Genomic DNA, 72,089 nt, shown 5'->3' with positions numbered 1-72,089 from the left:
AGAAAACATTGATTAGGACATTTATAAGGAATAGATTAGGTCTTTAGACATAAATTCATCTTTATAGGGCTAAGTGTTAAAGGAGAAATTCATGACAGTAGAACTAAGTTATATTTAACTAAAGAATATTAATGGTTTCATTATCATGAATACTTACTTTAAATAACCCATGGTTAATAACAAGAAACATCAGCTTTCACGGTTACTCACACAAAGAGAATTGTCACATCTAAATATGAATGATATGTAAATTAAAACTTTTTGAAAAGTGAACAGACTAGAAGCTTAGAGCAGAATGTGAGGTGTTGTGCAGTGGGGACAGTGTTGGCCATTAGATATGACAAGGCCAAAAGAAGCCATCATCAGGTTAGCATTGATATTCAGGCAGGAACAGTGGGGCAGTGTTAAAGGCTGAAAGAGTCTTTCACATTTGGCTCCCTTGAAATCCCATCCTCTCCTCTTTTGGTGGACAATTCTCTCCTTTTCAGGTAGCATCTTTATTCACCATTAAGAAGGATTTTCTGTGTGTTAGTCTATGCTGAAAATTTAAAATCTCTCATTTAATATTAGCTCTGGTTTTATTAATTTGGCAATAGTACAGTGAGTCCTGCTTGATGTTTTATAATGTTGAGGAGAGGGTGAGATTGGGAAGATGGCTCAACAGGTAAGATCACTTGCTGTACAATCGTAAGGACCTAAGTTCAAATCCCCAGCACCCATGTAAAAAGCCACACATGGTCATGCTTGCCTGTAACCCTAGTACTATATTGGGTCTAGGGGGGAAAGAGGCCCACAAAAACAGAAGGATCACTGTGGCCTGCTGGTCACCATCCTAGCTCCATGTTCAGTAAGAAAGCCTATCTCAAGGGGACAAAGCAGAGAACAATAAAACAGTTATCTCCTCTGGCTTCCAGTCACATGTCTGTGCACATGCAAAATTAACAAAATAAAATGTCCAAGTTGGGAAGGCTCTCAGAAATGACACTGAAAATAAAATTCTTTACAGGGAAAAGAGACTCACCAAGAAAGGAAGCCCATAACATGACCTGGCTGAGATGAGGAATGTGTTCTGAGGGAGCAAGAGTAAATTCTTCTGATGAAGAAGACAATCTCAGAGGCCACCGGGGGTGTTGGTTCAAATTTTATAACCTAGCCATTTTCTTGTTTATCGTCTTGTTCTAACCACACAGTATGAAACTGTGTGACTGCTGAAGCAAGCAGAAGTTGCAAAAGACAAATAGAGGTTCTCTCTTATCCAAAGTCTGGAAAGTCAAAGACCAATTGTATGTTAACAATATAAGAAAAGCTGGGTTTTCTATCAGTTCTGATTTCTGACATGTAGTAACAATGGAGCATGAAAACTAAGCAGTGATTATTTAAATTTACATCCCATAGTTTATGGCAGAGAAAGAGAAATTTCCAATTTCCTCTTTTAAGCAGAATGTAGAAAAACAATGGCAATTTGGTAATGAAAATAATAGCTGATACACAGAATATTATTGTGCCAGGCACTGTCCACAGGTATTTCATTTCTACAGTAATCTAGTGTCCTTATGTACCACAGCAAACCTGGAGAACAGAACTAGATTATCCCTTGTGACACTTAAATCAATGAGCCAAAGAAGGAGTACAATAAAAATCAGAAAATGTCTACTTTGAATAAATAAAAACATATGATTATGGAAAAGTATTTAGAAACATTGTACTAGAAAAAAATGAGTGTCTCAATTTCTTAAACTTCTCCTTATGTGGTAAAAAAAAAATTTAAAAAAGGACACTTAGGTCAATAGAGTCAGAATCCTGCAGTTTGTTTCTCTCCAGATACATTCATGGCCCAAATCTCCTAGACTGCTTAATGACCCTTAAGAACAGATCCTTAGAGAGATGGAGATAAAGTATGTATCGCATTAGGCCAATCTGCCAATGGGGTAGCGAAGAGGACTTCCTCAAGGACCCTTTCCAGCATGCCCTCCATTCTGCACATGGTAGGGTGCATGGAACATCCATAGAGTCTTCATATTAAGAGGCCCGATATTCTAGATTATGAAGGGTGTTTTTATGTCTGTCTACGGGATGTCTGGATACCCCAGAAGTAAACAGCATTGTCTCTCCAACGGTTCTCTATGGGGAGCAGAGAAAGTCCTGGGTAAGTGAAGTACTCAATGAACATGCTGTGGACAGGGGCACAGCCTGTTAAGAACCCCAGAGCCTCAGACCTATGGAGAAAATGGTGAGGCCCAGGGACATGGCAAAACCTTCCTCTGGCCCATGTGCGAGTGATGATAGAATGTGTATAAAATGTGCAACAAAGGTCCTCCAACCCGTTTACAGGCTGAGGGCTGCTCGCCTACAGAGACTGCTCCTACTGAGATCAACTCATATCCAGCTGTATCCCATAACCCTTGTTGCCTTGTTAATCTATGTGCAATAAGCCCTGCTTCCCTGTTCAGTCGCATGTAATAACCCTGCCTCTCTGCTCAGATGTATATAATAATCACTCTGAGCTTCCAGGGTGCTGCTGCTTCTCCATCAGAGATCCCAGTCTATCCAACCCCAGCTTTTCTCTCTGTTTGTTTGTGTCTGTCTATCCTTTATTTCCTCACTGGCCCAGTAAAGTCTCAGACCCTGGATATAGGACAGTGGATACATGCATGGATACAGCAAAGGGGGACACTGGCTACAGGGAACTCTCATAGGCCAGAGAACATTCCCCAGAGAAGGGCTTATACAAGTAAAAGAAAAAAGAAGACAATAGGAAGAAACAAAAGCAACTAAAGAAGTCAATATAGAGGAACAAATAAAGAAATGAAAAGGGGATGCAAGCTCAGTTAATGTTAGTCTGATGTGAAACAATGGGACAATAGAATCCAGAGACAGAGAGTTGTTACATATTAATAATTAGAGTCTAGAGATAGGCTGTTATAATCCAGAGCTAGCCAATTAAAACCTAGAGATAGGTTAAGATGTAGAATGTAGCCAGGCGTTGCTGGCACACCTTTAATCCCAACACTCTGGAGGCAGGGGCAGGCAGATCTCTGTGAGTTTGGGGCCGGCCTGTTTTACAGAATGAGTGCCAGGACATCCAGGACTACATGGAGGAACCCAGTCACAAACAAACAAACAAACAAACAAAGTAGAATCTAGAGACAGACAGTTAGGGTGATAAATAAAACCTAAAGATGGTAGGTGATAAATAAAACCTAAAGATGTATGTTGATGCACTGAGAGAAGAGTTTGTGAACCTAGAAAGTGATGAGAAGGCATGGCAATTCAAAGTTTCCTGTGTTCAGGGAGGCTGCCGTTGATTTCCAGGGATGGGAGTGATGAATTTAGCTATTTGAAGCAAGTAAAGAGTAGGAAGAGGACTGATGGATGGGTACCAAGCAGAGGAACTCAGGCATGTTGCCATTTTTTGCTTTGGGTTTAACTGCTTCCATGTTATATTTGACAAAAACAAACAGCATACAGATGACAAGAGTGCAGAGGTAGCTGGTAGCTTTCATAAACACAGGATCAAGTAACTCCTGAAATGACACATAACAAATATTGCTACTGCTCCTGTCACTGATGTGTTCATACATACACACTGCTTTGAGCTCATCAGCATGAACCTTCTCTTACAACTAAATGGATTAAGATTAAATATAGAATAGTACCTTTCATGAAGCAAGGTTATTAATTCCATAGTGAGCAGAATGTGAACATACCAGCTGAAGAACCAAGAATGCATTCTTTGTTCAGGTGACTTCCGGTGTCCAACAATACTTTAAAGATCATTTTTAATTTATGAGAGAAATGTATGACGTCTCCTTGATCATACTCTTGCAAATGGGGCACTTTCTACAGATGGAGCACATTCCTAGCACACTACCCGATGATCACTAGGGATTAACAGAAAGCTCTGTCCATACGCATCATAGAAATTCATTTTTCTCACAATGTCTTGAACTGGTCTTCCAACAACAAACCTGAAACACCTGTTAGAATTTACTTCATAGGGCTGGAGAGATGGCTCAGAAGTTAAGAGCACTGGCTGTTCTTTCAGAGGTCCTGAGTTCAATTCCCAGCAACCACATGGTGGCTCACAACCATCTGTAATGAGATCTGGTGCCCTCTTCTGGCCTGCAGGCATACATGATGGGGGAGGTCCTTCTGTGTATATGTTTGTCTTATTGGTTGGGCCAATAGGGAAGCAAGTTAGGCAGGACTAGGAGAGAAGGAGGATTCTGGGAAATGTAGGAAAGGAGAGAGTTGCCATGTGATCCTAGGAAAAGAGGACGCAAGGCCGGTGTCCTTGGTAAGATAAGTCCTTATAAAAATATATAGATTAATAGTTTTGTTTGATAATTAAGATTGAGCTAGCAAATAAAAAATCCTTGTCATTGGCCAGCAGCATTGTAACTAATATTAATCTCTATGTGCTATTTTGGGGCCCTAACATGGTGATGGAAGTCAGACAGCTGGTGGAAAGAGTTATTGTTACACATACATGTAGGCAGAACACTGTATACATGATAAATAAATCTTCAAAAAAAGAAAGAATTTACTTCATAGCATTTTCCACAGTGACTTTTCATTTAATGTGGTCAATTTCCTTCAGTTTTTGAAGGTGTTGTCTGCAACATTTCCTTTAACTAAAATGGTGTCAAACAGTTCTCTTGTTTGCAAAAGTATCTGCTTTTCTATTTTATGTCATATTCCTGTTTTGTGATTACACTGACCTTTAGAATATTATGCCAAAAGGGAAGGACAGATACCAATTGTTGAAAGAGTATCATTCTACTCTTCTGATTAGAAACAAGTTACTTTATGCCATTCTTCAGTCTGTCTTTCATCTTCAGCATTAAGGAGCTGGCACAATATGGTTAACTGTTCTGTAGTTCTCTCCAGTAGTCAGGGTGAGACACTGGCCTATCCATATTGTCAGGCTCCTGCTGAAGCCCATTTCCAAAGAATCTTTAACCATGGGTGTGTTCCACATGACTGCATCTTCCGAACAACTTTTGCCAAGTCTAAATACACAATTGTACAGTCAGCATTCTCTTCTCCTGGAGTGTTTGAATTTGACAATAGTTGTTCAAGAAGAGGATATCCAATTTGAATCTTAACAAATTCTTGTCCCTCTGTGTATACCAAGAACTCACATCTTGAAAATTATTTGACATGGCCTACCTATGGGTCATGTCCAGATTCCCAACACCTGAAACCACCATCATAACAAAAGCATTTGACATCATCAGTGCAGTCCAGAAAATAAAACCTAGCACTCACAGCTTCTAGAGATGAACTGGAATACTAGATGGCCAATAGATGACATTTTCATTCAAGCTGAATGTGACTATATTCTCAAATCTGAAATGCAATCTGTGTTTCTAAAGAATTTCCCAGAAATAGACAGTTGAGAAAATGTCTCCTGAGTTCTAAAACAGCATCACCTTTCATTTCTTGTTACTCAGATCTCCATCACAGGTAAAACAGACTACCCTATCTCCAGGATCTACATAACAGAAGTCAGTCTCTAGCCAACTCTAAAGATGACTGAAAGCCTAACAGTCATATGCAATGATTAAGAAATCTGGAATCTTCAGTACTCATTGCATAGCTAAGGATGTCCTATGAATATTCTCATTCTCATACTTAAGAGTTGACAGAACACTAAATACCATATTATGTGACAACATGCATTTCCTAGATAGGGACAGTGAATTAAAGAAGTGGTCCATTGTAGGGACACACTGTAACCACGCCTCCTAAGGTGTGCCTGACCACGCCTTTGAGGGCGTGGTCAGGGTGACATAGGGAAGGTTTAAGAGTGATGGGCGTGCACATGGAAGCCCCTTCTTCATTTTCATCTTCGGCTTGCTGAACTTACTCCTGCCCTGCCAGCTGGCTAGGTCACTCTGTAAGTAAGGCTTCTCCCTAATAAATACTCTTATATCTTTACCTGACTCCCTATTGGTAATTCCCATATTAGTCCATTTATTTGGTGTTACATTATCTAGAATTGTTTGATGTTCTACTAAGTAGTTTTTGCCTCTATTTTACTTCTAAGGTCTACTAAGTAGTTTTTGCCTCTACTTTACTTCTAAGGCCTTAGTGATAGCATGAAGGATAGACGATCTACATATCACCAGGTCTTGATTTCCCAGAAAGTTTATTACTTGAGAAATTTGAGGCATCTAAAGGGTAGTTCCTGCATCCTATAAATAATTAACCCATCTGAACACTTGAATCTGACCATTCTGCCCTGCTTGAATTTTCCCATTTCATTATTGGTCTTTGATTTATGCTACCTGGTATACTGACCCAGATACCTGATCTGTGAGTTTTCCCACATCAACATTGCCTTTGATCTCTGCTGCCTGGTGTGCTGGCCCAGTTACCCAGTTTTTTCTGCCAGTTGTTGAGTGCATGCCCAATGGCCAGCATCAAACATAATAAACTGAACTATCTATCTTGAGAAAATAGCAGGTGTTCAGCTTCCTGCCTATTATACCCTGGTGTGGAACCAAATCTCTAGAAGACATGAGATTCAGAAAATGCAGGTTAGGCCTTCTGCTATGGAGTTCTGATTGCAAAATCACTAGCTCCCCTCTGGCATGAATAAAAAATCTGGATCTAAACCTTGTGATTGCAGATGTTGGATATGTGACTTGAACTACCACCTCAGCCTTCTTACAGGCTTGAATTCTTCAAGCAACCTCCAGCCCTGGCTGATTTCTGTGGAACTCAGCAAATATCTGGATTCAATAGCCACTAGGATGTATCCTACAAGGATTCACCCCAGGAAAGCTAATTACAGACTTTCACCATTCTTTATTCCTTTACATATTTTCAACATACATTTTTAAATACCTATTAATTGTGCTTAATTCCTCCATCTCCTTTTATCTAGTCTTTTTTAATTTGTTGACATGTTCACAAGAAAGAAAACAATTCTTAATTACATCGAAACACATACAGTTTTTTGCAATTACTACTTTTAGATGTCTATTTGGTGAGTTTAACAAAGACTTAGAAAACCGGTGAAGGATTTTGCTGGGGTGTTCTTTAAGCGTGTTTATAGGGAGGATTGCTACATGTGTCTGATTGAGGGGGCGAAGTCCACATTCTCATAAGATGGGTGCTATCCAATCAGAGAGGATCTAGGTAGAATAAACAAAGGAATTTGTCTCTTTCTCTTGTAGAGCTAAGACACACTCTTCTCCTGCCCATTGACATCACAACTCCTATAATTAAGGACTTTCATCATTAGTTACTTCAGATGTTCAGTTTCAAACTTCACTTCTACCACCAGCTCGTGGTTCTAAGCATTTAGGAATTAGATTGACCCATCTAGTAACATCCAAGGTCTCCGGCATCTACTTAGATGTCCTCAAAAATCTCCATAATTACATAAGCCAATTCCTCTAATAAATATTCTCCCATCTGTCTGTCTATCCTTTTGGGTCTGTCTCACTGACAACCTTGACTTACATAATTATGTATTACATAATTACATAATTACACACAAGCTAGGTATATCATATTATCTTTTGGCATAGTAATAGCTCCTTTTGTTTAGCCTGTCTTCACATCTTATTTTGAATAGTCTTCCCTTGGGTCTTTAGAAGAAACGAGCCCATTCCTGCTTATAGGGCATAGCCAGTCTCTTGTCTATAAAAGTACAATATTTACAATTTATACATGTGCATATTCCTTGGAAGTCTTTGCCATTGTTTGTCCTCTCTTTTAGGACTGTTGCACATTTGCATGTGCCCTGAATCTGTTCCAAGTGGAAAACTAGCACTTTTCAGGGCTATATAACACTGTATAACACTTTTTCTAAGCCATTCTCTAGAATGTGGTATGGTCTCTTCCACTGCGATGGCATTGCCAGCAAAACACCAAAGTGCTTTTTACCACCATAAATCCTAGAGGGAATGCAAATTTGTTTGTTCTTGAGAAGGCAGTACAATCCCATCATTGGTTTGGATATCAGACCACAGTTATATTAACAGAAACCTCATTTATTGCCTTGGAAATGCAAATTAGTACAGCCACTCTGAGAACTATTTACTACTTTCTTTTAAAACTAGTTCATGCATTTACCATATAATCAACAATAACAATCCTGGGTATTTATTGCAGAGAAGTGAAAGTCTATACACACATAAATACACTCTGCAACCTACACACAAATGTTCAGACCAACATTATTTGTCATAGTCCTAAACTGGAAACAACTAAGATGTTACATAGTAGGAGGCAAGTTAAACAAAGTATGATACACACACTATGAAATGGTGTTTCAAAATGATGGACCTGCAAAAATGTGGATCAATTGCAAAGGTTTTCTGCTGAGTAAAAAGAAGCCCTAAAGGTCACATGGTAGTTTACCAAACACTATCAATGATGACATTGTAAAGATGGAAAACTATTCATTCTTCCAGATGTGGGGTTGATGGGTCATATTTTGGGTAATCTGTGACTGAAGGGTTGACATTAGGGACCTGTGCCATGATGGTTCTGAATGGTGGCTGGAATGATTACACACATCTACATGAATGGTAAATGGCACAGATAGAAGCTCTCAGACAAAGTCAGTTTTCTGTTTCAATATGGGGTTGTAGTTATGTAAAACACAGCCATGGAAAAAACAGGGAGGTGCCTCAGGGGAGCTCTCTGTACTATTTCCCCCAAATTTCTCTCAATATATTATATTTTTAAATTTTTTAAAAAGCAATAAATACATTTAGTGGCCCTGTATCTATTTTTAATTGAATCTTGAAGTTTAAAACTTAGCACATCTTAGAAAATATCTTAGTGAATGAAGTCAGCCAAGGCTAAAAAGATCCTGTCCCCAAAATATCTAATAAATCCTCTTTTTTAACATTTACTAAACACAATACCAGTTTTCCTTTTACAGAGCAAGGTTGTTGTTCTCTTTTAATATAAATTCATTCCTTGGGTTCTATTCCTCTAGAGAACCCTGACTAGCTCAACACACAAAGAATATGTTGAGTTATTTCCAAGCAGCAGTCAAATATTGTCTATAACTAAGTATATACCACAGCCAAAGATATATGCTGCTCCTGTGTCCTGGGCCTCTCTGAGGTTCACAGAGAAGGGTGTGTCTGTAATGAGTTTTCTGAGTCTAACATCTCATTCCACCTAGCAGACCAGAACTATTCTTTGACATCTCACAAAGCTCATGTCATCCTTGACTCTGAGGCTGAAGATGTTGGCTCTGTATATCACCCAAGTGGGAGGGGTTGGGGTGGAGTAACTCTAGGTACACAGTAAATCATATCACAGCAAGCAGGACAGCTGCCCTTAGGAGCTGTTCTGGAAGAGTTAGCCTTTGGCTGGCCTTCAGAAAGTTAGCTGGTCAATAGTTCCCTCCCATGTTATAAAATGTTCCTTAAGTGATAAGGCTGGCCCGTAGCTCCTGAACTCTGCAGTGTGGTCTGAGCTGAATACCTACTTTCCTCTGGGAGCCAGGACTTTGCTAACCACTAAACAAAGAATGGTTTCGTATCTAGCTCCAATCAAACCTCGGGCATTTGCTACACTACCCAGAATACAACACAACACTGTACACATCAAAACTTTTTTTCTAGAGTGCTGAGCTCTACACCACCTCACTGGGCCAGGACCTTGGGAGCTTAGACCTGATCTCCTTCAAACTGTGTCCAGACTCCTCTGTCTTCCAGATCTTATCTTGTATTATTTCTACGTAATGAATATAGGCATAGCAATGATATTCTTAGTCCCATGTGTCATTCTAGTGAGTCAAAAAACACGGAAGTAGTCAAGGGGATAACCACACAGGAGCCAATCATAAAAGTGACCCTAGGTCCACTGCTGCTCTAGCCATTGCATCAGCATCCCCTTCCTAGTCTTTTGCTCTGTAGAGGGTCATCCAGGGGCCTTCTCACAGTTTGCAGCATTCTTTTCCTTTTGCTTTGCTCACTGAGTACTTCTGTAAATCAACACTTCTGTCAGCCCCTTTTCAAGCAATTTTCAAGTCTCTGGCCCACTGAATGTATTTCTTGTCCAACAGCCATAATGTAAAATTAATTTTTAAAACCATAAATGCTTGGACTGGGGAGATGGCTCAGTCCACAAAGTTTTGGGCACAAAACCTGAGTTTTATTCCCAGAAGCCAGGTTTTACAAAAAATCCCAGAGGTGTTTTGAACACTTATCCCAGAGCTTGTAAGGTGGAGATAGGATGGTTGCTAAGAAAAGCAAAGATGCAAATGATATATAGATATATGGAAATAATGTGCATATACTTAACATGTGTGTATAGACTCCAATGTCTGCTTCAATAACCTTTATTAGATTAAATGTTTAATTACCATATAACACTTCAACATGAAAACCTATAGTGTCAAGTTATTTGAGATTTAAGTAAATGCACAAAAGTACTGTTAGTCATATCTAACAGTAGAACTATTAACTGAAGGTGGAAAATGTGAAATTGCAGTTAAAGCCACACACAATCCTGCAAACTGAGCTGAAGTCAACACATGTATTGGATGCTGTATTGGTTCCTTTTCTATTGCTGTGAGAAAACATCATGACTGAGGCACCTTACAGAAGAAAGAGTTTGTTTGGGACTTACAGTTCCAGAGGATGGGAGTCTGTCACTGTCATGGTGGGGATCACAGAAGTGGGCAGATAGGCATGACAATGACAACAATGATGCTGCAGTAACAGCTGAGAGCTCACTGTAGATGCTGGAAAGCTTTTGAAACCTTAAGCCTGCCCCCAACAACACACCTCTTCCAACAAGACCACACCCCTAGTCCTTCCCAATCAGCCACCAACTGGGGGCCAAAGTATTCAAATTCTCAAGACATATAGGAGGCATCTCATTCAAATCACCACAAATGCAATCTCCACTGGTAGGTACTATGAGTGATTTCTACATACTGTAGTCGGACTTTCCTCTGTCCTGCTAGCTCCCAAAGAAGATTTTGAGTGACTTGTCAATGGAGACTAATATTAATTATGAAAGATTGACCTATAGCTTACTTAAATTAATCCACTTATACTAATCTACATTTTGCCTTGTGGTTTTTCACCTCTTTTCCATCTTGTACCTCCTGTTTCCTCTTTGTGTCCCCTGCCACATCTCCTGCGCCCAGATTCATCTCCCCTTCCTCTCTGCTCAGAAGTCCCACCAATCCTCTCCTGCCTAGTTACTGACCATTCAGCTCTTTATCAAGCAAATCAGAAGATGCCTTAACAAAGACACATCTTCACAGTATACAAAAACATTATTCCACAACAACATACCAGCAAATAATTTGCAATGCCTTTGCAAGTGAGGTCTTACCTAATAAACCATTTCTAACATCCCCAAGCCAAGCATATATAATGCTGGCAACAGTCTATGGAAAGCACACCTCATCTGGATTTTTAAAAATCTATCAAATATATCTATCAATATTTCAGTTAGCTGTGATATTCTTGTACTTCTGATTGAGACTACCTATGTTAGAATCCCAATTCTATTACTACCTGACTGAGTACTGAGGGCAAAAGACTTAAGCTTCTCTTTGCTTTGGTTTCCTCCTAAGTAGAATTGGCAGCAGTGCCTGGAGAGCCAGCTCAGCAAGTAAGCTCTCACAGAGGACTTGAGTCTGATTTTCATGAGCTATGTTGGGTGGTTCACAACTACCTATAACACAACTACCAGCAGCTCCAGGGAGATTTGATATCTCCCGCCTTCAAGGTCACCTATGCATGTCCCAACACAGATACACATGCGTACACATCATAATTAAAAACAAAAAGGGAAATATTTTTGAAAGGAATTGCCAATAACAGTATTTGCCTCAAAGGGTTGTTGGGATAATCAAGTGACTTAATGTAGGTAAACATATAAAGGATATGTAAGTTTCAGTTGTAATTGTCATTTCACACAAGAATGCAGAGGATATCGATTGTACTCCCCTTTCATCCCTTTGAGTTACTTTTGACAAGTCACTCAAATCTTCCTGTGAAGTAATAACTCCAAAACCCACCCACTTCTGAAAGTTCAAATACTTCAAAGAATTCTTTTTATTAGAATCACCCATACTTTCCTCTAACTCTCTGGGCACTTCACCCTAAAACTCCTATGCAGATCATATTGTTCATATCACTCATTTGTCATTTATTTTTGTTTTGTGAATGTGCTCTTTACCCAGCCCCAAACAGTAACTTTAAGACCAAAGGTCTACTCTTTCCTCTTTGGACAAACCAAATATTGATTCTTCATTCCACCCTAATGCATGTGTTGAATAGATGCCAAGCTCTCTCCTAAAGAGGCATTGGGGAAAGAAATAAAACCAAATGTCTGATCACGAAGAATTAGTACAGAAGATCAACCATTAAATGCTCTTGCAGTACGCTGTGATTAATGTAATAGTAAAAGGTGAAGTGATAAAATATACTTTGGCAGTACACAGAAAACATCTTCAGAAGAAACATATACTGGATCTTGAAAGCTAGTAGTTCCCAAAAGGAACTAAAACCTAAAAAGGAGTATCCCTCTTACCATTATAATGTGTCTCATGCATAAGTGATGTCTTCATGAATGGCAGAATGTGAGTTCCACTTTTTTCTTGAATCTGTTCATTTCTCTTCTTCTGCACTGACTCCACCTAGTCATGCCATCATTATCTATAACTTGGACCAGATCACCGATCGCCTCCAGTTGTCCTTGACCAACCATTTCTCTCCTTAAATATGCTCTTCACACTGTAGCTAAAATGGTTAGTTTAAAACAAAAATGCCCTGATACCAGAGAGCTGCCACAGTGGTTAAGAGCACTTGTTGCTCTTGCAAAGGATCTGGGTTTGACTCCCAGTACCCACATGGTGGCTCACACCAATTCATAATTCCAAAGTCCCAGAGGATCTGACCTCTATGAATATCAAGTACCCACATAATGTACACACATACACACAGGCGAAACAAATATACACATAAAATAAGATAAATAGATCTAATTTAAAATTTTTAAATAATATCATCATAAATAATTCAAACTACTAAAATCCATTAAATGAGACGTGTAAAGGTGAGATTTGCCTGGATGGACGATGGGGAGAGTGTGTCACTCTATCTTGGGATTCTTTTTTACCTTGAAGACAATGCCATTGTGAGAAGGCAGCCTAGCACAGCTTAGACTTGAATGGAGTAAGTAAAGCATCTGTCAGGTGAGCCACTCAGAATGGAATTTACGTGGAAAAAAATCATAGAAAACTTTATAATCAAGTTATCTAAGATCACACTACTAAAAGTGGAAGAAATAAAAATTTGAGACCATCCAATAAGAATCAGTGAGAACATAGTGTCAGCTGTTACATGTCTGTCAAATGTACATAACCTAATTCTAATCATGAAGAACCTTCAGTCAATCCAAAACAGAAAGGTGTCTATAAAAGAGCTTGCCTGTATTCTTAAAAAATGTAAGGCCTTGACATCTAGCAAAAAATAGAAAAATATGCCCCATTAAGGGAGTCTAAAACACCAGTGTGCTAGATGAGAATAAAAAAGCTCTTGACTACATTCATCTACTGGGAAGACTTACTGATGATTGGAATGACTGGAATCTGGTATTTGTGAATTAGACAATAATAATGTGTTAGCACCAACTTCCTTGTTTTAAAGGTTGCACTTATTAAGGAAAGTATCCCATCTATGAAAAAATACACACTAGTTTTGGGAAATAATGGGAGAAGTCAACTTACTCCCAAATTATTGAGAAAAAACAAAGTTATTTGTACTATTAATTTTATTAATATTTTAAATTTTTGTAACTTTGAGGGCATTTCCAAATTTAAGCAAGGTCATCATTATATAGTAATAGTTCTTAAAACTCTTCTTCAGCTTCCCATTGGGTAAAGGGGTTTTTAAAACTACTAAAGGGGTTTTTAAAACTACTTAAAATGAGCTGCAAAATGTTGATCTTGGCTACTTATCAGTTTTATTTTATTGACTCTTTTGCTGTAGTCTGTGGTCCTTTTTGTTTGAGGAAGCATTTTTCCTTCCTAATTACAGATATTTTTATATAACTGTCTGATGTATCCCTCCATTATCCAATTTCTTGGGGGCAGTCAGGCCTCGCTCACTTTGCCAGCAGGATGTATCCCAGAGATGAGAAAAAGGTTTACACGTTGCTTTGAATTACTAGCCACATACTGTCTTCTCACTGCCCTCCCTTTCCTAAACTGGTCCCCTTTGTATCCTCCAGAAGTTGCTAAATGATCTAAAATGCAACTTCAGTTCCTTATTTTAAAGTTTTAAGGAGCTTGCTTTTCTCCTAAAAGATAAAGTTTAAATGTATTCACTACGGTAGCAAAAACCTACTATCTAGCCTTTATTTAACTCTTCAGTTATCTGTTTTACTGTTAAATTTATTCTAAGCAGTTTTGGCTCACAGTGACATATGATTACCATTACAGATGGTGGAACTAGGTTACTTAGGTGGGAGTCTCATATTCCAAGTTTTAGTTACCCACGTGCTCTCAACTTTGAAATGTGTATAATAATCAGCAGTATCTGACTAGAGGACAGAGTTTAATGCATGTGTACTTAGGCCAGTTCCTGGTACGTGTTAACAGCTGTCACTTCAAGCTGCTTCTAATATTTCTGCCTTTGTTCCTTACACTTCCTCTTCTTTCCTTTAACATGTTGGTTTAGCAATTAGGCCCTACAGTCATAAAATTATTAGCTGACATCTGGTTTACTATCCAAAGACTCATTACCAATTTCTGCTTATTTCAAATTACAACCGTCAGCTTCAGTCGCTTCCTCTTTCGGGGATTTTAAGTGTAGCTACTTAAAGGTCACAGTGCTATGACTCAAAAAGCGCAGTTTCTGTACCCAATGGAGTAGATGTAATCGAAAGAAGTACTCTGTCAGAATGATTGGAAACCCGGAAATCCTGTAGAATGCTCAATGTTTGCTGATACACAAAATTGTAAATAAATTTATTTCTAAGAAGTTTTGGGTTTTTATTTTATTTTATTGCAGATATTCTGTCCAGTTCCTCGCAAACGGGGTCAGTTGAGGCGAGTTCTCCACTTTTGGCTAAATCTGCCTTTCCCGTGTTACCCACCCTTTAACCAAACCTCTGGAGAGGATTAGCAAGCCGGATCCGTAGACCGGGGTTTCCCTGTCGCCTTGACAACGGGACCGGAAGGGGCGGGGTTTACGCTCTTCTTTCCGCCCGAGGCTGCCTTCAGCCGCAGAAACCGCTGTGGGCCTCTCTGCGCCTTGCTCCCCTATCTCCGGGTAGGAGCGGGAGCCGCAGCCGCAGCCGCACAGAAAGCCACGTCAACCTAAACCGTCCCGCCCGCCCCGCCCCGCCGGCCGCGGTCCTACCGACTCCCCCCACGCCTTTCCCACAATGCCGAGCGCCAGGCCCCGCCCTGCCGGCGCGACCCGAGCTGCGGTGTTGTTGCTGCTGCGCGCGCTCGCAGCCGGCGTCCGGTCCTGCCGGGTTCGCAGCTCGGCGGCCTAAGGATGGGGCAGTAGCTGAGGACACCGAGGTGGGCGCGGGCCGGTTCCACGCACCGCAGGGCCATCGGGGAGGGAGGGCGCCGACCGCATCCCATCGCCTCTGCGCCGCCGCCCATTGTGTCGGGTCCTCGCCTCCCTCGCTGCCCCCTCCACCCCACCTCTGCCGGCCACCTTCTGCTCGCACTTCTTCCTCGGGTTTCTTCTCCCAGGTCCGACCTGTGACCTCGGACGCACACTTGCCAGCCCTGTTCCCCTCTGTCTTGTCCCCCTGCTCTCTGTCTGATCCCGCTCTAGAGAGAAGGCAGCATCCTTCGTTAACTTTGCGTTTACCCTCAGTATCCTAACTGGCCCTGGGCTGTTCTGTTACTCCCACGCTGCGGAGACCAACCCTAAGCCAAGGGACACCCTAACCCAAATTCCTGATGGAGACTGGTTCTTCATTTGTTCTCCTTTCCTGAAAGTTGTCAGTCTGGATATTTCTGGTTTCTATCAGTATATTTTACAAAGGTGTATTTTTTTTGGGGGGGGGCGATGAAAAGAAGGGGTTAAAAGTGAGATGAGGCCTGTTCACAGGTAAGAAATATTTAGAAACATTTGGACTTACATGAAGAGAACTGAAATTGAGGATGCTAGGGAAGTTAGATTACCCCCCCCCAAGAGTATTTTAAGATCTTAAACTATGCTAGTTTAACTGTAAGGTGAAATTCTAGGGTTTTAGCCTTCACAGGATTTTTGTTTATTCCAGACATAAGCTTTACAGTGAAATTGCACCGATTTGCAACTATTGCTCTGTTTTTTTATAAACTAATTTCTTCTCTCAGTGCAAACACTTTAGAAAACTTGGGGTGGCCTGCTTTGCAATTTATCCATTTTTATACTGACATTCTTGAATTGTTATGTAAAAGGTACAAACCCCTTGGAAAGGCTTTATGCTACCTTTCACTTCCCTCAGAAGGCATCCTCTACAAATGAGACTAGGTTAAAGAGAAAACTGAACAGTTTTTGAGGCGTAAAAGGAGCTAAAAGGGAAGAAGTACTAATTTGGATCCTGGTGGTATCACACTGATCACACTAATCAGAGCCTTTTTGTCTAAGTCTCTCTCTCTCTCTCTCTCTCTCTCTCTCTCTCTCTCTCTCTCTCTCTCTCTCTCTCTCTGTGTGTGTGTGTGTGTGTGTGTGTGTTTCTAGCTAGCTACTCATTACCCTTTTCCGGCTGCCTAGAGTGATTTTACAAATATGCTTATCTGAATATAGAGGCAAGGGAGGGTTCTTGAAAGTAGGACTCAGAGCCATTCACAACGATGTGACCTCAATGGAGATTGTATTGCTGACTGTGTCACTTGGCAAATTATGTTATAACTGCATAGTTTGGAAAGTATATTAACTGCCTGGTTTGCTCTCTTTAGGTTAGCATTACCGGGCTGTGTTCTGTGATACTCGATTGACTCTTGAAGTAATGTGGACAGAAGTTCTCAAATGTATATCTTATAACCACTGGACCCAGCATTGTATCTTAATGTCACTTAAATAAGAACTTGCCTAAGAAAGAGAATGGGAGTCTGGTTAAACAAAGATCACTTTATCAGAGACTTGAAGAGGATCAGTCTCTGTCTTCTGATACTGTATGTGGTCATTGTAGTGGGCACAGATCAGAACTTTTACAGTTTACTTGGAGTATCCAAAACTGCAAGTAGTAGAGAAATAAGACAAGCCTTTAAGAAATTAGCACTGAAGTTACATCCTGATAAAAACCCGGTAGGTAAAATTTCTCTTTTAAATATCTGGTTATTTTACTATGCCTCTATTTTACTTCTTTTTAAATGAGCATTTGAAATGCTTAATAATGTCAAAAATTAGCACTTGCCTAGCATGTATGAGGTGAGGGGTTTGATTCCCCACCACCTGAAACTAATAATTCATCCATCAGACTAAAACCGGAAGAAGCAAATTTCGATGATTTTGTCAGTATCAAATACAGTTACCTCTTCTGTAAACTGATTTCCACTAAAAGTGGTGAAGACGTTAACCCCAAGCCATGTCTTTGAAGCAGTGTTCATACTAACGTGGGTTTAGAACGATAAAGACAGATAGGTACTCTCTCAGAACTCAAGAGTCTTACACAAGTGACAGTAGTAGCTAATCATAGTGTGGTTTAATTTTCACTGTTGTTTTCCATGCACAGTTCAAACTATTAACTCACAAATGAAAACTTAAGAGCTCCAAATGTATTTCTGTTTGTAAAGACTTGACTGTGTACCCAAGAATCTTTAAAAACAAATTTGTTTTGAATTTTATGGTGTTTAAATTTTTTTATTACTGTTTAGCTTATCATGAATAAGGACATGATATAGATAGTTTTGTGGGTAGAAACTTATAAATGAGGTTATTTTTATCCCAACTACATAAGCTGAACATTATAAACTCTTAGTTGATTATCTTTCCCAGAGATGTATATTATATTTAGGGATTTGTTGTTGTTTTTCAAGTTTGTTTGTTTTTTTTCTTTTTAATTTCCTGGTGTGATTTACAGAAGCCAATTTTATGAAACAGTAAAAAAGTAACATTTTCAGTCGAGTTTTGATTTGTTATTCTGGTATTATCTCTTATTTAATAAATTGGCAGATTGAAATATACACTTTATGTATGGGCCTCATATGGGAAAATAGCATGCATACCTGTTGTTACAGAAGTAATACATTTTAAAGTAAAGGCTTGAAGAGTCCATTAGTGTTTTTTTTGTTTGTTTTGGTTTTGGTTTTGGTTTTTTCTAGACAGGGTTTTTCTATGTAGCTTTGGAGCCTATCCTGGCACTCGCTCTGGAGACCAGGCTGGCCTTGAACTCACAGATATCCACCTGCCTCTGCCTCCCGAGTGCTGGGATTAAAGGCATGCGCCACCAACACCCGGCTAGTGTTTTTTTTCTTAGTGGCATTTTTTTTTCAGCATTTTTAGAAGGGAATTACTGATCTTTATCCATTATTCATCTAATTTGGATACTTTATACAGTAATGAGAAACTGTATTGCCAGAACTGTCTGACTTTTTGAATAGTGCATTCTGATTTCCCTTACTTAGGCTTCTTTTGAAAGTATGCTTCCTTAGAAATACTTCCTGATTTCATCTTGATGATTCATGTCCTATTGCACTGCCCTTTTTTTTCTGTTGGTATCTAGTATTCAGATATTTGTGACTAGTTAAATCTGTATTTCTGAAGAGATTCAGATTGTGTATTTGAAATAATTGTTGTATCTAATATTTTTTAACAGAATAACCCAAATGCACATGGTGATTTTTTAAAAATAAATAGAGCATATGAAGTACTCAAGGATGAAGATCTACGGAAAAAGTATGACAAGTATGGAGAAAAGGGACTTGAAGATAATCAAGGGGGCCAGTATGAGAGCTGGAGCTACTACCGTTACGATTTCGGTAAGGTGCATGTTACTCATCAGGTCTATCCTGTCTCCTCCCGCCCCTGTGCTGGGATTTGAGCCAAAGACTTTATGGCCTGTACCACCAAGCTGTGTCTCCAGACTTGAAGTTCATTTTTTAATACAAGTAGAAAAAAAAAGTTGGTTTTGCTGTTTAATTTACATATTTCATATATATATATCACTTTGATTAACTTTCTAATTTACTCTGAACTTGAGTTGAAAAGGTAAGTCAGTTGGTATATAGAAATTACTGTACATATATGAAAGTATATTGGTCAGATTATGCTTAATACTTTCATATATGGTTCCTGTTAACAATTGTTTTGTGCTGTATTTTTGCATTAGACATTAAATAGTGAATCCTGTCTCGAAACCCTGAAGAGCATGTTCCAACAAAGGCTAAACTTTTTAAAGCGTAATGGTCGATTGTCTGGTAGAAATACCATCCCCCTCATATGGCACCTCTGTTGATCCTGGTTTTTCGTGTTGGCAGGAATAAGCAAGGCAAACAAGAGGAAAGGGGGAAGGAGGAAGCAAAGATCACAATTGTATCAGGAGTGTGATCACATAATCAGTGTTTCCTATTGTCACTAGGTAACTTCAAATGCAGGCTAAGAATTGGCAAGTGCTTTTATATTAGACTAAGGAAAATAGTTCAAATTTATTTCTACAGTTTGCTCAAGACGTGATATCCTTTTGAAAATAATATTTAAATATATTCCCTACTGACTTAGTCAGACCTAGCTTACTACTTGCTTACAAAAAGAAAATCCTATTGGAACACATTTCTGCTCATTTGATAGATATTATCTATCACTTCTCTAAGACTCTAAGGGCAGAGTTGAGTATTTATGTTTAAAAACTAAACCAAACAAACCCCATAAAAACTGTACACTCTAATGCCCTATAAAGACCCAGATATTTACAAGTGGCCTCTGTAGAAGTTTGCTTTTTATTGTTACTAGATATCCATTATTAATGTTAACTGGGTGTTTTAGGTAGTAATGAGGAATTTTCTCACATTTAGTTTAAGCACAGTAAGTAAAAGTTGTATTCACTACAAAATATGTGCCTCTGCAGATCTTATGGTCATGGAATTTTAAACAAATTAATCTAAACTTAATCTAAATGAGTTCTGTAGTCTAATTAATAATCAACTAATGTTCAATTTTGTGGTTTTAAAATTGTAGCATGTCATCTTTAGAAGTTAGGTGAAGGGGTACTTAAGAATTTGTGCTGTTTTTGCAACTTCTAATGAGTTTTTAGTTATTTTTTAAAGTGGAGAGATGGCTTAGTGGTTAAGAACACTGGCTCTTCCAGAGGAACTAGGTTCCAGCACCCACATGGCAGCTCACAACTGTCTGTAACTCCAGTTTCAGGGGATCTGACACCTTCATACAGACACACATGCAGGTAAAACACCAATGCACGTGAAATAAAAATAAATAATTTACTAAAAAGGTAACAAAACACAGGTTTTGTCTGCGGAATAAAGGAGGTGATAAATCCCAATAGGTGATGAGGAACTTCCCCTACTCTATGATAACGCCTTATCAAGGCATTGTTAGTCTTGAAATGAGTCATCAGTAGTAGTAATTATCGTTGGTTTTTCTCCTAATTTGATGTGTATTGTTCAAGTTTGAATTGCAGTATAGCTATGTTTTTATAGCTAAGGCAAAAGTAAATAATATTTTATTTGGTGATTTATTTTTATGAAAAATTTTATGATTTTTTTTATCCAATTTTTAAATTAGGTATTTATGATGATGACCCTGAAATCATAACATTAGAAAGAAGAGAATTTGGTAAGTTTCTGGGGTATGACTTTCTGAAAGTAGTTAAGTACAAATCACATCTCTTACTCAAAACTCACAGGTCTAAATGTAACCAGAAGTTAGAAATGGTATAGATTTTTTAAAGGAATATGATGAATCTATTAAACTCTCCAGAGAAGCGTGTGGGTTGGTGTTTCAATATAAAAATACCAGTATGGGGCTAGAGCAGTTGTTTTCAACTTCTTAGTCAAAACTTAGCAAAATGCCTAAATATGAATACCAGATAAAAATAATAATAATATGTAGTTCAGGCTTAGAGTCCACATTATTTTGCTACATACTTGCAACAACAGAAAAGGTGCAGTTTTCAGTCTTTTCAATAAGTGTGGTTATTGTGGAAGCAGATTTCATTTTTATGTGAAAATTCCCTACTCCATTCCCATTGCATTTTAGAACATTAGGAAAATCAGATTAGAATCTTCTGCCTTCACCTTTTGTGTAGCTAGAATAATGTTTTTCTGCTTCATTTACGTGTGGTATGTTTATATGTGTGCATGTTGCTGGGACGTGTGTGTGTGTGTGTGTGTGTGTGTGTGTGTGTGTGTGTGTGTGTGTGTGTGTGTGTGTGTGTGCACTCACATGCACAAAAACCTAGGGCTTTGAGCCAGCTAGGCAAGTACTCTACCTCTTCTGCTTCAAAACAGTAAGTTGTACTCAGAAAAATTGCAGTTTTATTTTGCTATGTTGTGGTCACATTTAATTTAGAAAACTAAGTAGTTATGCCAAAACTAAATAGATATGCTTCTGTTGTGTTATTATAAAAGATTTGGTAGTTCCTAGATTTTTTGTTTGCTTGGTTTTTTTGTTTTGTTTTTCCGAGATAGGGTTTCTCTGTAGCTGTGGAGGCTGTCACAGAACTAGCTCTGTAGACCAGGCTGGTCTTGAACTCACAGAGATCCACCTGTCTCTGCCTCCCGAGTGCTGGGATTAAAAGTGTGTGCTACCTCCTCCTGGCCAGTTACTAGATTTTTAAGTAGAGTCCATTCTAAGCAAGGATTGCCTTCTGTTCTCTAACATTTTTAGGTAACTTGTGGTATAAAAGGAAGCTAACTATTTAGAGTGTCATTATAAGTTCTGTATATGAACACTTCAACATCTTTCCTACAAAAGAAATAAAGGAATTTGATTTATTGCTAAGTAACACTAATAACTGTATCACAAACTATGTGGTTATGTAGCTCTGTAGCTTTTCCTGTGTGTTTCTTACCCTGACTGCTTGTGAACCACTGTGGTTAGAAAACAGGAGACTTGAGTATAGAATCAGATGAGCTGAACCAAACCTGCAACTGGCTGCTTTGTGAGACCACCTAGAGTGAGACTTTACTAAGTTTTATATTGCAGATGAGTTTATACGTTTTCAGAAATCACTATGCAGAGAAGGCTTTTCTAATTAGGTCACTTAGAACCCCAAATGATTGTTTTAAATTCAGCAATGAATTTAAATGAGATAGAGATAATTCAGAGACAATAAACTAAAACTTGCACTGCTCTTTGTATGAGTAGACTAAAATAAGATGATCCTGACACTTTAGTTCAAGAAGTGGAGAGAAGATGGCAAATGTGGATTATAGAGCTAATTTGTATTTGGACAAATGTCACCAGCAGGCTTGCTTGTGAGTTTCTATTGCCATTTTTTTCTATTTGAGTTATTTAATCTTTATATAAATAGTTATAGGGTCATTTTTAAGCGATGTGTATTTTCTTAGTGATTTCTGGGGCAAGTCCCCAGCACTCTCAGATCAGTCTATTCTGATAGAACCAAATGATGCAAATGCTGTGTTGTGGTCATGCCCCAATTCATCTCTACTTGCAGAACCCTTCCTCTGTATCTTAAGTCCTTTTATCCTTCTAGCTAATTAATCCATTGAAATCTCTCCCCAGTTTCTTACCTCTCAAGCATCTCTTCAAGTGGCCAACACTGGCTCTGATTTCCACCTTCCTGTATATTGGCATTGGAGTTCTCTGAGGTTTTCAACATAGGTCTATTACATTTGGTCCAGTTTTCCAGTTGTTAGACTGGGAAATTTAGTCCAAATTACATAGTTTGCTTTTACCAGAAAAGGAACCCTAAGTGTCCAACTTTGATACAGAAGAGACAGAAACAAGTTAGTAAGCTCTAATTTCAAAGCTGTAAATGTTGTCGTCTTTTCCTAAAATGGAGTCATGTTTTCCATTAAGCATAAGCACATTGTTTTTTATATGTCACAGTACAGCAGTGTATCATTTGTGATCAAGTTGTAGGTTGTATTGGAAAAGAAGAAAACACCTCGCCAAATAAGGCCTCAGTTGAAGCATCCTTTTGAAGGTGATTCAGGAAAGAGGAACTCAAGACAGTGCTGCAATTTCTGTACTAATAAAAGCTATTGTACAGATATTAATAGATATTTTGGTTCTATGATTGTAAAGAAATTTGCATTTTCAAATATATACTTACTCTGTTTTGGGTTACTGAGTTATATAAAAGCATTTCATTGTGCTGTTTTACTACACTACTAAAAATACGTTTAGTCAGGCACAGTGGCCTGCACTGTGACCCCAGCTACATGGAAAGCTGAGGCAGAAGAACTGTGAGTTCCTGCCCAGCCACAACAACATAGAAAAACCTTGTTTCTAAAACTGAGGAAATGAGTGAAATGAAAATGTATTTTTAATCTTACTGAGCAAATACTTATTCCAAATGTTAGAAGTGTTTCTGACTCAAGGATACATACAGTATTAGATACTCCATCTGATGTATTTATAATAAATTGATCTCTATTTTAGTTTTCGTTAACTCTGATGAAGATTTTTCCCTAAATTAATATCAGTTGCTGGTCTAAGGCAACATGACATTTGTTTAGATCATCTAGACAAAGTTTAACACTTCCCAAACTTTGCCAAAGAATGGCTGATGAAAATCCTATTATGCACTCTTGCCTGCAATGTGTGGATGCACTGTTTCTCCACAGAACTGCCTTGCTGCTGAAATGTATTCCTGAATGTTTCCATCTAGCCAGTCAGTTAAACAAAATAAGAATAGTATACATGTCTTAACAATTATAGTAATTTATGAAAATTTCATTTAAAATCACTGCCAGCTGATTTTGGTATGGAATTATATGAGGACTCTTAAGCAAACTGCCCTCACATTTGTATCTAGAATATTAGAATAATCCTTGGTTAAAATTTTAAAGTTTGTCTTCATTGGATCATTTTACAGATATAAGATGCTGGCTAGGGATTATATAGTGTTCAAATCTATTTTAACAAAAACATGTGTTGATGTTTTAAGACGACAGAATTCTTTACATCTTTAAGCAATATGATTTGCCAAGATAAAGATCTTATTTATGAAAAATATTTAGTTCTATCACTGTAATCTTTGCTCTGTAATGCAGGTCACTAGCACGTACCTTTAATCCCAGAAATCCAAGCCAGAGGCAGGAGGATCTATGTGAGTTCAAGGCAAACCTGGTTTTCATAGCAAGTTCCAGGTCTGAAAACTCAATTTCAGCCTCTGTGACAGGCACTAGCCTCTTACACTGATCCTTGCTGCCAGTGGTAGAAGAGCTTTAGTCTCAGCCCTGGTTCTCCCCTTTGTTTCTCATGTGCACAAACTGGCATAAGCCCTGCTACCCCTTGTGTGGCTTCACGACTACAGTTACCCTGCAGGGCTGCTGCCTTTTCAAGGATAGGCTTAGGAGGGGTTTCCACAAGTTTTTTGGGCTTGACATCTGAGAAGAAACACTACTACTTACAGGAAAAAAAACACAGGAAATAAGCTCACTATGGAATATGTAGGACTGATTTTTTTTTTCACTCTGATCTTAACAAAACGATTTGTGATTAAAATGTGCTTTAACCTTTAGTAATCGTGTGTTTTGTGCTTTCAGATGCTGCTGTTAATTCTGGAGAGCTGTGGTTTGTAAACTTTTACTCCCCGGGATGTTCACATTGCCACGATTTAGCCCCCACTGTACGTACATTTAATATCCCAACTATGAAAGCCTGTTTCCTACTTGATGGATTATTTGGCCTTCCTTTTTTCTTGTTCTAATTTGTTGGAAATTATTTTGTATTAATCAGTGTGACTATCGGATCATTACAAATTATTTTTTCCCGTATGTTTTATTTAGTAAGACTTTCCCCTTTTAGGATTATATATAGTGAAGTATGGTCAAGAGGATAAATGTTATCAGAGACGCTTGTTTTTGTTTTTTTTTTTTTTTTTTCTGTCACAGTGGAGAGAATTTGCTAAAGAAGTGGATGGATTGCTTCGGATTGGAGCTGTCAACTGTGGTGATGATCGGATGCTTTGTCGGATGAAAGGAGTCAACAGCTACCCCAGCCTCTTCATCTTTAGGTCTGGAATGGTAAGGGATGTTTCCATCTTTAAGATCTATGGAACTTCTTTTTTTTCCCCTAGCATTCAGGAGGCAGAGGCAGGTGGATCTCTGTGAGTTCAAGGCCAGCCTGGTCTACAGAGTGAATTCCAGGACAGCCAGAGATGTTACACAGAGAAACCCTGTCTCAAAAAACAAACAAATAACAAAAAAAAGAACTTTATAACAAGTAAAGTTTTAGAGAAAACAGTATGTAAATTTTCAGGCTGTTTTTCCTTTTTCTAGGAGCTAATAAACATTTGTATTTCTTTATCAACTTTTTCCAGACCATCAGTTTCTGACTTACAGGATATTTAACGCACATTACAACATATTTTAGGTGCTGCCTCATGGGCTATAATGCTCTAATATCTTTCTTTTTCCCAATTTCCTTTGATGACGCTGAAGCTAAAACTTGCAAATGTTATGAAAAACAGCATTCTGTACTATCTGTACTGTCAGGGTTCTCAGGTATCATTTGTAAATGCACTGTGTTGTTAAGAAGTAGAACTTCCTGCATTATTCACAATGTTAAAAGTATTTGGGAGGCCTTTAACATGAAGAAATAAAAGATGTTTATATAACCACAGGCTGCAGTGAAATACAATGGAGATCGATCAAAGGAGAGCTTGGTGAGCTTCGCCATGCAGCATGTCCAGAGCATGGTGACAGAGCTGTCAACAGGTAATGATCCTTTCCCCATTGGCCTGCTTCTCAGAATATTTTGAAGTCAGTACTTTGAATTTGCAGTGGTAGTTCTACATTTGGTTCATGATGATGCTGGTGTGAAGTATCGTTTTCTCTGCTTCTTAGAAAGAATTGTCTTTGCTTTGGTTCCTCTGACTTGTATGTAGAACAGGCTGATTTCTGTTTGCATAGAGACTAATGCAGTTGAGGTGTAGAGGGGTGTGAGATGGGATGTAAGGGCATCCTTTAAAAGTGCTGACTCTTAGCACTGCAGTGTTGATACTTCCACAGCTATAGGCACAAAGTTCATTTCAAGTTCAAAAACACTTCCAGTGTTATGTTAAAATCGTTCACCAAATGATTGTAGGATGGCCATTTGAAGTATCCGGGAGGCAGAGTTCATGGCTAGAGGGATGTCTTAGTCATTCATTCAGCACCATCTATGTGTTAGAAACTGTGTTCAGCACCGTATTTATAGTAATAGAGTATGTAATCCCAGCCATCAGCAGCTTCACTTCAGTGAGTAAGGTACCAGTGAACAACTGAAATGCAGTCCAGTAACTTTTATGGCATGAAAGTGGGCACACAGAAGCATAAAGGTATAAAGCAACCCACTTGAGGGAAAGAGAAAAGGGTAGAATAAACTTCCTTCCTGTTCTACCAAATGAGAACAGGAAGGCATCAGAGAGCACTGGGTATTTGAGAAACAGCAATTCTTCACAAATCTAAAAGAAGCAGTGAACTAGAGTTGGCCTGTGTGGAAGAATATGGCTGGCCAGATAGATAGGCAAAGCCAGGTTATAAGGACATTACTTACCTGTTTGAGTTTCTCAAAATAATCAGTATGTCTTAATAATTGGTAATAGAGAGAATTGGAAATAGTTAAGTTTGTAAAGAAACAAAAGAATAACTTTTGGAAGAGTGTTTTCATTATTGAATAAGAAGGACTCAGAAATTTTATTTTCTTTAAAGGAAATTTTGTTAACGCCGTAGAAACTGCTTTTGCTGCTGGTATCGGCTGGCTGATCACATTTTGTTCTAAAGGAGAAGGTAATTTATTGTTTTGTTAGGATACACAGACTGGTATCTAAACCTAGGGGATAGTTTATGCTACTGTACTTGATTTTTTTTTTCTATCAGTAATAAGTCAGTTACCTCAAAGTACAGTTTAAGCCCCAAGTAACAAATGTTTACTAAATGTGTATGTCTGATTTTTTTACGCATAACAGGTAATGAAATTAGTGATGTAAAAATGGTTTTTTTTTTTTAATAATTTCATGTTTAGTGGATGAGTTTTTCAGCCTAGTTCTCAGGATAAATTGTATCTCATATAGCCAAAGATAAACTGGGCAGTGTGCAAAAGTAAGTTATCATATCAACTACAATTGCTTCCAAAATAATTTTTAGAAATTCAGATTTTGAAACTTACATATGAAAAATGTGTTCACCTCATAAGATTGTGTCTTTAGTGATAATAATCTCATTTTCTAGAGCACATCTCTTTGTAAGTTAAAGTTCAGTGTCCTGTAGGCCAAATTTTAAAATGCAAGCTGTATTCAGTGAGATCAGTTTAAAGTTGTTCCAAATACCTGCCAGTCAGTGGTGGCACAAGCTTTTAATGCCAGCACTCTGGAGGCAGAAGCAGGTGGACAGCCTGTTACCCAGAGAAACCCTGTCTCAAAAAACCAAAACAAACAAACAAAATTCCTACTGTTAATACTTTTGGTGTCTGATTCCATTGTGGGTCTTTTTCTTTCTCATCACCTTTTGCCTTTGTGCTCCTTTGCTAGGGATTTGTTGTTTTATGACTAAAAGCTGCCATTCACCCATTCCCTGAGACCTATGTTGGGAAAACACAGCCTTCAACTTAGTCTCTCACCAGTGAGTTTCATGTCAGACTAACCCAGTGGTCGACCCTTTAATATGGTTCCTCATGTTGTGACCCCCAACCATAAAATTATTCATTGCTACTTCATAACTGTAATTTTTCTACTGTTATAAATCATAATGGAATATTCGACATGCAGGATATCTAATATGTGACCCCTGTGAAAGGGTCATTATACACACACCCCACCCCATCATGGGTTGTGACCCACAGATTGAGAACCAGTGTTCCAAACAAAGCCAAATACTGATTTTGCTATCTACACATAAATTTTTGAAACTAACTTGTTATCGTTTATCTCTAGCCTCATTTTATGATGACTTTTCTTCCAAGTTTTACCTCATTGTATCATTTATATTTAACAAAATTTTGTTTAAAAAAAGTGAAATTCCTATTTTAGGATTAAGATTTATAATACTTTGAGGATTCTGCATATACCTTTTCAAATAGATCTGTTAGATTTTATTTCTTTCCAATCCTGAGGTATCTTGACCAAAGGACAGTGTTACTGAGAGGGTAAGACCTAAAGAGATGCTTGCTGCTCTTCTCTGTAGATGTAAATCCTCAGACATTAAGGGGGGTGAATGAAGATTGGGTTGAATGTGTGTGACTTACAGATTCCTTGATGGTCCCCCAAACATAGCCGCTAAGCCTATCCATATTTACCAGTACAGCTCAGTTACTTGCCTTAGAAACAACATGGGGGTGGGGACAGGGGAGGGTGGCTTCAGAATTAACACTAAAACAGCCTCGTAAAATTTTTCTCCTCAGATTGTTTGACTTCACAGACACGACTCAGGCTTAGTGGCATGTTGGTAAGCATTCATCCTTTTTATAAAACTGTGTCACCATGTAAGAAGTACAGCTAGAAATTGACAACAAATATCTGTTTCATGGTTTCTTGAACACTTTATTCTATGTACATGTGATCTTATTTTCTGATAGACGTGATTTTAGCTCTACCTGTCTTCCTAAATTAGTAGCTGTGTTCAGTGTTAACATGTGCTTTCACTGTAACTCACTTCTAGTCTTGAGTGTTTATTATTTTGTATGAGTTCCTCCAGTTATATGCTAATCCTTTTGTCATTTCCAAACTGTAGATGGTGTTTTCTCAACTCTTAGCCTGCTGTTTTCTGCTAACTTCACATTGTTTTGGGGAATGTTCTGGGAATGGTGCTTATCTTTTGGTATTATTGAAACTCCCATGTGTCTGGAGATTGTCAGTTATGAAAGCTGGAAAAGTTCTAGAAAATACTGGTGCTGATTGGGTGTGATTTTTATACTAGGTAGATCAATTTTGTAAGGTTTCTATCTGCTTCATTTCTATACTGTATAATTTGGAGATTAGGCATCTTAAAACAACTAAAATTGGTTTGTATTTCCATTTTCTTGTGTATGTGTGTAAATGTATGTATGTATTGTGTTTGTGTGTTGCCGAGGTCCGGCCTATATCAGTCCCATGATACAGAGGCCATCTATTCTGGACTGATGTCTTTGGTGCTACAATCAGAGACAGCCGAACAGCCCCGGGTCCTGTGAAAGCAGTCCTGCCTTCAGATCCCTCCTAAAGGACCTGCTTCCTAAAGCTCTTCTTAAACACTTGACCCCCTTTTCAGGAATTATGTCCATGGTGGTCTGTTAATTGTGTTCCTGTATTCAGATAGTCTGTCTTGAGCATCCCATTCTATTAATGGAAGCCATTTGTGTTGGGAGTCCATGTTTTATTTTATTTATTTATGTATGTATTTATTTTTTACTACAGTGCTTGCTAAAGTCTACAGAAAGCGTGGCAAAACCTTTCACTGACTTGGAGGGTTCTTTTTTTTTTTTTTCCTTCATGCTTTCTTTTTTTCAGCTGTAAATTCTCTAGACCATAGAGATCCTGTTGCTCCTTTGCAATCTTCCAGGTCAGAGGCCACTGCCCACCATGAGTACTCATGCAGTACATGACTGTACTTTGACACTGTTGGAAGCAACATGATCGTTATAAGCATTTGATAGCTGTTCATCTTTGTATATTATGGGCTTTTCCTAAGAAATAGTTTTGTCTAATATTAAAATCACAAACTTAATTTACTTGTTGTCTTTTTATTGCTCTGAAGATATACCATAAGCAAGGCAGCACTTGTAAGGGAACCCTTTTGTTATGGTGGCTCACTTACTGTTTGGAGCTTCAGTCCACTATCATCATGACAAGGAGCATGACAGTGTGTAGGCAGAGGTGATACTGGAGCTGAGAGTGCTGACTCTTGCAGGCAACTGGAAATCAACTGAATGTTACAGTTACTCTGAGCAAAAGAGACCTCAGAGCCCACCCCCACAGTGACACACTTCCTCCAACAAGGCCACACCTCCTGTTGGTGCCACTCCCTTTAGAGGCCATTTTCTTTCAAACCACCACACTTGTGTTCCTTATTTCCCTTTGAAATTAAGGTACTATTCTTTCAATACTACTTTAAAATTGCTTAAGGATCTTTAAAAATAACAAAATGATGTCTTCCTGGATCAGTTAAAGTAGAATATTTGAAGGCAAGATCTGAACATCAGTATCTTTTATCGGTTTGTTTATAATCTTTGTTCATCAGAATCGTTGGCCTCTGTTCTTCCTCTCTAGGAAACACTATAGTGTTCGCATCAGAGAAGTGCTGTCCTTGAAACCATGTTGTAAAGGCTTATTTTTTCTCTCCCTTTCAAAGAGATCTTTGCCCTTTCAACTACACTTTTAATGCATTAGTATATAGTTTGTAATAACACCCTTACATGATTTGGTGACTTTTCTGTTGACTGAAGGTCTTTGGTAATGTCTACTTGTATTTTTTTATTTTTTTTTACTTGATCACACTTTGAGTTTATCATACTTTATGAATCTTGTTATTCTACTTGTTTGATATTTCATTTAGTTTTATATTTCCTTCTTTCTGTTTACTTAGGGTTTAATTTGTTCTAAAGTTGTTGAAATAGATAAGTCATTAATAGACTTTTCAAATATCTAGACAATAACCACAAATTACAGCTTTAACCACATACCATATTTTGTTGCATAGTATTTTTATTATAAGTTGAAATATTTCCTTTTTGTTTTTAATTTATTTTTATTTATATGCATTGGTGTTTTGCTATGGGTATCAGGTCCCCTGAACTACAGTTACAGAAAGTTGTGAGCTGCCATGTGGATGCTGGGAATTGATCCTGGGTTCTCTGGAAGAGAAGTCAGTGCTCTTAACCACTAAACCATATCTCTAGCCCCCTAACTTTTTCTTAAATTATAGATTATTTACTAGTGTGCTTAGTATCTAAAAACAAGCTAAGTTTTTGAAGCCTTATGTTATTTATGGCTATGTTAATTTCAGTATGAATAAATGAACATGACTTCCATATTTTTAAGCTAAATTGAGATGTTTATGGCCTAATATATACTTTTATAAATACTCATGTACTTTTGAAAAGTGACTTACACTTCATAGATGCATGCCTCCATAGATGAATTTGTGTGTGTATGAGTGTGTGTGTGTGTGAGTACATATATGAAATGATGGCACTGATGAGTGTCATTGAGTCTAGAGTTTAGTTTTCTTGCAAGAATATCATACCACCTCCTACTATTATTGTGGACATTTCTATTTCTCCCATTTCATTTTGCTAGCTTTTTCTTATGTTTTGAACCTTGTATGAATACAGATAAAATTGCTGATTTTCTCTGTAATTTGTGTACTATAAATGTTACAAGTCTCTGACATCAATTTTCTTAGACAAGGCAAGAGTCCTTAAATGCAGATTCCTTCATTAACTCTTGCAACTTTGCTGTCATCTATGTTAGTGCTATGTGAGTTTTCATAAGTCTTCCATGCAGTAAATTGAATATATCTTTGTGTGTCTATATGTGGTGCTGGTGTCTGAACCCAGGGTTTTGAGTATGCTAGACATCTCCCCAGCCCCAGTAAATAGTGTATTTTATGTGTACAATTTAATTTTTATTTTTAGATGCTCCTATATAATACCATCTGTTTTAAGGCATTTGCCTTTAATTTCCTTAAGTTTTGTTATTGCATAAGTACCATTTTCTTGTTTTGCTTTAACACTGTTGGACTTTGTGAATATGTAGGTTAAGGTTTTTTGGGGGTTTTTTTGGTTTTTTTTTTTTTTTTTTTTTTTTTTTTCATCGTGGCAGTCTTTTTTTACTTATATTCTGTTTTTTTTTTCCCCTCTGGAATCTATTAAATACATATCAGTTCTCCCTGTTTACCAGCTTGCCTAGCCTGGAATTCTTTTTAGTAAACTGATATTTCAAGAAATGTACTTTTTTATGTAGACTGGCAGGGTGCTGATTTAAGTGTAGGTCATAGACACAGAAAACACCTGATGACCTTCATAATCATGGACAGTTGCAGTGATGAGACTTACACAGAGTCATAGTTTAGGCTTTTTCAATCTGAGAGTGTTGAACAGTGTAGTTTAAAATAATACTATAAACATATAGTTCTTGTATAGGAAAAAGTTATAAAAGTAGTCTGGGCAGTGGTGACGTACAGCACTCAGAGGCAGAGGCAGGCAGATCTCTTGAGTTCGAGGCCAGTCTGGTCTACAGAGAGAGTTACAGGACAGCTAGCCCTGTCTTGAAACTGCCCCCCACCTCTCCCCAAAAAAAGAAAGAAGGTGTTTAATAGTAGGTATTTAATACTGAGAAAACTCCATTTTATTGTTCAAAGTTAGAGAGATATTGTGTAGGGTACTAGTTTTTACAAGTCTTAACTTCATATTGACAAAGCTGAGTTTTTAATTAAAGGTAATCTCATTGACCTTTTTCTTCTGGTTACACCATGGCATTTTTATTTGTTTCTTTGCACTTTCCATTAGGATGGTCTTGTTAACGTGGGATGGGTGGACTGTGATACCCAGGACAGCCTCTGCAAGAGTTTGGATGTCACAGCAAGTTCCACTGCTTATTTTCCTCCCGGAGCCACTTTGAGTAGCAGAGAAAAATCCAGTGTTTTGGTATGTGTAACTTAAAGGAAATTTATATACCTGTAATTGGACAAACACATGCACACATTGCAAGGCAGTAACAATTTGTGAGCAATGTGGATGGAAATTATTGGTTTATATCATTTGATTGTAGGACATTTCATAACTTGGCACAATTTATGAGTGTTTCTTACTCAGTTTTAAAAATCTCTTACAGGGTTTGTTTTCCAACCAGCATTTACATTATGCTTAAGACAATTATATTTTGAAATGATAAAGGAATGTACTATATTTTAAATACAATGAAAGAAATGTTTGTTATGAGTTTTCATTGGTTTCCATTTAATTGTAGTGTTTAATGTTGAATATATAGAACTTTAGATTTGTCTGAGCTGAGATAACCTATTTTTTTATTTTTTTATTTTTCTGTTTATATTTAATATCCATACGTGCAAGTAATGTGTTTGGATCATATGTCCTCCCCACCACTTTCTCTCTGAACTTCATGTTCTCTCTCACGCCTTTTATGTCTGGCACACCCTAATTTGTGTGTGTTGTCATTGTAAGTTTGAGCTTACTTGCTGATAAATGCCAAATGTATACACTGTATGTTTATCCTCCCTGCAATGTACATACACATAGATGTTTGTACATGTACATGTATATTCTATCAGTATGTACACATGAAATGGATAGGTGCAGATACGATTTTCTTTTCATAAACAGGATCAAATAGTGGATAGTTTTTATCAATATAGCAGAAAAACAAGTTTTGTGACTATATTTGTATTATTTTAGTTATTCATTTATGTATTACTTTATTTTTAAATGTCCTTTTAGAAATAATCTCTAAGTATGATCTACTGGTTATGACATGCTTAGATTAATGCATCCTGTTTTTGAGACATATGGTATACTTTCATGGCTATAGGCAGTGTTGTACAATCTTGCATGTTCATCTTGTATATTTCTTTAGTTATCTTTTTGGAAGGGGATAGTTGCAGCAATTCTCCCCAATTCATACTGTCTGATTCCTAAGCCTATTCCCTAGCCAAAAAAATATTTCATATAAAAATATTTATGCGGGGCTGGAGAGGTGGCTTGGTAGTTAAGAGCACTGGCTGCTCTGCCAGAGGACCTGGGTTTGATTCACAGTACCCATGGTGGCTCACAACTGTCTATAACTCCAGTCCCAGGGAATCTTATATTCTCTTCTGGCCTCCTCCAGGAACAGGCATGCATGTGATATACATACATAGATTCAGGCAAACACACATGTAAAAATAAATTTAAAAAATATTTATGCTATAATCTTTAATATAAAAGCACATTTAAGAAATTGAGGTTCCTTACTGATTGCTATATATAGATGCAAAGCTGTAACATTCTTTATTTGGAGATGGAAGACTTTAAGTTACCAGGGTACATTGTAGAGCTGAACCTTTGAGTTACTGTGCAAGATTTTTTTCATGCTGTCATTTGTAATATGTTTGTGAGAATCCTTGGTATTAAAGTTTTGGTTACAAATTAAAAAAAAAAAAAAAAAGAAAGAAATTGAGAAGGAAACTGGTTTTTCTGCTCCTATGTTAAGTAATACCTAAATTGTTAGTATGTAAAGATACATACTAACTCTATGGTTAATACCCTGTACATTTTTTTTTTTTTTTTGCTACATTCTTTGCTACATGTGCTTTGTTGATAGGATGGCACAGGGTTTTAAGCAGAGGTGAAGGAGGTGTGATGGGAGGTGTGTTTGCATTTTGTGCTTTAAAGAAATAACTTGGCTATCAGACATGTTTGACGAAATCTTTGTGTGTTTTACTCTTGAATCCTACCTATGTGATTTGGTTTCCTAAAACATCCATAATCATTTTCTAGCTCTAAGTCTTATAGATAGAAATACTGTAATATTAGAAGTGTTCTAATAGTAAGCTCTTAAGAGACTGTGAAGCGTGGGTATTGTGTAAAATTACACAAGCATACTTTGCTGATGGCGTAGAATTCACTTCAGATTACAGAAAGGATTACCACAGAAACTCCCACTCTCTGAATTAACACCTCATAATTCCTTTACATCATTATTTTTAAAAAGAATAACAACAACAAAAAATCAGCATGTCAGTAGAGGTGCTTGCTACACAAGCCTGGTGACCCGAGTTGCTGTGTAGAGAGCCTGCGTAGAGATAATAGGACATAGCTAGCTACACAGTATCCTCTGTCCTCTCTATGCATGTATGGTATGTGTGCACACACATGTATACTAGTAAACTTTTTAATTGAAAGAAAATCCACTTATACAATATCTTTAGTAATTACCAAAATATGGCACACTTTTAAAACAGTGTCATTTGGAATAATTTTTAAAAACTGCTTAATGCTGGGCAGTGGTGCACACCTTTAATTCCAGCACTCAGGAGGCAGAAGCAGGCAGAGCTCTGTGAGTTCAAGGCCATCCTGGTCTACAGAGCAAGTTCCAGGACAGTCTTCAAAGCTACACAGAGAAACCCTGTCTCGAAACCATCCCCTGCCCCCCCCCAAAAAAAAAACTGCTTAACTTACATGATTCTTAAAACTTATTCTTAAAACTTAATCTATAGAAATTGAAATAAAATGTCAAATATACAAGAGTATTTATTTAGAGAGTTTATAATATGGTTCATTTGTTCTAGTTTCTTAATTCATTGGATGCTAAGGAAATATACATGGAAATCATTCATAATCTTCCGGACTTTGAACTGCTTTCAGCAAATATATTAGAGGTAATGTTTTACAATAATAAATATTGACAACATTGCAGGCCTTAATATGTTAACAATATATTATATTTGTTGCTAGAGAGTTCAAAACTAGCAGTTTTGAAGGGTTATATATTAGTTAATTCTGGGTTTAATTCTGATTACTGAAATTACGTGTTTCTAATTCAAAAGACGTAGGCATCCCTGAAAGTGAGCTTTGGAGAGGACTAGAAAGGCAGGAGGATATGGATGGCAGCGCAACCTCCAGTCTGATTACACAGCTCTGTTGTTCACTGGGATATAGGAAGCATCTATTGAGAGTATTTACTATTGTGTTTACAAGGCACAGTTAGTAGTAGACTCAATCTTTTATTCCATTCATTACTTAACTCTGCATTTAGTGTTTTCACCAAATACTTTATTAAACCTAAAAAAAAATCTGATTTCTCCAGCCCTACCCCAAGTATTAAGTTATTAAGGTCATATTATCTTCTTGGAACAGCCATTGCTTTAAGATTTTTCTAACAGTGACTTACATAGCATTATTACTACTGAATAAGAGAATATAATTCACTGAGTTTAGATAAGACTTAGAATTAATGGGTAAAATAGCCAAACTTTATTTTATGTCAAAGAAATAAACTTTGGATCCTTAGCCCCTTGCTAACATTGCTTTTTCTTGTCACTTCAAGGATCGTTTGGCACATCATCGATGGCTTGTATTTTTTAATTTCGGAAAAAGTGAGAATGTAAATGATCCTGAATTGAAAAAACTGAAAACTCTGCTTAAAAATGAACATATTCAAGTAAGGAAAAAATATATACTTTGCCTAGCTTGTGTACATCCTTACTTTTCTCTCCTTGGTTAGTTCAGCCGAGGGTTTGTCCTTTTTTTTTTTTTTTCAAAAACAGGTTTAATGTCTAGGGATGTAGTTGTTTGGTGGAATGCTTACACGGTGTGCATGAGCCTCTGAATTGGATACCCCAGTAGGGCAGAAATCTGGCAGTTACACAAATTTGTAATCCCTGCTGAAGCAGGAGGATCAGAAGTTGAAGGTCATCCTCAACTAGTTAGAGAGACCAGCCTGGACCACACAAGAGTCTGTGATCCTTGAAGTACATGTTTAGTTTTCTTACTGGTATCTTTTGGTGTATAAACTTAATGCTGTAGACTCTTACTGTAGCTTTGCCCCCTTGGTTTTGGTCTGTCCCATTTGCTTTGTTTCAAGGAAATAGGGCCTTGCTGTAGTGCAGCCTGTCCTGGAATGTGCCCCCACCTCTCTCTCCTGACTCCTGCAATTGTAGGCTCTGCTACCATGCCCAACTGCAGAGCCTTCTCATTTCCTTTTACATTCCTTAAGTGACCCCATTGATTATTTTGTTCATTGTCTATGTATTTGTTTGTTCTCCATTGTTTCCCTTGCTTTACACTTGTGTATATGATATTAGTTCTTTTAAGCTTTTGTGACTTATAAATTCTGTTGTAGTGCTTATCTACAGGACACTTACTAGGAGCATCCACTAATCAGTAATGTGAATATAGTTCTGTATACATAAGTGGATGTGGAGACTAGAAGTCAACATTGTATGTCTTCTTCAATCACTGTCAACCTAATTTCTAAAATGTTGTCTCTCACTGAACCTCAAATTTGCCAGCTGAGCTAGACCAGCTGGCCTGTAAGCCCCAGCAAACCTCTTGTCCCCATCTGTCCATTACTGCGATTAGAAGTGCAAGTCACTGTTCCCAGGTCTTACTGGTTTTTATCTATTTTTGAGATATGATTACTGTATTTCTTCTTTCCCTTTCCTCCCTCCAAACACCCCCATATACCTCTCCTTGCTGTCTCTCAAACTCATGGCCTCTTTGTTATTTTAACATAACTAGTGGATACCAGGCTCAGATCCACATGGTTGCACAGCAAGCAGTTTACTAATTGAGATGTCTCCCCAGACCCCTGAATGTAATTGTTGAGTCACAATTCTTCTCTAGTTTCTGTTTATAGTCCTGGATCACTTTTCTTCCTGGTCACAAATCTGTCCATCTGATTGTTATTTTTAAAAGATGTTTTGTCCTAAACACCACATTTCCCAAATGGTTTAGCATTTGCTTGTGTTATTTTTGCTGTTTAATTGACACTGGGAATATCATCCCTTTTCTACATTATTTTTGAAGTGCCTCACTTGGAAAGTCACCTTTGCTCCACCACAAGATGAAATAGCCCCTACCTTCTTTTCAAGAATATTTTTCTTGAAGAAATTCACATTTTCTTGGAAACTTATTCTTAAAACTTAATCTATAGAAATTGAAATTGCAGGTTTCTAAACTGTCTAGGAAGCATTCTTAATTGAGTTCAGTAGTAAATGTAAAGGAACCATGTCTGTCCCTTCATTTTATAACCCATTGACTTCTAATGTCATTTGGAGATAGTTATCCTTATGGGCATTTGAAAACTGTATAAAATGCTTTTTATTCAATTCAGTGTTCTGTTCCAGGTTGGAAGGTTTGACTGCTCTTCTGCACCAGACATCTGTTCTGATCTCTATGTTTTCCAGCCCTGTCTAGCAGTGTTTAAAGGACAAGGAACCAAAGAGTATGAAATTCATCATGGTAAGTGTATTAGTTACTTTTCTCTTGCTGTGATAAAACACCATGACCAAGGCAGCTGATAGGAGGAAGGATAAATGATCCATCACTATCACTGCAGGCAAAAATGGCAGCAGCAGGCATGGCAACAGCAATAGCTGAAAGCTCACACCTTGAATTGCTAGCAGGAAACCTAGCTGGGAGTGGCATGAGGCTTTAAACTCTCAAAGTCCATGCCATTGGCATATCTCCTCCAGGAAGGCCATACCTCCTAAACCTCTCCAAACAGCACCACCGTCATCCATCACAGTGAGACTAGAAAAAATTGTAGAAATTCATCTTGATTTTCAGATAGAAATATTCTAGTTGTGATTTGTATTTTGTGGACACAATTATTATCAAAAATTTGTTCTCACTAGCAAATATGAGGAGAGACATTTTTAGTCACATATAGTTAATCATTTTATTGTGCTTATTCTTCTTTTAAAGATCTTTTTTTTAACATTTTGATAACTATTTCAGCAAAAAATCTGAGGGTGGCACATCACCATGTGGGGATTTGTTTATTGGCAAAGGAAACATCCCCTGTGGTCTCTGTTTCACCATGCCTCATTCAGCCTCCGCCACCCAGCCTGCCTGCCCAAGAACTCTGACTTCACTAACTGCTTTGTCTCTGATGTCCTGAAAGACATGCAGTTCAGTGAGTAAGAGATACTGATTCAACAAGTGCTTCTTTCTTAAGCATTCCTTGCACCACGTTAAGATGAGGTTATAAAGTTGCAAGACATGAAGTCATGTCTTAGATACTTCTGTTGCTGTAAAGAGACACCATGGCCAAGGCAACTGAGAAGAGAAAGCATTTCGTTGCCTTGCTTACAGATTCAGAGGGTTAGTCCATGACCATCATGGCTAGGAGCAGACGCAGACAGCAGGTAGGCAGTTGTGCTAGAGCAGAATCTGAAGGTCGCATCTGATTCACAAGTTGCAGGAAGAGTAAGACTGGACCTGGCATGGACTTTTGAAACCTCAAAGGCCATACCTTCCTAATCTTTCCCAAACAGTTCCATCAGTTGGAAACTAAATATTCAAATATGTGAGCCTATGGGGACCATTCTCATTCACACGACAAAAGCTGTGCTCTCAAGAAGTTTGGATGGCAGTGTGATGGGGACAATAGAAAGATTTCTAGGGAAAACATGAAAAAGCTCAGTGACCACTTTATGTAAATCTCAACAAGATCCAAGGTATTTGTCTGTGGCGTAGGTCAGTGGCAACATGTAAATTGAGCATGAACTGCTTGGCTACTTAAAGCAAATACAGAAGTGTAAGAAGTAGGGCCCTTCAGCCTAAAGCAGTGGGTCATGACCCCCTTGGCAAACGTCTGTCTCCAAAAAAATAGATACATTATGATTCATAACAGTAGCAAAATTACAGTTACAAAGTATTAACAAAATTAATTTGATAGTTAGGGGTTACCACAACATGAGGAATTGTATTAAAGGGTCACAGCATTAGGAAAGCTGGGAAGCACTGGGCTAAAGGTACTGTGTGAATAAAGGTATGACAAGGTAACCCTTAGGCTGGGTGTTGGTGGCTCACACCTTTAATCTCAGTACTCAGGAGGCAGAGGCAGTCGGATCTCTGTGAGTTTGAGGCCAGTCTGGTCTACAGAGCTAGTTCCAGGACAGCTAGGGCTGTTACACAGAGAAACCCTGTCTGGGGGGTCGGGGGGAGGGTAGATAATCCTGACTACAAGTCCTATTTACAAGTCAATAAGGGCAAGTGAATGATTGTCATATTCATAGCTTCCAGTGAAGATGAAAACTGAAATTGAAAGTGTTAAATGACTTGCCCCAAACATAGACAAAGTAGATTTTGTTACATGCACAAGTATATAACTCTAAAACCAAGCTTAGAACTCTAAGCTATGTTAGAGCCTCACAGCAAGATAGGTTATACTGTGAGCCTTGCTGGCCCGAACTCACTGTACCTCAAGCTCAAACTGCCCTTGAACTTGCAGTCTTCTGCCTTAGCCTTTGTAGCGCCAAGATTACAGGTATACACCACTGTGCCTAGGTTGGAGTTGCATATGTTACCTCTGAAATTTGTCTCTGTTTGCCTTGTTTCCGGTCCATCATCACCTTTGTCTGCAGTTGCTTCTTTCTCGTCTGCACTTAGTACCCAGCACACCATTTTCATGCCACTGCTCTGCAGTTTGATTCTTCTGGAGAATGAACTCTGTGCTCCTTAGTAGAGAGGCAGTGACATTGTCTGGTTTGCCCACTGTTCTGTCTCCAGCTCTGAGAATAATGTCAGACATATCAACTCTATAAAGAGTTATTAAAGGAAGAGGGTGCTTTTATACCTGTTTCTGCCTGTTTTCTTAACTTCATCACTCACATTGCTCCTCCAAATCTTAGCTTCAAGTACTTTTGAATCCTTGAACATGCCATGTTCTTCCACTCACTTATGCCATCACACATGGTTCTACCTCCTGAATTACAATTCCTTCCTGTTCCTCCAAATACTTAGCAAACCCCAAATAACCTTCAAAACTTACTCTTGTACCCTAGGAGGCACACCAAATCTGAAAACACTTCCCTTTATGTTGCTAATAACTGTAATGCACCTTGCACTCAGCACCTCTGTGTCCCAAGTGAAATACACAAAATAGAAATGATGTGAGCTATACTTAACCTCTGCCCTAAAGAGTTTTATACACAGGAGAGAAAGCTGGCAGGTTAAGGAATCTTTTTAAATGTTTGAGTGTGGAGGAGTAACTTATATCCAAATAACAACTATTTGGTGGTTGGGGGTCTGGGAAGAGCTCTGAGTTTCTTTATGATACTGCAGTCAAGGCACATGAAGGTCATCTGAAAGTTAGGCTGTAGCGACTGTATCAGGGTTCAACATGCCATGTGCGATGATCAGAAGGTTTCATATGGCAGGAGGCCTTGGCTCTTCACCATGTGGTGCACTCTAGATTGCTTACAGTGTGGTAGCTGACTAATCCCAGAATAAGTAATCTGAAAATGAGAAAGCAGGACAGAAGTAATACATGAGATCACAGCCCCATATTCTGTTGGACACTTGTACGTGAAGTAAATGTCATTAGAATTGTCTTGGAAGGAAACTGACCTTCATTAGGTAAGTGTAGATTGTACTTACAAAGAAACTGAAGTAGAACAATCTTCTGAGATTAGAGGAAGCCCTGAAAGAGCAATCTCCATGGTAAGATGTAAAGCATACACAATGGTTACCCAGTAGAAGAGGTGATAAGACACGTTCCAAGCACAAAGCCCAGTAGATTTATTCACAGACCTGAGATAAGAGAGCCCTGTTGATCTTAGACCACCAGGACATCAAAGACTAGAAAGGTCATTGTTGAGACAAAGATTATCTCAGATCTTCTCTGGAAAGGCACTGGAATTTCATCCTAAGGGAAAGCAGGGAGTTACTTGGTTTTAGAGAAGTCACTGCCCAGGGTAGGTGGGAGGCAACATTGGAAGGAAGGGACAGCAGAGGCTACTTAGTCACTTAGGGTGGGACTGCCATAGAAAATTTTAGTAGCCAAGAGAATGACAAAGTTCAGTAGACTGGTTTAAACCTTTTAAAAACTCAGTGTAATTGGTTTTTGTTAGGATGTAGGGGATTAAGAGAGGAGTCAGGTAATTCTCCTAATTTTATTTAGTGAATCGGGTTTCGAGTAATGGGATCTTTTAGTGGGGAAGTGGGGGAGTGTACTAGATTAGGACTTGACAAGAAGTAGAATATGTAGTTCACAGTTGAATGTATGCTGTGGCTTCAATAAAGAAATTTCAGCCAAAAATGAAGACATCTTAATGTATATTAATTGTATATTGATGTATATTATACTTAATTGTATGTTAATGGTAGGGGCCTAAGTGAATATGAGTTAATGTGAGTAAAGAAAAGAGAATCAATGACCAGGACCACCACGTTTCAGAGATGGTCAGAAAGAAAAATGTGTGAAGCAGTTCAAGAAATAGCATTAAAGAAAACAGGCAGGAGAGTATAAGATCACTTGTCATTCTATATGTAAATAGTGGTTAGTTGTCTTTTCTGTTGTACCATGACATTAAAAGGAAGAGCTTTCTCTTTTTCTATTTGCCATGACAATAGACTGTATCTGACTCAGTGCTCGACTTAATTTTGTCTGTTGGTAAATTGGAAGGCACTTAGAGAAATAGAGCCTCTTGTAAAGAAAGGTCTTCTGCCAAGCCAGGGAGCATCTTGTTTATGTTGTGACAAATCGTTAAATTTATTTAAGTTTGGTTTTTGTTGTTGTTTTTTAAAAGTGACTGTAGTACCAGTAGGAAAACTGGGTTCATTCAGGAAGGCTGAGGCCAAAAATACTGGTGTGGCTGTTGCAGTAGGCCAGACTGAGCTGCAGCTGCAGCAGAAGCAGTGAACATGGTGCTAGGGCAAGAGATGGAGTTAACACAGTCATACGAGAACAAATAGACAAGAACCCTCTCACTAGGCGACTGGGGAACAAGTATGCCAAGCCTGAGACTATGAAGAAAGAAACACATAGGAGTTGGGGAGAGGATGCCCCGTTCTAATTCAGATACATTAAGTTTAAAATATCAAATACATATTTCCACTGGACAGCTGGTAATACATATTTGGAATTCAAAAGAATACCAAAGGGATTATTGTACTTAAATGGTGAGAAAGCATTCCACAGATGTCTTGTCATTTAATGAGTCCAAGAAACTGAAGAATGTACAATAGAAGGGGCTTCCTGGTACAGCAAGCCAAGGTGAAGATACAGAGCACAGAAACCTCACGAGAGCCAGTGCATCCATAGGTCCTTGTTCCTTGAATATTTTAAGTATTAACATTGGAATGTTTCTGTAGATAAAGAAGACAGCACATACTTTAATTTTTCTGAATTTATAGGAAAGAAGATTCTATACGATATACTTGCTTTTGCCAAAGAAAGTGTTAATTCCCATGTTACCACACTTGGACCTCAAAACTTCCCGGCAAATGACAAAGAACCATGGCTTGTTGACTTCTTTGCCCCGGTGAGTTGCTTTTATTTGTCATTTCAAAAAGCCATTTTCTCAACAACTTGAACATCAGTACTAGAACTGTGTGGGCTCTGTGCTTCTTATGGGTGCTCCCAGGACAGAGGGCGTAGGCAGAATGTGCCACTCAGTGGACTTTGAGTCACTTCGAAGAGACAGTGCAGTTCTTTTCTTTCTTTGTCTTTTTGCTCATGCTCATTCTGTTCCTCTCAGTGGTGCCCGCCATGCCGAGCTCTTTTGCCAGAGTTACGGAAAGCATCAACGTTGCTCTATGGCCAGCTCAAAGTTGGCACATTGGACTGCACGGTTCATGAAGGACTCTGCAACATGGTAAGACTTTGACTGTCCAGTGTTAAAACAATGTTTCAGATGCATACCTATTTATGGTAGTAATATTGAAACAACTTCAACAAAATAGTAAATTGTAGTTGAATTGTAAATAAATCTATAGAAGGTTGACTATATACAAGGCTTCGTTTACCAAAATCAGGCATGTATTTATTTGGCTCATGAAACACTTATATAGATTTCCATTTTACTTAAGTCTTTGTACTTTTTAAACATATTTTTAAGTTTTAGTAGTCTGCAAGTTTATTCTTAGATTTCTTTATACTTGTCAGCTTGAGTAGTTGATTTGAGCAAACAGAACATCCAATTTAAAAATTGTTTTAATGTGAATGTGACATTATGGTTATGTGGGTGGCAACATTTATATTTTAAATATCTCTGAATGGGATATAAAACTGTTAATAAACCAGACATGAGAGAGGTATAGGTGTTTTAAGAGTAGCCATGAGTGAATGATGATCATAGCTATATGAAAACATAGTAGTTTATTTTCTTTCTATAATACAAATGCTTTAATTCAAAAACTAAAATGTTACAGGAAAAGAGGCAAGGAATTGGAAGGCTGGTTTTTAAATACATAATAGAAGAATGTAAATATTTGACTTCACTAGTTAAGAAAATACAAATTACATCAAAATTTTGATATTTTCCCTACCCATTTAATTGACAAAAATTTAGAAATGTAACAATATTCAGAAATGTTATAGTGAATGGATAAGCCAGGCTAGGGATGTAGCTCAATGTTAACGACACTTGCCTCGAATGCTTTAATTCCTGGCTTCAAAACCCTGGCACTGAAAAAGAAATCTTTACCAATTTGAGTAAATCCTAAAAAACTCAATTATAAAATGAAAAAAGCAGATTACATAGCAACAGTTAAGTGTGATAAAAATCAGAGAAAAGTCTTTAAAAATTCAAAACAATACAGTGTGCTGCTTAAGATAATGTACATGTAGTGAAGTTTAAAATAACAGCTGATTGGACCTGCTAATTTCAGCAGATTAGGGAGGATGGGGCTGAGGAAGACAGTGTCAACAACAAGCCAGAATGTCCAAAAACTATTAATCATTAAAAGTAAGAGGAAATATGTAGGTGTTTATGAGGTTATTCTCTTAGTTTCAATATGTTTGAAGTTAAAGTTGGAGGGAGGGGACTTCTAAGGAATTAAATAAAGAGAGCCAGTGGTGTCTCATGTCCTTTTGTGATTTGGAAAGTAGATGCCAACCAAAGGTACAAAATCATCATGGAGTAATAGTAGTTCTTTATCCCCTTGACAAGTATCTCAACTATCTCAAGTATCTCAATTAAGGAAAGTGTAAGAACTAAAAATACAGCATCACACTCACCTGAAGTAAGCCAGGATTCACCACGAATGCCCATCCTCCACTTGCTTCCCATGAACAAGTACTTAGTCTTCAATGGCTCAGTGACCTGGTCTATAAAGTAGTTTGTATTATTAACAATTGTTCTGAGGGATGAATGAGATTGTGTGTGGCTAGAGCTCAGCAGACAACATGGGCTTGTAAAGTTTTAGCCAGTCTCTTAGCCTAATAATTCTTTGAAAACATTTTCAAAACTTCATAATGTTGCTAATTTTTCTAGAATTATGAATCTTAAATTTTCTATTTCCTAATGAGCTCTTATCAATGTTAGGACCTATAGGTCAGCTACTGCAGATCACACATCCATAAACAGGGAGTCACTTTGTAACTTTAAAAACTACACAATGCTTCCAGGGCTGATACCCATGTTAACTGTGAGGAGGGAATTAAAAAATGATCATTTCTTAGTACATGACTTATAAATCTTTGATATAAAATATAGTTGTGTTCATTTATTCTTGATACTTTATGTTGCTGAGCATCGCTCTCTAGGATGATTACAGTACTGTCATTTAAAAAAGTGACTGATAATGTCTTTTCACGGCCTCTTCCCTCCTAGTTCGAAGAGAGCAAAAAGATGAAATGCGTATTAATCAATTACTCTGGCTCACTTCCCAAGTTGTGGTGCCTTTGGACTTTAATAAATAATGATTAGCTATTCATCAGCACAAGCTTTAATGCATTTGTTAAATTTGTCTAACCTAACATTCTTCATCCACCAAGAAGATAGCAGTAGATTTTTCCAGTCTTGTTTAAGGGTGTTAGAGACATGGCTTAGCAGTTAAGAGCATTTGTTGCTCTTACAGAGAACCCAAGTTCTGTTCCCTGCACCCACATGGTGAAAACAGCTATCTGTAAATCCAGTTCTAAGAGATCAGACACCCCCTTCTGACTTCCTGAAGCACCAAGAAGCACATGGTGCATATACATACATTCAGCCAAAACAACCACACACATAAAACAAAAAATAAACATATCTAAAAAATTTGCACAAAATTGAAACAAACGGGTAAAACAAATGAATTTCTTCTTTCTTACAGTATAACATTCAAGCTTATCCAACAACAGTGGTATTCAACCAGTCCAGTATACATGAGTATGAAGGACACCACTCTGCAGAACAAATCCTGGAGTTCATAGAGGTATTTTAAATTAGAAACTCTAGCTAGAAATTTTTCTGCTTTTGTGTATACTTTGCATAACTGTATTGGACTTACTCTTTTTGTGCCAGAAGGTTGTTTTGAAAAGAATTCTTTTTGTAAGCCTTGGTTGTTGTTGTTGTTGTTGTTGTTGTTGTTACCTACTGTGGTGTCTTCTATATAGAGACCTTCTATTGAATATAAGAAATATAATTTCTATGAAGCCTGTCACCCTTTGCCTGTTTTCTCCCAATGCAGAAGTCCTCATCCTTAGCATCAAGGCCAGGCATCCTGCACAAAGCTTTCCCATTGTTAGCTTGGAAGTGCTGCAACCACAGCATCTCCTTGGTTTTCATTCTGTCTTGATTGAATAATTACAGGGGCTTCTGGAGAAATGAAAACTTGTAGCATATTGTCCACTAGTGTCCATTCTGCTCTGTCCTATTTGTCCTCCTCCAAAGTAATGTGTTGGGTTGTGTTGTTTTGATTGCTGTCCTAGTGAAGCTAATGTGTTAGTATAATACAAGCTGAGGCTCTGTTAAAACTGTATTTGGAATATACAATTTCAAGAAAGGTGTATAGCTCCTACATTTAAATATCGAAAATAATAGTAGTAGGCCTTATGTTAGTAATTAAATTGTTATTTCTAAACATATCGTTTCTGATAGCATGACAGATATGTGTGGCCTGTGTAGGTATGCGGATTACTCCTAGAACTTGATTATATGTTCTACCTGTAATCTCCAAAATAACTCTTTTCCCAGTTTACAGTGATTTCAATGCTAATATGAAAATATGTCTCTTAAGAAAATTGATTGGCAAAATCCAAACTTAATAAATTTGGTAATTCATTTTTTAAAGCAATTCATGATAGATTTCTTTTAAATATCCTTAAGTGTCTTTTGGTTTCTCGAAAATAGGAACTTTCAAAATGACAAACCCCAACAACTTTCCAGAAGTACATGAAAAACTTGGTATGTATAATAATAGTATCTTTATTTTTATTTTTTAGGATCTCAGAAACCCTTCAGTGGTCTCTCTTACACCCACCACTTTCAATGAACTAGTTAAACAGAGAAAGCATGACGAAGTCTGGATGGTTGATTTCTATTCTCCGTGGTGTCATCCCTGTCAGGTCTTAATGCCAGAATGGAAACGAATGGCCCGGGTACAGTAAAATAGCTTACTTAAATGTTATACTTCCTGAGAATGTTTCGTCAGTAGTTATTTTGAAACCAAGGTGATAAACCTATAACTAAATAATTTACATAGACCTGATTGAATCATTGAGACCCCACCACTATCCCTGCCTACTGAGTGAACCATCTAACACACTTCTGACCCAGATATTGCCAGTGTTAGCCCTAAGGTCATCTACATTTCCTGTTTAAATTTTTCCATCATTTTATGTTTAGAGTTTAAAAATAACTGTTTGCCCACAATATTGTGGGTCTTAAAAATAGCCAGCCATAGTCAGTAGGTAGGTGGTGCATAGCAATAATACAGGCATTCAGAAGGCTGAGACCAGAGGATCACAAAGCTCTTGGCTCAGTCTACATAACAAACAAGCAAAAGCTAAATAAAACAGAAAATAAGCTCAAACAGTAAAACATTTATATAAATTTCCTGCATGCAGTGTTAGAAAATGAATAAAAGCAAATTATTTAAATACTAGAATGGAAAATGAAATTAATAGTTTATATTTATCCCTCAGATCAAAATAAACTCAGAAGTAAAGAGAGTTATTGTATCCTAACATTTAAGATTATGTATTTTTTTTCTCTTTTGATAAAAATTTTGAATGTGAGTCAGAGACAGTGCTTACTTGAATTAGAAAAAAAAATTTTTTTTAAATACTAGATTATATTTTGGTTACTAACATTGAATTTTTGAAGTGCATATTTTCCCACATGGCAAATGAGCCAGTTATTTCATCTTCAGTAACTATGGAAAGTTCATAATTACAATATTATAGTGCTCAAATTCATTAGTTTAAATCTTTACCCATATTGTTCCTGTGACACTGACCAATAATAAAATACAATGACTATTTTCACAATGACTATTTAACACATACAAATGTTGTTGTGAGGGCTGTAGAGTTGCCTCATCAGTTAGAAGCACTGGCTGTTCTTGCAGACAACTCAGCACTCTCATCCATCTTTAATTCCAGATCCAAGGGTTCCAGTGCCCTCTTCTAGCCTCCAAGGGCAGTGCACACACATGGTGCACAAAATATAAGCAAAATATTCATACACATAATTTTTTTTACTTTAAAGTTAGAGATAATTGTATTTCAATCATTGGCCCATGTATTGACTTTTGTTCTTTTGTAGACATTAACTGGACTGATCAATGTAGGCAGTGTGGACTGCCAACAGTATCATTCTTTTTGTACCCAAGAAAATGTTCAAAGATATCCGGAGATAAGATTTTATCCCCAAAAGTCAAATAAAGCTTATCAGTATCAGTAAGTATTCTCTCAAATTTGAAGACATCTGTTACAATCCCTTGGTTATACAATTAGTATTTAAGTTAGTCCAACATATACATATTGTGAGGCCACCACTGGGTCAGCCCTCAGATGATGATGAGGGAACTGAACAGTAAAACTAGTTAAGTTATAGTCAAGATGCTGTGAGAGGAAGAACTAGTGTTTACTAAGTCCTTAAAGGCCCTGTTCTACCCTGTCCTGCATGGTTTGCACTAGTCTTTACTTTTGGTGGGGAGGAGTCATGTCCCCCTACTGATGCAGAGAAGGAACTAACCACACCAGACTCTGTAGCTACCTGCTAGGGTTAGGGTCTGAGACTTGAACCCAGGACTGCCCTAATGTCCACCCATTCTATACTATGTAGGTATTTAAAAAAAAAAAAAAATGATGATGATGATTAAGAAGTGAAATTTTGAGCCATGAGTTTCTTTTTGAAAAAATAAAAGAATGGGTTAATTCTTGGGAACTATGGGACGGGGGTGTGGATAAAAAGACTCATGAAAAATATATTTGAAGTCATGTAACTCTTAATTAATTACATTAATTTCTTAATGTGGAAAGAGACACTAAGTGACATTAACCAGTCAAGCTTATTTTTTTTAACTGCTACAATAAGTTTGTTTCTTGATCATATCAAGTAATAAGATAATACTATTTACAACTTCTATTTTTCCTTCTTTCAGTAGTTACAATGGCTGGAATAGGGATGCTTATTCTCTGAGAAGCTGGGGTCTCGGGTGAGTAATTATAAGGTATATTGTTGAATAACACTGACTCTAAGCTGTTTATCTTCTCATATGCATAGCTTTCTATGAGTTAGGATTCTAGCATTTAATATACTTAGAAAGAATAATGCTCATGAAGGTAGAAGCAAGCTTCTTTCCATCACTATCCTTATCTTTAACTCGGGAATGCTTATGGTTTCGCCATAGAATGCTTGCTTTGCTTTTGTGTAATGAGAAACGATGTTTGGTCCCCTTACTGCAGATTTTTACCCCAAGCGTCCATAGATTTAACGCCTCAGACTTTCAACGACAAAGTTTTAGAAGGGAAGACTCACTGGGTGGTTGATTTCTATGCTCCTTGGTGTGGACCTTGCCAAAATTTTGCTCCAGAGTTTGAACTCTTGGCTAGGGTAAGTATTGTTGTCTAGTTAGTTAAATAAATAAATTTTACTCACATGCATGTTTTAATAATTGGTTAGAACATTGTATATGAAATCTTAATTTAGTTCTTAAATATTATCTCTCAATTTAAAAAAAAAAAAATCTGTCCATATAACTGTAATCTGTCTTTCTTGAGACAGGTTTCTCTTTATAACACTGCTAACCTGGAATTCCCTATGTAGACTAGGCTAGCCTCAGACTCAGAGATCTGCCTGCCTTTGCCTCCTGAGTACCAGTATTAAAAGCATTTAATGACAAACTACAAGAGTCCTTGAGTGTGTGTGCTTATGTGTATACACACTGTCATCCTATAATTGTACTGCTAACCTAAGTTGGTCTCCCTGCTTGTGTTTACTCTAGTAGCTATAGGCCTCAAACCAGAGACAAGGGAGACACTGTCATTGTCCCAGAGCTGGAGAGGGTGGCATAAATCATATAGGACAGTGGTGATGGAAAGAAGGGAGATGCATGAAAGCTGCGAGGACAAGCAGAACTTTATGTGTGAAGTAGACAGGTGAAGTGACAGGAACTGAGGGCATGGCTAGCTTTGGTCTTGAATGACCACAAAGGGAAAAATTGAATTGCAGATAGCTTGTGTTTGAGGTACTTAGAGGCATTCACAAAGAGCAGTCCAGTAGAGTGGATTACCAAATTGAGGGAAGATTCATCTGCATTGATTCATATTCACTGAGGGCTATTGATAGTGAGAATACCCAAAGATGGTGCTCTGATGGCATGTACTAACCTCAAGGTAAAGAAGGAGATCCCTGTGCTGGAAAAGGGTGGGGCTGGGGAACTGTAAGTAAAGTCAGGAAAGTCAAGAGGTAGTGTGGACAGCAGCACACATAAAGATGAAGAAGTCCAGAAAGTGTCTATTGGTTGGATCAAGGAAGTCACTGTGGCCTTAAAGCTGTAGCACAAATAATAAAAACCCAGAGAGAGAGACTGGGGTTAAAGCTGAAGATCAGAGAAGCAAAGCAGGCAGCCACTAGCTGTCACCTCTGCCTCAGACTGAAAGGGCGATCCTGGCTCCACGAATCCTCAGCCTCCACTGCACTGAGCTCCTGTCTTATATTCCTCTCCAGGATTAAAGGTGTGTCATCCCAAGTGCTGGGATCAAAGAACTCTGTTTCTCTTTTAGACTGATGTACTCTCATGTAGCCCAGGGTGGCCTTGAACTCACAGAGATCCATCTGCCTCTGTCTCCCAGGTGCTGGGATTAAAGGTATGGCCACTACTTCCTGTCCTCTATGGCTAACTAGTGGCTTAGCTCTGCATTCTGATCTTCAGGCAAGCTTTATTTGTTAGTTTACAAACACCATTTCACTACATAAAGCTGTTCCAGTGTTGGGAATGATAATAACGGAAATTAGTTGCGAGTACATCACACATAAATCCTGATGGAGGGATGAAAAGGCAGATGGCAGTGTGCGTGCTGGTACTGAGAGGAGACCCCTTTGTGATCATCTGCAATGTATGGAAAAGAGGAAGAGTTGACCTTGACGATATAGAAAGTGCCATCTGACCTAGGTGGTTTAGATGGTATGAGCAGCCATGCACTACACAAAGAATGCCAATGAGGATTAAAGACAGATGTTTGGTTGTGGTGGGCTAAGTGAGGTGGCTGGGAGGAGGTAAGGGGGTCATGGTTAAAGCCTCAAGGTGCTCCTGAGAAAAGACTTTATGTCAGACAGATGGCAACTAATGGGAAGCTTAAAGAGCTTGGAAAAGTAGAAACAATCTCATTTGAATGGGAAGAATTAAACTGAGTTTAAACAAAACAAATCCTTAAATATATGAAGATCTGAAATATGTTATGTTGGATATATAATTGCCAAAATAGTTTATGCCAAAGATAAAATGTTGAGATCTGGGGATATTTTTTGTTGTTTTTCAGATGATCAAAGGAAAAGTGAAAGCTGGGAAAGTGGACTGCCAGGCTTACCCCCAGACATGCCAGAAAGCTGGCATCAAAGCCTACCCAAGTGTTAAATTTTACCGCTATGAAAGAACAAAGGTATGTACAGGCTTTTGCTCCTTGCCTTGCTTTAGCAGACCAAGCTCAGAATGATGTGTGGGAGACAATTTTTTCTAGCTTCTGGTTCTCCGGTTTCTCCCTTCATCTTGTAAAAGTACTTACGTACTGAGACATCTTCTTTTGCGATGGATGGTGGGATCTTTCAGGGTTTGCTGGTCTGCGTGCTTTCAGTTGCCTTACAGACCTGGTGCTCTAGGAGTAGGAAGAAACCCAGCCAGACATTAATATGTGTTGTCTCTGGGCTGTAGCATTCAAAGTCATTATTTTGTGAAGTTCTATATTTCCTAGTTTTTAATATATTGGTTGCTTTTTTTTTTTTTAACATGTTCCCTTCCAAGAAAAAAAGAATTGAAGGAAACTATTTGATAATGCTTTTGAAATAGCCTTAGAACTGAGCCTTTTTTGAGGAATATTAACTAAGCAAATACTCCTTTGCTTTGGTTATAATTGTTTTGGGACACTATTACCAGTATGCTTTTTCTTCTTTGTCAGTTTGGTTTAATTTCTGCGTTAGGTAACTCGCTTTGTAGGCCAGGCTGGCTTTGGACTCAGAGATCCACCTGCCTCTGAGTATTGGGATCAAAGACATGCACCACAGTGCCTAACTGTGTTAGGTTTTCAGTCGAAGAAAATAAAGCTCTACCAAAATCTCAACAAACCAAAGTCTGTGATCACTGGCTCAAAAGTTGGCATCTTTCACCTGACAAAACTGAAACCACATATCACTCTTCCTAGCTACAGGAAGGTGGTTTTAACAGAACTGTGATATTTTAGCAAGGCTACTTATCCCTTTTTAAACAAGTGAAGGCACATTTTTTTTTCCTGTTGTTACGGTGTAAGAAATTAATGAACTAGGATGCGAGCTTGATGGAACACTTGTCTTTGTCTTCGTGGTTTTTACTTTGTAGAACTGAAAGCTAAACACTCACCCTCCTCAGGTCAGTCTTCTGTATATATACACCCACCAAATAAAAGTCTTTGAGATCAGTGAAGCGTTTTTCCTAGAAATCGTTTTTGTGTTTCCATAATGTTGCTCATATGAGTCTGGGCTAACTGCTTTTGCAGCATTATGTACTTGAAACTTGAATTTCAAACAACTTTGGAACAAAATAATGTTAAGGCGTAAGTAGGCAAGCTTCTTGTGTGGAAATGTCATGTTTTGATTTAAGTACTTAAAAGATAACATGAGTGTTTTTAATTTTAGAAAAGTATTTGGGAAGAGCAAATAAATTCCAGAGATGCAAAAACTATTGCTGCCTTAATTTATGGAAAATTGGAAACTCTCCAAAGCCAAGGAAAGAGAAATAAGGTAAGAGCCAGGCCTACAAGTGAATGGCAGTTTGCCAAGGTGTATTCTTAGTATGCATTCCATGAAGAAATGAACATTCAAAACATTTCCACTTTGGAGAAATATGACAGCCAAGATTATATCCTCTAGATAATGAAATGCTTGGAAATTTGTATATTCATCATTTAACAAGAAAATGACCAAATTTGTTCCATAAAAAACTTGGACTCCAATGTACATAACAACATCACTCATACACCAAAATAGGGAAAGATAAGTCACCTACAAAGAGACTGGATAAGCAGAATGTGGCATATCTGTGTAGTAGTCTTGTTAACATAAAAATGAAGAATGCATCCATGCTACATGGTGAATTTTGAAAGCATGCTTACTTGAATGAAGCCACATATTATATGGTTCTGTATATGTAGAATGGTTAAAAAGCAGATTAGGGTTGGCACAGCAGGGTGAGAGTAGAAATTGCAATGGCTTTCTAAGAGTAAGGAGTTTGGTTTTGAAGTGCAGAAAATGTTCTGAAAATGGGGGTATAACTCCTGAGTATACCACTGAACTTTCATTGTGAACTATGCATGCTGGGCTTCTTGGTATACACCTTTAATCTCAGCACTTAGGCAGAAACAGGCAGATCTCTGAGCTTGAGGCTAGCCTGGTCTACATAGTAAGTTCCAAGCCAGCCAGTAGTAAAGTCCTGTCTCTAAAATAATTTTTTTATAAAGAAAGTTATACAGTAATGTTATTAAAAATAGTGATATGGCTAGTAGTTATTTAAATGTTGTTTAGTGTAAATAATATATTGGATTATTAGCAGTAAATAAGACTTCAATATATTTTAGATAGCAAAGTTTCTTTTGTGCTTGGTATAGGGGGAAAGGGTATTATACCATAATCCCTTGCTCCTAAGTTTGTGTTTGCCCATCCAAACTGCAGTTTGCCTGTTGCTCTCTTCTGGCCAATTTGTTTGATGTCCTTTGAGTCTGCTCTGAGAAGCAGACGCTGTGAGTGTTGGTTGCTATGAGTAGGATCTAATATAGTCATATATATGTATATATATGTATATAGTCTGTTCTTCCTAACACCGGAGGAAGAACAGAACAGGTACACACAGCCTCTGGAGAGGGTCAGGCTTTGTGGAACCAAGTTCTGTGTGGCAGTTAACTGGAGACCTAAGTGGGAAAAGACTTATAGAGCCTACCGTGTTAGCCCCAACATGTTATCCACATCTAAGGGGAGAAGAGATGTGAATCCATGTCTTCTTAGTGTCTTGAGTGAACATTGCTAATGATTTGGTTATTTTTAATTTTTTCAAGTTATTTTAGAACAGGATTTTTACTATGTTAAATATTTTATTTTTGGTTTTTCGAGACAAGGTTTCTCAGTAGCTTTAGAGCCTGTCCTGAAACTCACTCTATAGACCAGGCTGGCCTCAGATTCACAGAGGTCTACCTGCCTCTGCCTCCTGAGTGCTGGTATTAAAGGTGTGTGCCACAACAACCCAGCTAGTTAAATATTTTAAAATTCATTATTACTCATAAACCAAAATACCATAACTGAAATTAAGATAAAGAACATACTAGATATCATTTAGTGTCTTAGTTTCTTCACTGTTGCTGTGATAAAATACTCTGACAAAAGCAACTTAGGTTTTAAAAAAGTTACTCTGACTCACAGTACAGTGACAGTCCATCCACCCTAGTGGGAAAGGCATGCGGGCAGGGGCTTGGAGCAGCTGATCACATCATAGCCAGTCAGGGAACAGTGATGAATGCACGCTACTCCTCAGTGCCCTTCTCCATCTTACACATCCAGCGTCCCTGCTAGGAAATGACACTGTCACAGTGGGAAGGTCTCCCCATCCCAGTCATGGAATCGTGATAACCCCCATGGGCATTCACAGAAGCTTCTCTCTGGGTGATTCTAGGGTCTGTCAAGTTGACAGGATCACATCTGTCACAACTAACCATCACACTTAGAGAGTATGATACTCTTAATTCCAATACCTACTGTGTGCAGGCAAGAACTATGACATTTCCATTGTTAATTAAGCAGGGAGTGTTTTGTGTAATACTACATTCAGTAAGAACATTGAGTATTTGTAAGAAAGTAAAATATTGATTAGCTTGTAATAACTTTCTCTGTTAATCACCTTTACATTGATACAGGATGAGCTCTGATGATGTTGAAGAAAAGATACTGTAATAAAAAGGAATCTGGAAAATGACATCAGAAGATCCGTTTTCCAAACATTAAGATGCTCTTGAGGAAACAGATGCACGTGACCTCGGCCTTGCAGTTGTCCTGTGCAGACTGAGCACCTGTGTGATGCTGCCTTCTGTAGACACTTCCTGTTGAGAGCCTGGCATTGCCATCTGAGCCTGGAGGCCACATATGGTTCCTTGTTGTTGTTAATCCTTTTAGAAATACAGATGCCATTCTTAGCTCAGGGCCATACAGAAATACTCCCTAGGCCAAGTCCAGTCCAGGGACTAGTTTGCTGACTACCAGAACTGATGTTTGGACACCTGGCTCTACATGTGGGTCTGTTAGCCTCATACTGTACAAAGTGGATTTGGGTTTTTGTAATTTTATGATGGACCTGAAAGAAAGTGACTTGGTTTTCAGTCACCCCTTCTAAAAACTCTGCCTCTGACCATATATTTTATTTTGACTACTTTCACAATATGGCAAAATAAAAATGCACCCATTTTTCATACTCTATACTAGTATATATACAGAGGTTCTTTTGTTTTCTTGTAAGAGTTGAAGAGATGTTCTTAACTTATCATAACAGTGAATGTAAAAATCTTGTAAACTATGATCTCTAGAACAAAGTAAGGAAAAGTATTTACAACAATTAAATGGACAGTGTAGGAGTCACAGATAGAAGTTCCTAGAGCCCCATGTCTTAATGGGCACCCGATCTTGTTTGCTTTCATAAGTATATTCCTACTGATGGTTTTGTTTGTTTTGTTTCAAATGTCTTCCTAATATTTACACATTTGCCTTCTGGGTTCTCTGTTTTGAACATTCACATTGCTTTGGTTTTTTTTTTTTTTTTTTCCCATATTTCTATGACTTTTACTCCTGTCCAGTCTTCACAATTCAAATAGGAATAATAATTTTAGATTTATTTTAATGTGGCTCATGATGATACGGTTATCAACTATTCTTGTCAAACACTATCTTTTGGGTAAAGTATTGCCATAACACCTGAAGTTGTTTTTACTAAAATCAAGCACATGATGGACTCTTCCCATTTGTCAATTGTTTGAACTCAAAGGGTCACAGGGTTTCTCCTGCAACTCAAAAAGCAGAGTGACCTACAGTTTGATTCTCTCATAGTGTGTGAGATGGTCAAAGGACACCAGTGAATAAAGACAAATGATTTTTCTAAAATTCTTTTGAAAATCATTGTTGTTTGGAAGATTTTTTATCACCTTATCATACTCCCTAGTCTGTCTTCATAAAGGTTATGTCCTAGGTTATGATATATGGGAAATCAGTGCCCCTTCTTTTCAACTGTAACCCATTCAGATTCTCCTGTGTTTTTTTACTCAACTCCCAGACTCAGATCCTGTTTTGTATATGTGAGCACACAATGCAGTTACCGTTCCTAACCAACTTCTTGAATCATGACTAATAATGGCAAAATCTTTTCATATATTGCACTTTGAAAGCCTAGAATTTCTTTTTAAATGGCTTGTTTATGTGAAATTCCCCAAATGGATGCCTAATGAAGTCTTACTTAGTAAAAGAATACTAATGTACTAGTTGGGAGCATACTGCTGTACTGGGCAACAGATGTACAAGAGAGCCTATAGGCTCCTCTCCTGTCACAAACTATAAATAGTGGATAGGTACTTAGATTACTGCCTGCAACTACTGCCTATACTAGTTGGTAAACATTTTATAGGCAGTAAATTAAACAGCAACCATTTTTTTGTTGTTGTTTAAACTGTATACTTATGGCATGTCTGCTGCAACTAGTACCTGCTGGACATCACCTTGAGTTCATGTTATACACTCTTAACAGTGCTGCTGGATCTTCCAAAACTGGCTGGCAGATTGATGTTTGAGTGAGAATACCTCTGAGGAGCACCACATGTAGAGTGCTGTTTCCCTCAGGAACACCATTCTCATCCTAGCGTACCAGAGCAAATTCTGTTAGGCAGACTGTGTACAGCCAGTTAGAATCTGTCTTTCGGGCACTTGGGTTATTAATATCATTTTATTCAAGACTGTATCACTATAGGGGCTGGGGAGATGGCTCATTGGGTAAAGCACTTGGCCACTCAAATTTAAGGACCTGAGAACCCTGCTAAAGCCAGATGAGGTGGAAGTGTACTTATGATATCCAGCATTCCTGTGTGAGACTGGAAGGCAAGCAACACTGTCTCAAAACAAAGCAGAAGGCACAAACAAATGTTCAAGGCTCTCCTCTGCTCTGAACAGGAATGCTATGGCATGCATGCGCCTGTACATATGCACATGAGATTTTAAGACTTAATACATAGAACAAATGAAGTGATAATTGTGTGATAATTATTCTGAAGTTTAAATTAGTTTTTTCCCTACAGTTCTCACTCAGTAGGAATTTCTTGGACATGCAATTGTTTAAAAGATATGCTGTTTCTTAAGGAACAGTCTTTGATGATTCGTAATGGCAAAGAATTTAATGAGAGGATAGTGCAACGGTATACGGCAATCTACTCTTGGTCCTTTAAGTCTGCCAGCAAAGCTAAGTACGTGTCTAAATTAAGTCAAGTTCATTCCATCCTGACCTAGAAACAGTACAAAGTGTGAGAGGATGTATCTTGAATTTTCCCAAATACCTGCACAGCAATGTTAATTCTGAAAGTGAGAATCGACCCATTACACATTCTGAAATTCTGAAAATGCACCCAAGTTTGTTTAGTGAGTAAGCTTGTGCTTTTATGTGGTAAAATTTAGACCAAGTAAGTATGTTTATACTTAGAATGTGCATGAAAATTTACTGGCCCAAATCTTTTTGTTAAAACACTGGGCTTGGCCAGGCATAGTTGTGTTTGCCTGTAATCCCAGCACTCAGGAGGCAAGAGGATTGCCATGAGTTCAAAGCCATTTAGGTCTACATAATGAGTTCTAAGCCAGGGCTGCATGTGATACTCTTCAAAATCCTAAAAGCAGAGGCTGGAGAATGGCTTAGCTCTGCTATTCTAGAGGAACCTGGGTTCGATTCCTAGCACCCATGAAGCAGCTCACAACTGTGCAATTCCGGTTCCAGGGTATTCAGTACTCTCTTTTGACCTCTTGGACACCAGCGCGTCCAAGATACACACTAATATCTGCAGGCAAAACATTCAAAAACTAAGTTTAAAAAAAAAAAAAAAAAAAACAAGCTAGAGAAATGACTCAGTAAAGTGCTTGCCACACAAACAAGGAGCTGAGTTCAGATTCCTGACACCCATGTATTAAAACCTTGGTGCATTGGTATACACTTGTAATCTTGGTGGTGGCAGAACCCTGGAACTTGCTGGCAGCCCATCCAGCTGAATTGAGCGCCAGGTCCTGAGAGACACCCTGTCTCAAAAGGAAGATCAAGAGCAATGGAGGAAACCCCCTGACCTCAGCCTCTGGCTATCACATGTCTGGCACGAGTGTACACTCAACTTCAAACTGTATTTTACTGAGATTCTGTCTTGAGCTTTCTTGCAAATAACTGGATAGATTTGTTGGGGAGGTCATGACCCAGAACTGTGGCCAAAAGCAAACCTGGCTTCAGTATCTGACCCAGAAGTACTATGGCAGTCACTCAGTTGCATTGACTGCATTACCTAGGAGCATGTCACCCTGGAAATGCTTGGCCTCATTGTTAACCACCATGAACTAGTTGAACTATACATAGTGCTCTTCCAAACACAGCTGCTTTTCTGAAGATTAATTTCAACAGGTATTTTTATAAAATAACTAAGTATAGACTTTGGAAAAGGTGAGTAAAGGCATGTTTTAGCTATAAATAACTGACTAATTGCATATTATATGTCAATGATCAAGTAAAAGGAAAATTAAAAGGAGAAACACCAAATTCTTGGTGGCAACATCAGCAACTGTTAGTAGCATTAACTAGGATGTGGTTTGGGAGCCAGATAACCAGCAAAGGATTCTATATATAAAGTATTTATTCCTGGCCATTAGGCCATTAGATTAAAAATAAACAAATGTAATCACACATCACAGTTGAATAATGTCAGGGAGCTTAGAAAGACAATTCATAAAACATCTGGCCTTGCATTGTCAGCGGTGGAAAGTGGGTTATTTATCAGACATTTAACAGCAATATTTCATGTGACTTACTGTAAACACTGGGTATTACTTGAAGATACTGTCTGGGATTTGTTTGTACCCTTAGCCAGTCACTGTCTCAGGTCACTCAATACTGTGATAAAAGGCCCATAATCTAGATCACCATATCAAGACTTAGGAAACTTAATTTACCCTGTATCAAATTAGGTACAAAATAAAAGAAGTATTTTACTACAAAAAAAAGGCACATTTTAGAATTGATCTTGTTTTTAATAAGCTTACAATATCTTAATTAGAAACAATTCATTGTCCTGTTTGTAGCCATCTTTAGAAAGGCAGCCATGTCCTCTTTAACATCTATCACTGGCTCAGCCATTACTATTTTTTAGCGCAGGGGATGGTACCCATGGCTGTAGCACTCATTCTCGCTGTGCTCCAGCCATGTCTTTATAATTCTTGGCAGATTCAGGGCTTAGAGCATGATCTCACCCACAGGTATACATGTGTATTTTAATTAGAAGTGTATTCTAATTTTAATACAAGTTACTGTGCTAATAATTCATCTGTGATAAAAATTGTTTGGTAAATTACAATTTCATATGTGATAGTAGCTGTCCTGTCTAAATACAAATACTTCATCAGTCACAGAAACAGAACAACAAAATACTAAAATCCATATCAAAATGGAAAAAATAAAACAGCCAGAGTGATAAGAAGAAAACTGGAAAAATACCACAAAACCTGACTTCAAAATACTCTGTAAAATCATAGTAATAAAAATAGCATTGTACCAACAAAACTGGCAGACAGGTCAGTGAAAGAGAGGGCCCTGAAATTAAATGTGGATAATTTTCAACAAAGACTTAAAGAACATACAGTGGAGAGAAGAGTGTCTCCCTTAAATCCTAGAAAAATTGGATACACATACAGAAGTACAGAATTCTATCCTTTCCTTTTTCCATACCAAAAATCAATTAAAAACCTAAATGTAAAGCCTCAAATTTTGTAATTATTGTAGGGAAATGCAGAGGGAACACTTTGGTATATGAATGATTTTGTAACTAAGATGCAAAAGGAACAAGCACAAATAGGTGAAATTATACTCCACTAAAAAGCTGCATGGTAAAGGAATAATTCCAAGAAAACTTTATAGAACATGTAAGTACAAACTTCATCTAAGTAAGATCTTAATGTCCAGATTATAAAGGATGGAAGTGTAACCTGTCTGTGAAGTCAACAAGTAAAAAAAAAAAAAAAATTTCTTTTGCTCAGCCTCACTAATGAAGTGCAAACCAGACCAAAGATCACAAGGGACACACACCTGTTCCAATGGCTGTCATCACAAACAGAAGTGTTGTGGCACACATGAGACATCCTTCAGCTGTTAAAAAGGAAAATGGAGACCTGTCTGTGGCAGCAACATTTGGAGAACCGGAGTTGATTGTGTTCCATGAAATAAGCGAGGCACAGGAAAATACCATCTCACAGTTGTTCATGAAAAGTAAGAACTCCAGGAGAACACAAGTGGCCACTGTGCCGCTGTAAACTAAAGGGAGGGCAGGGGCCCAGACGAAGTAAAATAAGGGCTGGTCAAACAGCAGTGTAGTTGCTTCTGTAGTTTCTTTAGCAAAGTAACCGGGTTAAAGCAAGAGAGTTGGTGAGTGGCTTCGGGGAGTAAAGATGCCTGCTGTGAAACCCAACTACTGTGCCCAGTCCCCAGGCCCCACGTGGTGGAAGGAAAGAACTGACTCCCTTCAGTTGCCTTCTGGCCTCTCTGTGTGTGCCATGGCACATGCATGCCCACATGCAGACCCACAAAATAAATGTTATCTTCTAAGTCTGCAATATACTTCAGGGCACTAAAGGGCAGGCAATCAACAGTGGCAGCCTGTTGCTTAATTTACACTACAGTGCACTGTATGTATACCTTGTATATAATTAAAATGCTGTGCCCAGAAAAGTGCAAATGTCACAATAAAAATATATCACTGATGGTTCCTGTTGCATTAGTAGCCCTCGCCTCCCCGTTTTTAAGGTGTTTGTTACATATGTATCTTTGTCTATGAAGCCTTTGAAAAAAACCTCAGTTAATGTATTTTCTCCTAAGGCCCTCAGGCAGGCTGCCCTGAGGGTTTTAATTAGAAACATCAGGCACCAGTAGGTGGCAGTGAAAAGTAAGCAGAGACTTCATTCCACCTAGGGGGGAAAATGTCTTTTCTATGTCAGTCAGTCCTGTGTAACTAGACCCCCTGGTTCGCATTGTTTTCTGGATCAGGTATTGACTAGTGGCGTTGAAAGCACAATAAAGTCGTTGATCTGATGTATCTGATGTACTATGACGAACAGTGCAACGATACATCGTAAACCACATGGTCCCTCAGATTAAGGTAGAGTGGAAGGCTATACATGCCTCGGAGCTCAGCAGGCTCCCCTTCATGAAGAACACCACCTCGTTTCATGTATCACTTCACGAAATCTTAAAACATTCATCAGAATTCACTGATACTGCTTTTCAAGATTCTCTGTGATTCTTAATACTACTTTAATAAGCAAAAGACCTTATTCTCAGTTGGGAAAAAACAAAAACAAAAACAAAAACTATTGGTCTAAAAAATGGATTTCCTGTCCTGTGACCCAGTTCCTGAGTGAATTTGGTAATTTTGCTTACTTTATCTCTCTGTACCATGACTAATTTGCTAAGTAAAAAAAAAAAAAAGAGAGAGAAAGAAAGAGGGAAAAAAAAGTATTTTGCCTACTTCATCAGTTAGTTGTGTAGATAAATTACATGTTTTTAAAAATGTACAACCAAAAATCAAGAATGTAGAAATTTTTTGAAACAAGAAAGGAGGATTTTGTGTCAGATCAGCCAAATGTAGTGTGTGGACTTCTGAACCTAGATTTGCACAAAAAATAAATAAATAAATAAATAAACATTAGAAAACAAAGAAAAGGCTGAAGACAGCCAGAGGGTACAATAGTCACTGAGCGGACACAGGGCCCTGGGGTAGACCTCAAAAAGGGAGGCAGGGTAAGAAGAGGACCAAGAAGAGGGGAGGGGGAAGAGGTGGGAAAGAAACAAGAACATTGGAAGCGATGTTTGATAGGAGTATTTTTAAGTGGACTGACTGTCTTTGAATGATAACAATGTCCAAAATTTGCTCCAAAATAACCAGAATATAGCGGAAACAAAATGAGTAGGGGTAAGTCAGAAGTAATTCTGAGGATGGAGACAGCTGTTCTAAAATGTAAGTGCTGAAGAGAGGTGTCAGATAAGGGTTAATGAGCTACTTTGAAATATCCCACAACAAAGGTTTTCTATTAAATTTTAATTGTAAGATGCATAATATTAAAATTTAAGAGGAAGCGAATGAAGCATTAATAATCGTGTGCCAATAAATTAGTTCATTACCTTAGAAGTAGGGAGGTCTAATAGCCACAACCTGGAAGCAACCTAGATGCTCTTCAACTGAAGAATGAATAGAGAAAATGTGGTACATTTATACAATGGAGTACTACTCAGCAGAAAAAAAAAAAAAAACAATGAAATCTTGAAATCCGCAGGCAAATGGATGGAACTAGAAGAAACCATCCTGAGTGAGGTAACCCAGTCACAAAAAGACAAACATGGTATGTACTCACTCATATATGAATTTTAGTCATAGAGCAAAGGATTACCAGCCTACAATCCTCTTCACCAAAGAAACTAGGAAACAAGAAGGACTCTAAGGGAAAAATGCATGGAGCCCAGGAATGGGAAGGGGCAGGAACACCTGAGCTAATTGGGAGCATGAGGGTAGGGGAGAAGGAACTGACAGAATGAGAGGAGGAGAAGAAGAGAGGAGATGAGGAAATGGAGGAGCAGAAATATTGAGTTGGGGAAAGAATAGAGGAGAACAGGGGGAAAGATAACATATTAGAGGTAGCCATTATAGGTCCAAGGAGAGATCTGGCACTAGGGAGATCTCCAGAGACCTACAAGGATGACAAGAACTGACAATCTAGGCAATGGTGGAGAGAATAACCTAAATGCCCTTCTCCTATAATGAGACTGATTGATGACTACTTTTTATGCCATCCTAGAGCCTTCATCCAGTGGCTGATGGAAGCAGAGGCAGACATCCACAGATATACATTGAACTCAACTCTGGAACTTAGTTGCAGAGAGGGAGGAATGAAGATTGAAGGGTTCGGTACCAGGCTGGTGAAACCCACAGAATCAGCTGGCTTGTACAAGGGGGAGCACATGGACCCCAGACTGCTGTCTAGGAGGCCAGTACAGGACTATCCAGACCCCTGAACATGGATGTCAATTAGGAGGCCTCTGAACTCTAGGGGGCCTCTGGTAGTGGATCAGTATTTTTCCCTGTAAGAAGGGACTTTGAGAGCCCATATCACGTGAAGGGATGCATTCTCAGCCTGGGCACATGGGGGAGGGCCTAGGCCCAGCCCAGGATGATGTAGTGGACTTTGGGGAGCCCTGTCAAGGACCCTACCCTGCTGGGGAGTGCAGGGTGGATTGGATGGGGGTTAGGTGGGGGGAGGGGAAGAGGTGGGAGAGGGAGAAAGGATTGACATGTGAAGCAAGTTTGTTCCTAATTTGAACTAATAAAAAAAATAAAAAAACAAAACAGAAACAAAACAAAAGAAGTAGGGAGGTCACCACATGGAAATTGATTTGTCTGGAGTGAGGAGCCAGCTTGCCTGATCTCCCTTCCTTCACTTCCCTCTCCTTGCAGTTCATCGCTAGTCTTCTCTGAAAGCACTGGGGGATCACAGCCCTGTTCCCCATTGAAGCCTGAGACTGAAGCCTCAAGCACAAACCACCAACTAGATTTCTTTTCTAGTCCAGGGACTCAGAGCTTCTACCATTGTCTCCAAGGAAAGTCAACCAACTCAGGACAGGGCGAACCATCATAGGGAGCTAAGGTGACCTCTGCTGTCCCCAGCAGAATCCACATGGTGAACAGCAGCACCAGTCCCCGGATTTGAAAACCACCTATCAATGATTATTGCACTGCAGTAGAAAGCCCAGGTTTTCCAGTACAGAATCTCGGCTTCTCCCCACATCTCTGTGTGTGTGTGTGTGTGTGTGTGTGTGTGTGTGTGTGTGTGTGTGTGTGTGTGTATGTGTGTAATTCTTTTTGTACTATCTCCATATAAAAGTATAACATACTAGAAACTAGAACTTTTCCCTTAAAGGAATTCTATACGTTATGCAGCATCTAAACTAGTTCTCCAGAATTGGAAATACTACTTTTCAGGTAACAAACTTAATCCTAAGGCACCATGCATACAATGGTAAAGTCATATAATAGATGTGTGAGATGGACTCATGGGCTTGGATATGGATTATGCATGCACACATGAACTTTGTGTGTTCTAAACGCAATTTCTCTTGACTTTCATATTCCACAGAGGACAGTCTTCCTCACTCTTGCCCTGTGTGATAAGTAGATTTCATCAGTCCTTTTACTTTTATGTTTTCCCTTTTCAAGTATGTAGTGAAAGCTGGCCTCAAATTCAGAATCCTCCTTCCTCAGCCTCCTGAGTGCTAGGATTACAGGTGCATACCATTAAACCTGGATTCCATCATTACTTAATGTTACTTAAATTCAAATTTCTAAGGAGCCTAGATCAGTTCTCAAGATTCATTTGTATGTCCTGGCTATGAGCTATAGAAGTTTAGATACACCTTTGGCCAGAAACACTTTTAGCTGAGCCCTGTTGCTCCAAGCTAGAGGTATAAACTAAGTCCTAATCAATGCAGAGGTGTAAAGAAGAAATTCCTTTGGCTTCTGAGAAAATTGAAGATTCAACTACTGAATATTTTGCTTTAATGTTTTCAGATTTTACAAAGACCTAGACACTATTTTTAGGAACTGTGGTCTAAAAGTCAGTGACCACCCCCACCACACCACCCACCCACAGACACCCAAGTACCAGTTTCATCCATTTGAAATCTTAACCCCCAAGTGACGATATCAGGAGGTGGGTTTGGAGAGGTGAACAACTCATGATGTGGAACCAGAAAGCTAGCCTGGGACCCAATGTAAAGTTGCTATCTATGAAATAAACCAGGCAATGAATCCTCATCAGATGTCTAACAATCCCTTGATCTTCAACTTTCCATCCTTCAGAACTCAGAGAAACAAACATCAGCTGTTGATCAGCCACCCTGTTTGTGTCTGCAACAGGAGCCTGAGCAGACTAGGATGAGTAAGAAAATTCCTGCTTAGACCAGGAGTAGAAGGCTCTGGCCTTTCTTACTCACCCAATAGCATAGACTCAGTGTACCAGTATCTTCTACATTGTCCGTTATACTGGTCAAAATATTTCAATGATGCTTCCATATGCCTATCATTTTATGCACTTGTTAGTTATTATCATTTCTTCTGTGAGTTTCCTGGGGGTTTTCCAATTTTTCTATTCATCTATTAATCATAATACACTATTAATTTGCTACATTAGCAAATTAATCCTAGAATCCTCATACCTTCCCACAGTAAAACTTTATTTCTCCCTCACACTGCATGGTGACAGTGAGTCACTCAGAGAGGGCCAAGGACAGTGGTGACTCAGTAAACTTGATCACAGCCTCCTCAGCAGGAGAGTTTGGAGAACTACATCTGACTTGCAGAAGCAGTAGACATCACTTGTCTGGACATAAATATTCATGTTTACATTGACAGTAGGGTTAGAAAAGTGTAAAATGAGGAGTATTTGCTATCACTCTGTCTGACACATTTGGAATTCTTGTTACTTTATTGGCAAATGTTGATATTACATGGATATGAATTTGTCTGGTACATTCTAATACATGATGCTGAACTTTACATACAAAAAATTATCATGAAAATTATCTCATCAGTGAAAAAGAATCCTAGTTAGGGATGAGAGTGACAGACACACAGCTATCTTCAGTCAGTCATTAGTGTCTCCTTCAATTGTATATATTTCACCAAGTCAGTTTTAGCTCAACTGATCACATGTGATGGACGAAACCTCTTATTACAGATAATATGTACTTGGTGAGCTGTGCATGCTAAGCTGGGCTGTACTAACGTGCCGTTCACACCCTAATCTCCACAGTCTCTGCTTTTTCAGGCTCGGGATGTGTGTAAGAAAGAGTGTGGTGGGGCTAGGGAGATGACTCAGTGGTTAAGAGCACTTGCTGCTCTTGCAGAGGACTTCAGTTCAGTCCCCAGCACTTACATGGTGGCTCAAACCTTCTCTACCTCCAGTTCTAGGGAATCCACACCCTTTCTGTCACCTTTTCCATGGGTGCCAGGCACATGTGACATATGTACATGCAGGCAAGGCACTCATATACATAAAGTAAGTCTTTTAAAAACTGTTTTTATATAAGAAAATAGTGTGGGCCTGATTTCCTTATCTGTTACTCCCCTAGGGTCTAGGCTCTGAATAATTTATAGCTTTTACTGCTCCAGCATTTATGACAAACCCATGATCTACTACCCTTGCTTAGAACAAAAGGGTATTTGTCAAAGCCCCAGATGACAGTTCATGTCTTTATGGTCAAGATTCATGTGATTAGCAATTTCAGATTCAAACCAGCTTTGTTACTAATAAAATAGGCACAGGACTGAATGTGTATTTGTAATGACTTGTAATAGGCAAAAGATAGAAATACCTAAGATTTAGGTATTTGTATGATAACAGTAAGAAGAGAAACTAAAGCCTTCTCTTATGCTGTAACCTCGGAAATGGTCATGACAGACATTGGAAAGCATTACTGAGAGAATCAAGGGTCCAGCAAGAGAGTTCAGTGGTTAAAGGTGCATACTGCCCAACAGCTGCCCATCCAGGAACCCACATGAGGATGAAAGTAGAGAGCCTACTCCACAAACTTACTCTCCATTCACATATGTCCTGTGACACACATTCCCCAACACATTTCATGTACACACACACACACATACACACACATTAAAAAATAAGTGAGAAAACTAGGATAAAACAGTATAAATGAAAGTTATAAAATTTGGGAAATGGCTAGAAAGTAACAATGGAACTGAAATAGTTCTCTCAAAAGGAAACTTCTGCATGGGCAGTAATCATGAGTTCTGTAGGAGATGGTCATGTTTATTATTTAGTTCCAGAAAACAAAGGAGGGTATTTAATCTTGCACATATCTTTATTTCAGAGTAAGCCAAAGAATTTTTTTACTGAAAGGTATTTACTGGTCTTCAGAAATGGACAGCTTCTGGGGACATCATGATCATGTGACAGAAATGTTTATTTTTCCTCATAGCACACAGAGGTAACTGTTGCTATTTAACATTAACAGAGATCCTACTGTTATGGATCTCTGATTATGGAGGTGACCAACCCTCCATAATCATTTCATCCTGAAAAACTGAAACACCACTAAGCAGCCTGTCATCTTTCTTAGGCTCCAGCTTCTGGAAATTGCTATTATATGTCTATTGTGTAAAACTATCATTTTAGCTAATCCAGATTGCATTTAGAAATGAAGTCACATAATCAGATCTTTTATTTCATTTAGCCCAATGTTCTTAATGTCTGGAATACCTACTATGTAACACCTGTCTGGAATGTTCCTTTTAAAGGCGGAGTAACAGCCAGTTATGTGTATATATAACATATGCTGTTTATCCATTCATCTTTTGCTTGACATTTGGGTACTTCAGTTCCTCTTTGAGTCACTGTGATAATGTTGCTGTGAACAAGGGAGTATAGAAACTCTTGGAGATGTTTCTTACAATTCTTTGGGACATTTTTATGGGAGTGAAATTGCTGCATTGTATAGTAACTTTTTAATTTTAGGAGGAACCACCATACAGTTTTCCATATAGCCACACTATTTTACAGTTCCATTAATCAGTGTAACAGAATCTCCAGATCTCTGCATCCTCACCTGAGGGTTGATTTGGGATTGTTGATGATAACCACTTCACTGAGCCCATTCAGTGTTGTTCACATGCACATCTGTTTAGGGCTGACCACTTAAGACTGAATAACATCAGAGAGCTAGTCCCTGGAGGAAACTGGTTCTCCCCCCACTCAGCAGCCATTGATTGCCTATAGCTGTTCATCTAGGAGTGGGGCTTTCGTAGCTTGGGTTTCTATTGTTGTGATAAAGTACCATGGCTGTGGGGGCCAGCCTCCTGCTGGGGGTTTAGGGCAAAGGATAACCACACACTCTCTTGATGGTTTCCTTCTTTAATCTCTATTCTTTCATGTTCTTTCTGTGTCCCTCCATTGTCAGTTGGAGAAAAAAGGTACTCCACAATGAAATTTTAAGGCCTATATGACAGCAGGAAGGTCTACCCTCTTCTGATGGACTGGACAGGGCTCTGACCAGCTATACAAAGGTGTATTTATTGATAGTTACACAAAGTACTTCCTCATACCAAGGTGCCAAACCTTAATTTACATGTCTTACTGAAGGAGAGTATCACATGCCTCCATGACTCTAGTGCTTTACTGTGTATCATGTGCAACACACAATTCATACCTAAGGTATGCCTGAGGCATCTTGTGACAACGTCATGGAATGGCTGCAAAGCCCCTTCAGCAAAACAATCACTGTTTTTCACAATAAGGATCCTTCAAGGCCAGAGTACTCTAAAAAACAACTGTCATTCTACTATCTATCCCATTGAGTGATTCTGATAAATTCCTACAGAGTACAGGTCAAAACATGTTATTCATCTCCCTTACATAATCAAAAAGTCACACCAATAACCCATATATTTGCATCTAAGTAACTTGTTACAGATTAACAGAACATAAGCAAGCAGAAATTATTTTTTTCATAGGCAACTCCTTTTTTAAAATTAGAAACAAGCTTGTTTTTATGTTGATCCCAGTTCCCTCTCCCTTCCCTCCTCCCCTGTTCCCACCGACCCCCTATCCCATTCCCTTTCTGCTCCTCAGGGAGGGTGAGGCCTTCCATGGGGGATCTTCAAAGTCTGTCATATTTGGAGCAGGGCCTAGACCCTCCTCCCCCCTCTATTTGGAATGGACTCCACTCCCTAAGTCCATTCTCATATTAGGGATAAATACTGATCCACTACCAGAGGCCCCATAGATTGCCCAGGCCTCCTAACTGACACCCACATTCAGGGGGTCTAGATCAATCATAGGCAACTCTTTTGTTGGCAGGCTGCATACTGTGGTTACAATGAAAGAAATCAGTTATTTTACTACTTATCTTGAAAGCTAATCTTCTAAGGAATCTTGAAGGAACCACAAACCTAACATTTTATGGATAAAAAACAGTCAGCTGTAGCTTAGATCTATAGTATGCATGCCCAGTCATCAACAGTTTTTTATATCAGAGATTGAGGGCAGAAATGGATACAATAAGCATCTTCTGGTTACCCCCCAGATAGAAGTACTACTATTACATCATTGGGGATGTTTCTGGGCTGGTCATTATTATGGTTTGTAGACTTTGCAGCTGAATAGAACTACTGATAAATTTTTCTTCCTTGTCAGCTTCCATAGTACTTTCAGGTCCTACAAGAGCTAGTCTTCAGAGACAAGTCTTCCTGATCAGTTACAAATTCATTCCTCCAACTCCTATGTCCAAACTGTGTGGTGTCTTCAATAGTAGGATGCTGTCTTCAGCAACAAGGTCTAACCAAGGCAACCAAAGGCAAAAGCAACGACCTATCTTGTTTTGGGAATCTCTTGGATGCTCCCTGACAGGAACTCAAGAAGTTTCCATTCCTAACACTGTAGTTTTGTTAGATAGTTTGTTCTGTAGCAATAAATCTTTACTCCAAAGCCACCCAAACCCTGCCTCCACATGGGCGCTTTCTGCCAGGCTGCCCAAGTTCCGCCTGCCACCACATTATGGTCCCAACTAACACAGAGAGACTTATGTTAGGTACAAATGCTGCTTGGTCAATGACTAGGATTTCTCATCTGCCTGCTCAGTCTTAAATATCATAAATCTATATATTTCATAAGACTTATCTTACAGAGGATGCCTTCTGCTGGCACCCTCTCTTGCTGGTGGATCACATGGCAACTACAGAGAAGAAACCAGGAGGAAGAGAGAAGGGGAACCTCAGGATGTGGGGTGATCCCACATCAGTCTTATAAAATATATAGACTTGTTGAGGTAAATTAAGAACCATTGATTGCTAATTCTTGTTTGTTTTGGATTTGGTGGTGGTGGTGGTACTGTGTGTGGATTTACCCTGCTTTGTCTTTTGTCTTTTGGTAAAGTGGGATTATCTATTCCCTATGTTTTTGTGAGTGTAGTTAACTTCCTTAGGTTGGAGTTTTCTTTCCAGTACATTCTGTAGGGTTGGATTAGTGGATATGTATTGTTTAGATCTGGTTTTGCCGTGGAATATCCTGTTTTTTCCATCTATAATGATTGATAGCTTTGCTGGGGATAGTAGTCTGGGCTGGCATCCATGGTCTCTTAGTGCTGGTAGATTATCTATCCAGGACCTTCTGGCTTTCAGAGATTCCATGAAGAAGTCAGGTATAATTCTGATAGGTTTGCCTTTATATGTTATTTGGCCTTTTTCCTTTGCTGCTCTTAATATTCTTTCTTTATTCTGTATGTTTGGTGTTTTAATTATTATGTGGTGAGGGGACTTTTTTGTGATCCACTGTATTTGGTGTTCTGTAAGCTTCTTGTACTTTCAATGGCATGTTGTTGTTTAGGTTGGGAAAGTTTTCTTCTATGATTTTATTGAATATGTTTTCTGCACCTTTGAGGTGGGTTTCTTCACCTTCTCCTATACCTATTATTCTTAGCTTTGGTCTTTTTCCAGTGTCCCATAATTCCTGGATATTTTGTATTAGGGATTTGTTGGACTTAAGATTTTCTTTGGTTGATGAATCTATTTCTCCTAGTGTATCTTCAATGCCTCAGATTCTCTCTTCCATCTCTTTTATTCTGTTGGTTATGTTTGCATCTGTGGTTCCTGATCATTTACCCAGCTTTTCTAATTCCAGTATTCCCTCAGACTGTGTTTTATTTATTGTCTTTATTTCAGCTTTCAAACCTTGCACTGTTTGAATTGTTTCTTGCAATTTTTGGTTTGTCTTTTCCTCCATTTCTTGAATTTTTTTGTTTTTTTCTTCCATTTCTTCAAAGGATTTTCTCATTTCCTCTTTTACAGTCTCTATCATCTTCATGAAGTTGTTTTTAGGGTAGTTACTTCTGCTTCATCTGTGTTGGGATATTCAGGCCTTGCTAGTGTAGAGTCCCTAGATTCTGGTGGTTTCATATTGTTTTCTCTATTGTTGAATATGATCTTATTGTCATCTTCCAGTGGGTACAGGTGGAGTCTCTTCCTCTCCTGGTAGGCAGGGGTCCAAGGATCTCTTTCGGTGGGTGCAAGCAGGTCCAATACTCTGATGGGTCTCACGGTGGGTGCAAGTGAATCTGAGACACTCCCTCTCCCAGTAGGTGGAGCCAGGACTATCACCCTGATGTCAGCAGTCTCTGCATGGCTTAATCCACCTGGGATGAGTCAACCTGCCAGCAGCCCCAGACCAAGAGATCCCAAAGAGGGAAAGCAGAAGTTAGGCCTGAGACAGTGGCCCACGCTCACCTCTCCCCTGAGTGGGGGTGGGACTAGCACAGCAATGCCAGCAGACTCTGGATAGCTTGGTCTGCCTGGGGAGAGTCAACCTGCCTGCAGTCCCCAGACCAGGAGATTCCAAAGAGGGCAAATGGAAGTGGATTATTGCTTTTTTTTTCATTTCAAAACATTGTAGAAATTTGGTTAGTTGCATTTTATACCTCAATTCACATTATTCTGTGTGGATGATATTCTCATCCTATACCTCAATCCTTAAATTCCAGTGTACATATTCTACTGTAGAGCCTTTGTGACTGTTTTACTTAGCCTACAATCATCTGTGAATT

The 72,089-nt window shown here is 38.4% G+C and overlaps 1 protein-coding gene and 1 pseudogene across 1 annotated transcript; one reads left to right on the top strand and one right to left on the bottom strand.

The window, feature by feature from the left end:
* Positions 1-4,596: 4,596 nt before the first annotated feature.
* LOC113836281 lies at positions 4,597-6,413 on the bottom strand (annotated as a pseudogene).
* Positions 6,414-15,378: 8,965 nt separating this feature from the next.
* Positions 15,379-56,317, top strand: Dnajc10 (DnaJ heat shock protein family (Hsp40) member C10). Its single transcript, XM_027420072.2, has 23 exons — positions 15,379-15,535; positions 16,913-17,261; positions 18,772-18,934; positions 20,694-20,744; positions 24,647-24,729; positions 24,995-25,126; positions 25,726-25,819; positions 26,795-26,872; positions 28,482-28,525; positions 32,565-32,702; positions 35,342-35,431; positions 36,100-36,213; positions 37,901-38,015; positions 42,918-43,045; positions 43,262-43,378; positions 45,819-45,920; positions 46,930-47,085; positions 48,254-48,387; positions 49,095-49,148; positions 49,399-49,546; positions 51,475-51,594; positions 52,820-52,924; positions 55,084-56,317. The coding sequence occupies exons 2-23, from the start codon at positions 17,058-17,060 to the stop codon at positions 55,093-55,095; spliced, it is 2,382 nt and encodes a 793-aa protein (XP_027275873.1). The 5' UTR covers positions 15,379-15,535; positions 16,913-17,057; the 3' UTR covers positions 55,096-56,317.
* Positions 56,318-72,089: the final 15,772 nt, after the last annotated feature.

This window comes from Cricetulus griseus, chromosome 6 (genome assembly GCF_003668045.3).
Source record: "Cricetulus griseus strain 17A/GY chromosome 6, alternate assembly CriGri-PICRH-1.0, whole genome shotgun sequence".
Lineage (NCBI taxonomy): Eukaryota > Metazoa > Chordata > Mammalia > Rodentia > Cricetidae > Cricetulus > Cricetulus griseus.
The sequence above is the reverse complement of the archived record's forward strand: the minus strand, read 5'-3'. Positions and strand labels throughout refer to the sequence as shown.

What these genes read in the sequence shown, in the direction of transcription:
- Dnajc10 (XM_027420072.2), top strand. Translation starts at nt 17,058, where the DNA reads ATGGGAGTCTGGTTAAACAAAGATCACTTTATCAGAGACTTGAAGAGG. An exon ending in TTAAAAATGAACATATTCAA is followed by an intron (nt 36,214 to 37,900) that starts GTAAGGAAAAAA and finishes GTTCTGTTCCAG; the next exon opens with GTTGGAAGGTTTGACTGCTC. An exon ending in AGTTTGAACTCTTGGCTAGG is followed by an intron (nt 49,547 to 51,474) that starts GTAAGTATTGTT and finishes GTTGTTTTTCAG; the next exon opens with ATGATCAAAGGAAAAGTGAA.